The 60,948-nt window shown below is 39.2% G+C and overlaps 1 long non-coding RNA gene across 2 annotated transcripts; it reads right to left on the reverse strand.

Moving 5' to 3' along the window:
• Positions 1–26,406: 26,406 nt before the first annotated feature.
• On the reverse strand, positions 26,407–55,005 carry LOC127059456 (uncharacterized). 2 transcript variants are annotated; one of them, XR_007777328.1, is made up of 3 exons: positions 54,512–55,005; positions 34,093–34,190; positions 26,407–27,087 (listed from the first exon to the last, which is right to left on the reverse strand). It is a non-coding gene; the product is annotated as an uncharacterized LOC127059456 (long non-coding RNA). The 2 variants fall into 2 exon arrangements; XR_007777329.1 differs by lacking the exons at positions 26,407–27,087; positions 34,093–34,190 and adding exons at positions 48,814–49,697; positions 50,070–50,179.
• Between the last annotated feature and the right edge of the window lie 5,943 nt (positions 55,006–60,948).

The following is a 60,948-nucleotide window of genomic DNA, read 5'->3' on the forward strand; positions in this document are numbered from 1 at the left end:
CTACTTTCCTGCTCCCATTCCTCTCCCCAGCCTTGTAATTCTCTACAGGCTCTGAACAATGGATTAGCTGTTCCCTCCAGTAAAGTTTTCCAGAAATAGTTTTTAGAGTTTTGCCATATGTTTATCTTTCTTAATATTCTAGTGAGTAGCCCCCTCATGACTCACGGGCAAACAAAGGTCTTGAATGGTTTGTTTATTCTTCTCAGCTAGATGGCATTGCCTGGAGCTCACCATGAGGGCAGCAGAGAAATCTGAGGAGGTGCATACTGTTGCACATATTTCATTACAAGCAACTTCATATTTGCCCTGGCCCAGACTGCTATGAATCAGAACGAAGGCTGGAAAATCTAGCTGCCCTTAGGTAGTCCCACTCTGATATTGTCCCATGTGCCAGCGTGCTTCTACAGGTACACCCACTCCCATGTGGACCCTCTGGTGGGAGAAGCAGAGTGGAGAGGAAGTCACCCTAAATAACCCAGATTCTGACCTTCTCCCACTAGGCTGTCTCCCACTGCCGACACAATCACTGAATAACCCTTGCCCCGCCAGTGGTAATGTGTATTTTGGCTCACAAAGAACTAAGTCAAGAACAGTGCTGGAGCCCAAGAATTCAGTATTAGATAAATAAACAAGTTTACCACTCCTGACAAAGACAAAAACACAACAGCCAGTCACAGAGTTAAATTCCTAACAAAAACAAATGTGCCCAGAAGATCTGAGCTGTGGAGCTAAGCAATACTCTTCAGAATGCTGAATATAAGACTAGATCGCACGGCCAGAGCTGGGTGTGCAAAGCCATGCAATACATTCAGGTATAAAACCTTAAATCGCTTAAATCACTTCAGAGACTGAAGAAGAATTGATGAGGTTGAATTGATCCATCCCCTCAAGGGAAAGGATCAAGCTGAAAAAAGCTAAATGTGATCCAAGTAGGTACCTAAGCAACCAGCTTTCTTGCATTTTTAAACACCTTGTGGTCTCCAAGGGGACTGTGCTGATCTGACAGTTCTGATTAAGAACATCTGCAAACTCTTTCTTTTACAGAGAAGGTGTTGGAGGTTTGGCACTGGATGCTAATTAGAGGTCTTCTTTTAGGGCTCAGAAACTTGAGATCTGTCCATTCAGTGACTCATACAACTGGTTGGGGCACAGCATGGCATGGATTAGGGTTAAGATGGAAAAGTGACAGGCATTGTGTGATATTTTGACAATCTCCTCATGGATAGGTCTGGGAAGCTATGCTGGGTGAGATAGATGAGGCTGCTGGCATGCAGCTATTGTTTTACAGGCAAAGATGTAAAATAAAACTGTTAGAGGAAAATATCTGAAGTCTGGATCTACATAGTAGAGCTCCCAAAGTGTCTGTGGTCCTCATTTAGAGAGGGCTGAACAGTGCAACCTAGAACTAAACACAAGGGTGACCACGTGCCATGAGATCTCAGGAGCATGGTGTAGAGGTAAAATATTATCAGCTCATCAAAGGAAGAAGATTAATCAAAACTACTGTACTCTGAAAAAGAAGTCTTTGTGACTAAGAGGAACCTCAACATCTAAAATTCAGGTTGGTACCAAGGTGTCCTACCTGGTATCCACCTCTCATTTCAGAATAACATGGGCCTATTAAAAATATGATCTGTGACATATCAAGTACAACAAAGCACTTAAAATCTCACGAATTACTTGAGCAGGCACTTGAGTGGGTCCCAAACTGCCTGTCACCCATGTGGGCACTGAAAAGTCAGACTAGGTAAACAAAGATGTCTGACCTTTCTGGAATACGGTGAAATGACAAAAATTCAGTCCCTAAGGAGTGACTACATTTCTGTATCTCAGACGGTCACAAACTGTCTCCAAATGCTTAGGCACCCGGGTGGGCTACTCCTGGAAGGTCAGCAGGGGCACCCAGGAAATCAGTGAACTCTGGCAGGCTGCTGTAGTCAGCACCATTCCCTTAGAGAAAGGGATCTTCTGTTCAAAAGACTCTGATGATCACAGCTGTGCAAATAGCAGGAGAAGGGAGGATTCATGTCCTTTTCAGAAGGGAGATTTATGTTTTTCATAGGTCAAGCTTCATCTGAAATTGAGGAGAAGACCAGGACAGGTAGTGAATCATGATACACTTCAAGGTAGTATTTAGTGTACGAGATCACCTCTAAAGATTAAAAAAGGGATTGACAGTATCTTGAGTTTTCAGCATAGCTTGGAAATATTGCCAGATTTCCAAGTTTTCAACATCAACAGTAAATGAAAGGTGAACTTCTTTTCTTAAAGGGTAGAAAAGGGAGGTGAAGGAAGAAAGATATAATGTTGGCGAGTATTTTGTTGCTTTCTCTGAGCAACCCTAATCGTCAAAAGTCAAAATATTTTGCAACAGGAAGGAAAGGATAACTTGTACACTGAGGTCTTTTATAAGAAAGGAAGTTCAGTCAGAGTGTGTGTTTCCTAAGCATCAGAGAAACAAATACATTCAGCACCAAAAACTGGAAAAACAGAACAAGTTTTCCAGGCAGAGCTCACCTCTTCTCACAAGGCAGGTAGAAGTCTGACAGGAAGAGGATGAGACACAATTTCAGATGCTGGAGACCTAACACAGTATCTTGCTGTACAGAGTCCTGTTAAATTCCAATACTCTGAAACAAAGGCACAAGGACTTTCTGTTTACAAGATTTTGAGCGTGTATTTCTATCTTTTTATTTATATATGTATCCTCTGCAACATACTACCATCATGTACTGCATTATTTCATCTTATATGAATGGGCGTGGGCTGTATTATCTTGGGAGCACACTAACAGGTACACTGAAAAGGGAAGATGTCTCTGCCTATGTATTTGTAGGCTGCATTTTGCTTCTGGAGCAATGGATTTTCCAAAAAAAAGAAGCATAATTTTTTACCTGTTTTGGACATGTACAGATAAGAAATTGTTTTTGAACACACACATGTGACAAAATTTTAGGGCTACAAAATCAAGTGCTCTGTCTGAATTTTCTATAATAGGAAAAATACTAATTTAGAGACAAAGAAACTACTGCAGTGTGATTCCTCTGACCTTTTTTTCAGCAGTGCTACATAAAAGGAAGTAAAAATATTAGTTAATAAAGTATCACTTTATATCAATATCCATATCATTGCAAATCATGATGGTGATTGTATGAAGATGAATGAGATGTGTTTTGCTTCATAGATATTAGGCTATTTGTGTAGGCCATGGGAATCAGAGAGGATTCTGTTCTGTGTTTAGTAAATACATAGCAATCTGCTGTTTTGTGGAAGTATTCACCATTTCTGCTGACTTTTTGCCCAGGCCTGTTTTTTGTAAATTTCACCATTACATGTGACACTTTAAGTACACATCACAAGAGTTGATGGCTTCAGCTACATAGCTGGAAACATTGAATAATTCATGCCTACATTCATATATTTACTGGAGTTTTCGGGCAGGATGGCTCAATAGAAAAATATTGAAGTCCACACAGGTACTGTGTCACCCAAAAATGAAAACAATCATAATAATTCATCTCCTTCTTATTCTATTGCCAATGATAACCTTTACCTTGACATCATACAAGTAGAAAGAAAGGTTTTATGAAGGTAATATTGATGCCTTGAGAGGCTACCTAGAAGAGAGGCTAGACAGAGTTAAAAGAATAAAGTAGGTATTTATTAAAAGATCTTCAATGGATACACCTGGGGCAGTACAAGAGCCTGGCTGAGGCTACACCCAAGATGGACAACTGGTCACGAGTTTTCAGACTTTTAAAGTTTTGGTCCATTTGCATATTGGGGCTAATTGACCAATTACAGCTCCAGGTAATGAAGTTCCATCCTCCCAGTTTGCTCTCCTCAATTCACTGTTGTTTATACTTTCTTGGGCTTGAAGATGCGATGGTGACCTTGGTTCTCAGGCTGCAAAAGAATCATTTTGTCTAACTAGACAGTGAAGAGAACTTGCTAACACTCTGTATGAAGTTCAGAGTTATATATTAATGCAATACAGAATGAGAAAAATATGAGAGCTAAAACTTAAGGCATCAATGTGAAGATTTGTCCACACTGATTTTCTGGTCATTCCCTTACTAGCTGCCAAATTCTGACACTCCTTAACTATCTACTTCACTTTGTTTTGTTGATGCTTTAACTTCAGAAGTAAATTGCTTGCAAACTGCACAGAATTTGTTATTCTTTCAGTGCCTGGTTCTGTTTCTGTTGAAGCAGGTTTAACTCTGACCATCAGTTCCTATCAGGTCCTTTATATTTTATGTAAATCAGCTTGCTTTTTTTAATGAGACAACTGATAACCATAGGTCCAATAAATCATCAGCATAGTTCTCTGTCATGTCCATCAGAAATACTGAGAAGCATAGGATAAATGTAATTTCAGCTCTTTATACAGCCTATTCTTGTCTTTTGCTGAATGCCAGTTTTGAGTTGCCATTTTCCTCTCATTTCTGGATGAGTAGGCACCTTGGCTAGTTTGAGAGGATGAGCCTGCACAGCTGTCAATTGCTTATTACGTTTAGAAATTGCTCCTTGAATTGTATCTTACATCTCTCATGATGTTAGACCAGCATCATGATCACCTGAATTAATTTCCTAGCATCAGGTTATAAAGTGTCACACAAAGATTTTTCCATCAGAAAGACTTGCTGAGATTGTCCAAAATAGCTTTGCAAAAAATAGATCTTTCCTTACTCAGTCTGCTGTACTGCTCAGTACCAGATTATATATATCTGATGCATATCAATCCTACTGTATTCCTATTGTGCTGTACTACAACAATCTAGTCTAAAGCATTGTATTATATGCTATACATAAAGCCTTATGTATATGTTGCATATTGTTATTAATTAAAAACAACATATTAATATCCTAATACTCCTCAGTTAATGTCACTATTGTTGTATTAATTACATACATTGGTATATTATTATAGAGAATACAAATAAATTTATATATCCACACATTGTTCTGTGGATACACCTATACATATATCTACATGTGCACCTGTGTACACACACATACACACGAATACCCAGGCTGTGGAAGTATTTACAGTCTTTACAGCAGTGAATGGAATGGTGGTATAGAATAACAACCTGGACCATGTCCATATGGCTCCAGGCTCCTCCCCCTCACAGCTGCTGCCATAAAATTAACTCTGTCCTGGCTGAAAACCAGGACACAAGTGGTAGTCTTACTGCTTTGGATTATTACCAATGGCTGCAGGCCGAGGTGTGACATATTTTAGAGTCTGCCCAACCTTAAATCTCACTGTAGCAGGGAGAGGTTAACCACCAGTTAACTCCTGGTTTGCCAGGGAATGCTAAGGGCCACGAGCAGTCCCGGAGGGTGGGTGAAAGATGTGCAGTGGCGAAGCAGAAGAGGGAAGCAGGCTGGAGGGCATGCTGGCACCTTCCCTTCATGTTACAATGAAGACTGCCAGTGCCAAGGGCTCAGAGTCTATAGTCTGCCCTGGCATTTCAAGGGACAGGCTGCTCACCCAACTCAGGGCCCTGGGAGTCTGGGCATCACCTTCCCATCCCTCTGGTCTTCTCTTTTGCAGAAGCTTCCTGCAAGGCCTTGGAGCCCCCCTTCTCTGGGACTTCGCTCTCACTCATGACCCTAGGGCATCATGCAGTGTTACTTTTTTTGTACGTATTTTTTATCACCAATGGAGATGTGATGTTTTCAGTCAGCAAAAGGTTACGCCCATGTTATGAGGGCAGCAAAGGAAATTCCTTCCTGGCTTTTGGCCTGATATACCAACTAAGTAATAAGTGTCTTCCGCTTGCTGTCTTTCAAGCTGCCTCCTGAAAGCAAGGGGCTGATTAGCATCTGAGCTCAAATAATGAGTCTTTTTCCCTATCAGCAAAGGAACTGTGCCTCCTTTTCCTAGTCTTGTATCTTGTAAGGAGATAAATTTTGAATTGTTCCTTCCCTTGAATTTTCACCTGACAAGTACCAAAGAGATATTTTCCTACAGTGGAATGGAATATTTTCTAAAAGACATGCTTATTTCCTCAATCAGTGCAGATTTGTATAGTGTAGAAAACCCCATCCACTCTTACTTTCCTTACAAAAGCTTCCTCTACACAAACTATGAGGGAAAGTGATATCTAGGAAAGGGGAGGGCATTGCTCTTTCCTGAGAAAAAGGCTCTCTAAGTATTTTTCAGCATGTTTCTTAATAAGTGTATATTATGCAATGAATTAGGCCTCCAGAAACATTTTTTAAGGCAGCTGTAAGGCTTCACAGAATCATAAAAGTCTTGGACTGATTAAATGATCTAAGACAATTCACTCATTTTTCCATTCCTCTCCTGGTAAACGATTGTTCTCTGAGCGATGTTTTTCCAGTGCTCTTTCTCAGTTTTGTTTAAAGGAATTAGACAATAGAGGACTCTCATTGTTTTCTCAGTAGGTTATTTCCAGAGCCAGAAAATTCTTCATAGATATAATCAGCAAATGTTTAGTGCTATTATTGTATTTTCTTGTAGCTCATGTTGTTAATTTTCCTCATGCTCAAATCATATCTTTGTGCTGCTTACACTGTCAAAAGCCTTACAGGTAGTTTCTGTGCTGTATATATGTTCTCCCAGTTATGTGCTGGTCTTAAATGAGATTTATATCCTTTGCTTTCCTAGCATTACCTTGGATTTAATAAATTGGTTCCAAAATAGGGATTTATAAATTTAGATACCTCAAAATAAATTTTACCTTACTTTAATTTTTTTCTACTGGTCTCCTTGTAATTCTTTCCAATTTTCTGGTTTTCCCCTGCATTTTCTATAAATTGAATGTGATACTACAGGTTTAATGTATGTATATTTTTGTCTGGGAATAGATGTTAAGGTCCCAGCTCCTCCCAGTGAAGTGGATGTTTTCAGGTACTTCGAACTAACACCCAGAATGAAACTTCCTTATGTCACAGATAAGCACCATATCTTTTAAAGAGCTCCAGCACATAGTCATTCACATTTATAACTTGTACAAGTTACAGGCAAAATATAGAAAACTTGTTTATATTCATGCCAAAACTTAGACAACTTCTGCCTCTTGTCAACAGGTGTGGTGTTTAGTATGACCCACAAGCCACTAAAGCCTTGCAGATTATATGGCTTGGTTTGCAATACAAAACAAATGCCTTTCTATTTATTTAACTTGACTGTGAGAAAGCAAACCCGTGGAATACACATTCTTACAGAGGCAAAATGGGGCTATAAAAAGTATTCCTTTATTCTAAAATCTAAGTTAGTGACTCAGTAGCCTTTCATTCTTGTGCTAATGTGATGAATGTCTAAAAAAACACAAGTTAATTACTGCTAAAACTTCATTGACTCAGAATGCACTGCAGATTTTTTCAGAGCACTGTGCAGAAGTGTTGTCTGACTACAGCACTTAGAAGTGCTGGATGTTACAAGTACCTAATGAGTACGGTATGCTAAAAGTACCTCGGTTCCATTACACTTGAGATAGTACTTGAAGTAATTTCCATTTGGCTGGCTCTCAAGCATTTGCTGTTGTCCCTTTCTGAACTACAGCTAAACAAAAAAGTAAGGAAGGCTCTTTTCAACATTGCATTCCACATTTCTCAGCTCAGATTTTCCCTTTCAAGATCCATGTAATTTGTTAGACTGGATTGGTAAAATGAAAGGAAAAAAAAATTTCAAGATGATGTAGCCTGCGTTGCAGAGTAGGTCAGGGTAGTAGTCACAGCCAGAGTGGAAAGGACATCGAGTGACTCTCTTGTGCAAAGGCAGGGAGGAAGAAGCAAGGTACCTTTACAGCAATGATATCTCAGCATTGGCAATACATATGACCATCAAGTTATAAAATCACTGGTACAACATATTATCCCCTCTGCACAAGGAGAGAGAAGAGCCTATAGACAAAAAAGACATGACCAGGTGAAAGCCAGAATTGCATGATTCCAGGTTTGTTACACATAATGCCTTCTAATGCTGGTTTTGGTTGGGGTAGAGTATTTTTTTCACAGTAGTTGATATGGTGTTATATTTTGTATTTCTGCTGAAAATGGTGTTGATAGTGTAGAAATGCTTTTGTTATTGCCAAGCAGCACTTGTACAGCTTCATGGCCTTTTCTGCTTCTTATACTACCCCACCAGTGAGGAGTCTGGTGATGCACTGGAAGTTGAGAGGGGACAGAGCTGGGACAGCTGACCCAAATTCTGACACCAGAGTGATATTCCAGACCATATGGCATGATGCTCAACATATAAACTGGGGAAAGAAGAATAAAAGCACAGGACGTTGAGAGTGATGGTGTTTGTCTTTCCAAGTCACTGTTCTGTGTGATTCAGCCCTGCTCTCCTGGAGGTGGCTGAACACTTGCTTGCCCATGGGAAGTTGTGAATGAATGCCTTGTTTTGCTTTGCTTGTGTGCACAGCTTTTACTTTACTTGTTAAATTGTCTTTATCTCAAACCGTGGGTTTTCTCACTTTTACAATTTTCTTTCTCATCCCACCAGGACTGGGTTCCAAAAGGTAATTTCTATGATCCTCCCTACAGCCAGCAAGTAGGACATGACTTGACTTTTGAAATTATCAATACCCTTCTGTTTGTGTGTATGAGAAGATATTTGCAGAGTCTTTCTTCCTGCACTTGTCAGGACAGATTCTTAGATTAACAGATACCTCACAGAGAAGGGGAGCTGTGACAGAGAGTTGATAGAAGTAGGCAGTGGGCAGACAGAACACCTGTGTACTCCTGTTCCTTTTCACACTAAAGAAGTACAGCTTTAAATATAAATACATAGATATAGTTGAATTTAACTAGAGTAAGCTTATTATGCTTATATGGTTTTTTTTGCAAACCACTTAACTAAGTAATAGAACTTACTGAAATTACAGTTGCGTGAATCAGCTCTTTTAAATGTTTCTAAATGCCTGTTTAAAAGACTCTTGTGCCTTCATGGGCGAGTAAGACTGTCTTCAAAATACAATTTTGCATGACCCATTGTGCCATGCAGAAGGAGAGGAGTTTCTGATTGTTATTTTGAGGAAGAAGACACTTCTGCATGTTTGATTTGAGCTGTGTAACAGCGTGTCAGACATATTGAGAATGAAGATTATGTGAGTTTTACAAATTTATCATGATTTTTTAATCTTTCTCATTTGTCAGCCAGTTGCTAACATGCATGGGTGTAAATTTCATTTACAACTTCACAGACATAAGAAATCTCCATTTGCCAGCAGGGTTTACCATCTTATTGCTCAGGAGAAAAGCATTAATAGCACACAGAGATGAAGTGTGTATCCCATGAGGCTTCCGGGAGACTTTCCTTCATGTGAGTTCCTGGAGGAGAACAGGAAGATAAAACCGGAGGATTTGGTGCTAGACCCACCATCACAGTGCTCCCCCCACACAGGGATACAACACTAACCTGATTTGTTTGTGCTAGGTCAGACATCCCACCAGAAATTCATGATTTACAAACACTTGGATTTTTCCCCGTTAAGCCCATATATTATAATAACATTAACAGTGAAAGGAGGTATCTATCAGGTACATGGTCACAATGCCGTTTTCCACTATTAGGAATTAGCTGCTTTCTACAAAGAACTGTGAAAGAGGAATGAATTCCCCCTGAAGGCTCTAATCCAGTAAGCATTAAGTCAGTAACCATTTATGCTTAGATTAGATTCTAACATCCAAACTACAAGGCTACCAATACTCCAGGGATCTTCATATGTCAGATGAATCATGCCTCCACTTATCATTCAGGAATGGAAAGAGCAAGTAATGACTTCATTCAAGCAGTAAATCCAAAACAAGTCCTCCAAGCCTTTGAACTCTGAGCAATGCCAGTGAGGCCCAGACAGTAAATCTGGCCTTCAGAGTTTGGTAATGTGTATATGTGTCTGCAGTCATCCTCTTCTATTTCTCGTAGCAGGATTGTCTTGCATGCACATCCAGAGCCAGGTGACCCGAGGGGAACTGTAGACCAAGATATTTACACAGTACCCACATTTTGCTTGCTGAGCTGTAATGGTTTTAAAACCCTCTAGAAAGGAGTACTCTGTGTTCTCTGCTGTCTAAATGTGCTGGAAAACATACTTCATGTGTTGTCTTAGCAGGTTTTGGTGATGTGAGCCCTGTGCCGTCCTCCTGCAGGTGAATAACATGTTAAGGCTCTTTTAAAATAGTCCAGGAGTAAGGTGGTAATCTCAGACTTGAAATCCTAAGGCAGGCAGGGATGCAGGGTAGTCATTACTGGGCAGTTAAGAGGCAAATCTGATGTAGTTTCATTATCTAAACAGATACTCAAAGATTTGCTCTAGAGATCTCACCTGCTTCATTGATGTTTTACACGGTTGGTAAGGGAAATAGTCATAAATGCTGTGATATTCCATGGAAAATTTTATCAGTCCACAGAGATGTAAATTGTTCCTATCTCTAGATCTTTAAAGGATATACAAAAAGGAAAATAAGGGCAGAACCTAATTTGCTCTGGGATCCACAAAAAGGAATAGGAATTTTACTATTATCACAGTAAGGCAAAGTTGTCTTTGAACATGAAATCTTTCTTGCCACAGTGGGTTTTTCCATTTTCACCTCTCTTACCAGCTAGTAAGTCTATGATCAAAATACATTGTGTTCTGTCACTGAACTTCAGTTGCAACTAGTTATTTATTTCACTATGTTAGAGGACTGGCAAAGGCTTTTATTTTGAAGGCTTCCTCTTTCACTGAAATTGCAAATGACCTGGTTCAGCAGAGTTTACCCACATGGTTTTGAAAATGACCAAAGTCACAAATAACCATTGTGGTATATGGAACTGCAGAACAATTGTCAAGAGTGGTCCATTTTAATGCACAAACCTAGTACATAGGTACATAGTGGCCTCCAGAATTCTTTTAAAAAATTTTTGAAAGATATTGTCTATGAAAACATCCATGATCAGGAAGCAGAATGAGGTCAGAGGAAAAGCTGTGATGAAAGTAAGCTCAGTGAGTATATTATTATCCAATCCAGACAACATGCTGGTGCTACAAAACAAATACCACCTTCAGGTAAAAAATCCTTCCCAAATGTCTTTGGTCAACACCTGAGCTCAATTCAAACTTTCCTGGAGGTCCAAGAGAAACATTGCATTCTTCTTAGGTGTTTTCCTGTTTGTCTGCCTCTGTCCTCCTGAGGTGCAGCCTGGATTGAGTCACCCAGTCTTAGAATTCATAGAGGAAATTGCAGAACATCAGAATGGCATCATCACTGTTGCAGGGTGCTACCTTAATTTACAAACTTCAGAGGGTCCAAGAGCAACTTTACATAGCCTGGCCCTTTAAACAGGGTTAGTATTGATCCTAATGAATGGGTTCCCATGAAACCAAGCCAACTGGCATCAAGAGTGAAGCTAGGCAGAGATGAGAGGCTTTGAGCTGCTTCTAAGCTAAAGCAGAAGCTGCTTGCTGGCACTGAGGCTGCCTGCAGCTGAAACTGATACATGGAAGAATTTGTACCAAGGGGACAGCAGCTGAAGTTGTAGGCTGGGAAAATAACACAAGAGAGGAAACCTGTGAGCAAAGAGGAGTTCAGAGGGAAGGGTTCAAGGTGCAACCAGTTTTAGGCCAATTTCAGACTGCAAAGGCTTTAGCTTCTCCTGAGTTTCAGCCATGATTAAGGACTGAAGAGGTTGAGCACTCCTTTCATCTATAGAGGAGAGTCACAAGCAGCTCAGATCCCTGACATTTATGCTGACTGACATTTATGACTCTAAACAAATGGTGTGGAGACGGTTATTTGAGATTGTCCATCTCACCTGACTGCTCAGTGTGGCTCTCCTGTTGTGTTCCTTCTTCTGATAAGCCCTTGCCATAAAAAAATAGTCTATGGTCAGACATACACTCAGCTGGCTTTACACAGGCAGGCTCAGACCATCTCAGGTATGAAAGCTTAATTGTCCCTAAGACTTGCCCTGGCACAATCTGGAAGTGACACACAATTCCAGTACAGTCACAGGGGTCCTTTCAAAGCCTCAGAACTCATTAGGACTGTGTAATTCTTGTCCCACAGAGATTTCAGTGGTTCCTGAGTTTAGTCATCAACCCATTTGCTGTAGAAAGGCCTAAGGAAAATGGGATTCACTGGAAGTCTTCATCACTCCCCTAGACCTACTTCCATTCAAAGAAATGTCAGCAGCATTCAAGAAAAGTCCAGGGCATTTCCAAAGATCCTTCTTCAATCCCACTTTTGAGACTTTGGAATAAGGTATTTTTCTTTCTTATACTCAAACATTCCCACACTGCTTTGTCAGTGGTGAACAATATTAAGAGGGTTTCTTACCTCAAGCTTTTAGGACATTTTTAATCTAGTTACCTTAAGGAAATTAGTGATATATGGCTTCCCCTCTGAGAAAAAAATAAGACCCTAAAAATTGTACCTAATGATAACCTGAAAAAACTGCAAAGAATAAAAATCAGGTTTACAAGCAATTCTAAACAAGTGCCACTTCAATATATTTTTATTCCTTTAATGAGCTCATTTTTCAGTGACTTTTCTTATCTGATGTTCCTGAAGGGTCCTTGGCATTCCTTGCATTTTTTCTCTTTTGCTTTCAGCTGCTTCATAGTGGCCTTTCTACTTCAATCTTTCATTGAGATGCTAAGTTGAGTGACATACTTTAATTAGGTGACATTTGTTGCTAAGGAGACATGCTTATTTAGACTAAATAAGAGGAGGTTACTTTAAAATCCAAATGCACTATAAATGCTAGCTTTATGTGTGGAAGGGGACAAGAGTTTTATAGGAGAGGTCATTAGCATATTTCTCCTTTTATTTTGGAAAGAAACAAAAACATTCAGTTTTTTCCTGCTCAACATAGCTCCAGTCTTGCCAGTCTGCCATGCTAATGAAATATTTTTCATAATTAATCAGTGAAAGTTGTTAGTACCTGGCAAGTGCTTTGATTTAAATCCTCTTGGAGAAAATGTTGCATTGGTATACGAAGATGTATGCTTCTAACATCCTTATTTTGGCTTTTTGTTAGTCCTAATTCTAGTAATGATAATATCTAAAATAAGTAAATAGTACATTTTCAGAGCACCCAGTGTGATAAGGTCTTGTCTGAACTCCCTCTCTGGTAAAAGGAATAGCAGATGGAGGACATACAATATTAATTAGGGGAACATGTGTATAGGAGTTGGTAGCTGGAGTAAGATTAAATCATCAAAGTAGGTTTCACATGTCAACACTAAGTTCACTGGTCATGGGTTTCAAACTGAGCCATTAAGAGCCTCCTTGAATCAAAAAAAAAAGAAAAATTGTATAACATAGTCAAAGTAAGGGGCAAATATGCATATAACAGATATTAATACACGTATATAAAAGAATGCAATAAATCAATATTTAGCTGCCCAGGTATAGAGACCTCCTGCAGAGATTAAAATGGATTATATACCAGATTCCAGAAACTTCTGAACCATTCCATAGCTATTCTTCCTGAAGTGGAACCTTATGCATTTTAGAATAGTGCCTTTGATGAAATCTTGGTTCAATTTATGTATGTGAAAGTCCTACAAATCCTTGAAGACTTTTCCAACCACCAAGCAAAAGAAGGTTAAAAATTTGTTTTGAAGTGATTTAAAATTAAATTAAATTCTCGCTAAGATAAGAGAGAAAAATAGCTTGCTATCTCACTTAAAGAAGCATTATCAGGAGAGGAAATAAACCTCTTTTTGTTGTTGTAGTAATAGCAAAGATAATAAAGATCATTACAGTCATCTTATGCTGCAGATTTTTGTCTTTGACCTTGCCTTTTTCCTGGATAGCATGCTTTCCCCAGTCTGGACAAAATTGATTGCAATAAAACAGGAGGAAGAATGAAACTTTTCCAGTCTGAGTTACAAGTGCCTTAAGCAGCTGGTGGTGCCATTGAACTAATTCAGCCAAGTATTTGTGTTAGATGCACACTTACCATGGCAGAATCCATGCAACACATTAACAGTTGTTTCCTTGCTACCATGGTGGCTACGTTTAATTATTTGTCAATTATTCCATGCAAAATATATAAAATCTCAATTCAAAACCATCCTTGAGCATCTTGATGGCAATCAGTATATACTTAATAATAAAGATAAATTTTTAAGTGCTTTGCTGATCTAGGTAAGAATATAGTCTCACTCATGTTTTTCCACCTGACACCAGGGTGAATAAACCCAATGACAAGGATTACTTGTGAGCAGGGTTCTGAAGATCAGACATTTAACCTTTTAAATATGTTCATTTTCATGGAATCACTCCTCATAGGAAAAGGCAAGTTTAAAACAGCAATCATATTTTATAATCTTCTTAAGGCTGATATATGATATGTTGGTTCTTTTTTTAAAATGATGCACCAGTACACTTACACATTCTCCCTCACTCAGTCTGAGCCTTTAATTGTCTGCCTTGTGATCAGCCACAGACATGAACCTACATTCTGCAGCCTGTAGAAATGAGGTTGAGTACCTTATCCACTGAGATGATGCCTTCTAGCTGAAGACATTTCTTGGGGAATTTACAAAAGAAGAGATTTTCTCCTTGCAGGTGGAGGACAGCCATGGAAGTCCCAGAGGTTTTGGTCTAAGAAAGCTAAAAGCTAAGGATGACAAGCACTTTATATTATTGAATAAACATGCACTTGTAGATCTGTTTCTACCTGTCCAGCTTGCAAAGCTTCTGGATGGATGCTCAGCTTCAACAGCCTGTGAATGAGATGTGGGTAAGAGGGGCAGATGGAGCCCGGAGCTGGGACTTGGGGCAGCTCTGTCACCATTGGTGGCCATTGCTGCATTATTTCAGCAAAACAGGATATTGTCCAAGAGAAAAATGGGGTGTCCCTTTCTTTATTTAAGTTTCACAACATCTAGGACTATTAATCACAAAATCTCGGAAATGGGAGTGGAGATTTCTCCAAGAAAATGAAGGAAATTATCCTGGTTTCCCACATCCTGACAAATATCTGAGGGAACTGCTCATTCAGAAAAAGGCAGGGTAAAGAGTGCATCTACTCTTAATGGCAAGTTATATGAATCCTTTTGTAGCAAATTTGAAATGCCATTGAACTCCAGGAGAATGAGCAAAATAATTCTGTATTAATAAAGGATTAAGGCATCTGGATAAAACTGTGTCTTGCAGATTCCCCTCAGACATTTCGCAGTGCACCCTTTTGTTTCAAAAAGTTTGCAGAAATTGTTAAACTATTAACCCAAATCCCCTACAAATGAAGTCAGTTAATATTAATAAGATAATAATAGAGAACAATATTGAACAATATAGAATACAAAAAAAAAAGACATTCTGAAACTAGGTTCTTGTTGAGAAAAAAAATAACTTGTGTTTGCACAGCACCAAAGAAAATGAACTCTGATACTGGATGCTGCAAATACATCAGTAAAGGATTTATGCACACTTTAATGCTCTCCTGAATATGAGCTCTTGTCCAACAGGTCTTACTGCTGGTGCCTTTCCTACACTTTCTTAAGGTCTATTAGAGCAATGATAAGAGACAGGGAAAATGAAACTGCCACCACTCCTGTGCCTTCTCTTGCCTCTATTTCTCTTTCCCTAAAAAAGCAGACTTCAGTCTACATATCTACATATCTACCTTACTGTTTCTCTTAATATACACAATCATATCTTAAAATTTAATTTGATAGCACATTTACATGCCTGTCCATGTCTTTAGTCTAATCTAATTTAAAACTACTGTAGAAGAAGCATGAGGATAAGCAGCAACATTCCCACTGATGGCTACCAGGCTGACCCATGGCTACTCAAGAGTGCCTGACACATTTATGTTTTAGTAGAAAAACTTCCCAAACAACTGTGGGAACTTGTTATTACATTTTGCACATCACAAGTTTGTCCAAAGTCTGTAGCTTCTTCAGCTGTTATTGCATGTCACCACCTTGACAGAATGTCACCACCTTGACAGAATGTGAGAGAAAAACTGCTCTGAAGTTTCTAAAGATCAGAACTCAGTTTTGGGAACCCCTGTATCTCCAGTCTAAGAAACAACTCTGGGGAAAAGTAAACACCTATGGGATTTTTAGTATCAAAATAACAGAAACATGGTCCTGGAAATCTCATTTTAGCTATCAACAAGCCCTACCATAAACTAAATCTTATGTATACATCTTCTCATAGCATAAAAATTCCAGTTTGTCTATATTTGTTTCTTCACATGCCAGAAGTCCCTTCCAGCCTGAATTATCCTATGATTCCATGACTTTGATGCCTGGCTCACACATGGCTACAGCAAGTATCCACAAAGCAGATTGTCCCTCTCCCTGCACAATGGGAAATGCAAAAATCAAACCTAGTACAGTGCTAATTGACAGAAAAAATAGTGTAAATAAACATTTTCTTTTGAAAAGCTGCCCCAGCACACAGCAGGTCCCTTCTGCAATGACACTGGCAAAGGTACTCTCTTCATGGGAGGGTTCTTGTCCTTGTTCCTGGGTTACAGCTGCTATGCAATCCACTGGGAACCTGGATGTTTAAAAGCAAGATATTACAATATTCACTGCTGTAGTCTCCAAATAATTTTTTTTAAATTTTTTTTCTGTTTTTTTGCTTTAAATGAAGGTCGAGATCCTGAAGATGAACGTTGGCCTCTTTTATGTCTTTCCAGAAGTGGATCTCTTAGGTACAGGAAAACATTGTCCTATTGGAAGTGCAAGGGAAATTCTAAATGCCCTGTCAAAATCTGGCCATTGGATCCCTAAAGCAAAGGATAAAATAGAAGAGTGGTAGAGGTACAAATTCTGTAGTTAACTGCAGCTCTTCAAACTGTGCAACTCTGGTTTCCTTGCACTGTTCTTGAATTTTAAAGATTAATAAACATTAAAAACACCCAGTAAAATAATCAAGCCATGGGAGAGAAGCCTGATGGATAAAGGTAGCCAGATCTAGTTCCCACCCTTGTCAAAAACAATAGGAAATTTATTTCAGACATGAAAATAAACTTCTGCAGAGTAAGTCTGATTCAAGGCCAGAATGAAATATGGTCTCTTCACAAAGGTTTGTGTTTGCCAAGTACCTTTTCAAGCAAGGTCTTCTAAGCAGCTAAAAAAAGGAACTAAAAGTGCTGAAATACTGTATAATCCATCTAGAATAGGAAAATATTTTTATTCATCCTAATATCTGAAAATGGAGTAGAGTTGCATTACCTTTGCTTGTTTGATGACCACTTTCTTTTTTTTAGCCTGTATTCTTGTGCCAAACCAGAGTTCTAGTTTGACAATTTGAAAGATCTGTGACAACCCTGACCTAGGGCACTGCCTTCCACAGAGTGACAACCACGTTTCAGAGGTTTCAGTGTTTTCATAAACAAAGGAAAATGTGGGGAAAGGAGGAGCTGCTCAAACCCTAGACTTCTTTTGTACTGCTCAGCATATCCTTAAAGAGCCTCTGGCATTTCTGCAGATCCTCTGTTACACCTGTGTTTGGGCTTGCCAGGAGGCCAGAGGTAACTATTCCACGAATCCCAGGCACAAAAGGATAATTTGTCCGTTTTCAACAGTAAAATAGGGGTTGTAGTACAAAAGGCTGAGTAAAATAATCAGGATATCAAAGCTATGTTGATTGCTCAGTGAGACACTGTCTCACAATCAAATACGAAGTCACAGTCTAAACAGATATTTCTTACTTATTAGACTCATGCAGACTTCTTTGATTACCATGCTATTTACTTTACAATACTTTGATTAGTGCACTACTGTTTTGTCACACATGATTCCTGGCATTTTCTTTCATAATATTGCAATTTCTTCAATAGAGAAATGGGAAGATGTTGCCAGAGGGAAAGGGCTATTTTTTTTTAATAGTCATTTTGGAAAATTAATGTAATTTTTAACATTTACCAAAAAAAAATCTGATTATGATGTACCATGATGGAAAAGTTATGGGTTCATCAGATTGTTGAAAAAAAACACTGAAAGTCTGTCTAATTTGTTAGGCACATTTAATAACTTTTTTAAAAAATATGCCAAAAATTAAGATTTAGAGTGATTCCCCAGAGATTTAGTGCAGCCCGGAAATGCATCCAAAACACAGGGAGTGCTTTGTCCACACCCTGCAGGTTGGTACAGATAATTAATTTCTAAAATCAGATTTCACTGTGCAGTGAAAGCACAGAGTTCCTTTGGAAAGACCTTGCAAACCAAATTACATGTCACGCATGACCAATGTTAATTTTCTTACTCAGTGAAGCAAAATTGAATCTATTTTATGCCCAAAGACTATCATATTACTGGGGCACACTTATCTTGTCATCAGTTCCTATTCCATCAATACTGGCATATGTGCTGGCTTCAGTAGTCCATGAGGTAATTGACTGTAAGGTGAATTAATTATTAAAAATATCTCTACATTAGAAAGTTATAGCCCAACTAAATTTCACTAAATTACAGAAATTTAAGTACACCAGAAAATGGTGTGGAGAAAGAATACCAATTCTCTCCCACAGTGGACTTTGCCATTTCCATATCTGAGTACAGTCTCATTAGAAACTCTTGTGAAACTGAATAATCAGCAGAAGAGCCACCAAGAAGCACAAGAAGCCAAGCAGGCAGGGGAGCAGGAAAGAGGCCTGCAGGCAGCCTGGCCTTCTTGGCTTCAGTCAGAAGCATTTCCAAATGCCTGACATCTTTTCCATTCTCACTGGTCAACAGATATCAGAGGAGCTGATGTTGCAACAGAGTATTTCTCTGCCTAGCTCTAATCATGACTGAAATTAGTCTTTCTGGACTCAAAAAAATATTAATTAGTTTTAACTGCAGATACTGGTCTGAGCAGTCACTTTGGCTAGACTTTCAAAGACATTGCTTTATTCAGACCATCACTATACATATGCCTATGTCCCGTTTCCATCAACACTTAAACACACATTTTAAACTGAGTACATTCTTGACTTTTTCCTGAGTAGCAGTAAGCTGTGACAGTAATCCTCATGTTAGGTTTCCCAGACAGCTCCAACACACCTTTAGAAAACTGGTAAGGAAATATTCTGAGCAGAAACTGCCAATCCTCTGTTCTGTCAGCCGGTGGGATGGCAAAAACAAATGTTGAGAGAAGAGTATCAAGTTCCTCATTTGATCCAAGGTTAGAACTTGAGCTGGATTGATTGGAAAAATCCAATCTCTTTGGATTGTTCTGGCCCTGAAGACCTGCATTAGTAGCAATGAATGAAATGAAAAATGAAATGCTTCTTTTGTTCAATGAAAAAATAAATGTGTCTCCTACAATATTGCTGCAGCGAGTTACTACAGAACAACAGAAAAAACTGAGAGTTGCCACCAAGATTTTCTAGACTGGGAGTACCAATTACAGGAGTTGATCTCAAGTTTTCATTAGAAAAAGTAGTGCTGTTACCGAAATTAGAGGTCCTCACCTAGGCCATCAAAGGCAGCTCAGGGGAAATTTATTTGGCATGCAACTTCCCTGTACTCTACTTTCAATTTCTCCAGACATTTTTTTTTATTTTGTTTTGTTTGTTTTTGCTAAGTCTACACTGTATTTAATCTTGCACAATGTATTTCAAGTTTCTGGAGGTACGGCCGAGAGGCACAGCATTTTATTGCCCATACTAGTACAAGCAGACACAGGGTGTGTTTTAAGGATGTAATAGTTGTGAATATTTTATCTTGTGCTGGAAACAGCATTTATTTTTTCACACACACTTAGAAACTTGAATAAAACTCGACTTGAGAAGGGTCTTTCTGTAGTGGTCAGAGTAGAGTTAGACAGCAGTACTCTTACAGAAAGAATGACATTGTCCCTACCCACAAAGTCTCAGAGGTGGAGTGTCAAATGTTGCAGGCTGTCCAGTCTCACAGTTTGTAAGAAGGCTGTATTATATTATATTATATTATATTATATTATAGTATATATATTATATTATTTATATTATATTATATTATATTATATTATATTATATTATATTATATTATATTATATTATATTATATTATATTATATTATATTATTATTATATTATCTTATATTATATTATATTCTATCTTATATTATTATCTTCTATTATATTATATCTCTTCTATTATATTATATTCTCTTCTATTCTCTTCTCTTCTCTTATCTTCTCTATTCTCTTCATCTCTATTTCTCTTATTTCTTTCTTTCTCTCTTCTCTATCTATCTCTCTCTCTCTCTCTCTATCTCTCCTTTTGTTTTGTTTTGTTTTGTTTGTTTTGTTTTGTTTTGTTTAAGTGTATGCTTTCCAAACTGTGGGGACATCAGCTACCTGTTACAGTCTGGCCTGCTTCATTAATATGAGTGGGGTAAAGAAAATTCCACCCTTTTGCCAATGAATTACACAAAGAAAATGGAACTCTGTTTTAGGCCACCTCTGAGTATTTTTTTTAAATCCCACCCATGGAGTGATTGTATGAGCTGGTGGCAGTCAATACCTGCAGAGTAAAGACCATCCTTAAGCTATGTTCAAAATATTTAAATTAATGGATTCAGCATGGGGAAAGGAAAATCCAGAGTCTGGGGCGACTGTGAGGTTTGTGTCTTGAATATTTTTATTCTGGACAATTTGTTTGCAACTGCAGCATCTCAAGGCCAAGTTATCTGGTTTGCCTCATTCGTCTTGCATTATACAAAATGAGTGTACCCCAGGCAGAGGGATTCACTGCTGTGGAACAAGCCTGGGCAATCTCTGGCCACTTCAGGAGCTGTGGGAAGAGTTCTGCCATCTGTCCCTCACGCCTGTGTCACCTCTTGCTTTCCTGGACTTCCTTACCCTGCAGTAAAGGAAAACAGAGCACAGATTAATATTTCCTCTGTGTTTCCTATTTAAGCAAATGAAGCAGAAGAAGAGGGTAATTTTATTGGGAGTAAGTAGGAACTTTGGCTTCTCACAGCCAAAGAAACACCCATTCTGCAAGTCACAGTTGTGTGGAACACTTGTTCGGCGAGACAGTTCCTCAGCCTATCTCACTTCTGTGGGAAAAGGATGTAAAGAGCTGCTCTTCCATGAGATGAATGTGCTGCCCAGCCATGCCACCTTGCCATCTGTTTCTTTTGGTATTTTCCTCTGCTTTTATTCATACAGGGTTACCCTTCTCCTAGCCATCCAGAAAGTTAGTACAATAATAATTTTCCTAATCCATCTCTTAGACTACTGTCACTTCTTTCTTGGAATAAAGCTACTTTTCTTCACTCTTTCACATCAGAAGAAAACTTCAGGCTCCTCACTATTTAGTTCCTATATCTTTTCCTATTTCCCCAATACTGATAGTTGACTTCCATCTTTCACAGTCACTTAACTGCCCATATTTCAGATTTCAGATACGGTCTCTAAAAAAAAGTGATTTTACTGGTTGTCTTGGAATCCCTGCTGAAATCTCTCTTTTGATATGATGCCTGAGAAAAACTTGACAAAATTTAGGCTACTGTAGGGTTGACACAGCCAAAACAGTTGAACATACCTGTAACCAGTCTTATCCAGGTCTGTCATCTTCTCTTAGAAACCATAAATTTCTGGAATAGTCACCCCCTTTTGACCTTGCCTGACAATGTTATCCACATTATGTTGATAGTCTAGGACTGTGGCTCCTAAGCACAATGCAGGCATCACTTCAAAAGGTTATTTTTAGTAAAAGTACTAGGCAGGGGGTTTATAGCTCACTTTTCCATTACAGTTGGCCCAGGCATTCAGGAAGTTCCTTTTGTCCATCACATGCTGAAATTTCCAGAGCAGTATTGCTCATGATTCAGGATGATAATAATAAACAAATGTAATAAATTAATTAATATATTAAACAAATGGGACTGTAGTTTCCTCAAATTTTTCTAGCTCAAATATTTACAGGTGCAAGTAGAGACTGTCTTTCCCTAATCAAAGCTCATAACAAAAACTTCTTACAGTAAAGAGTAAAATTTGACTAAATAAGTGGTGAATTAGAAGATCATCCTACCAAAGTCTTTAAAAAGGGCGTCAGCCACTGATGTAGTCAATACATTTTGAAGTGATTCCAGTAGAACTCTGATATCTTGAGAAAATGATTGGTTTTATTCAAATCATACTTTACAAATCTTTTTTATAACAGATATTAGCACACCAGACACAGCAGAAAATGACATCCAAGAAGACAGCCTGTGTGGGTGAAGTGGTGCCTTGCTTTTTCTTCTGCTGATTGAAACAATATGGATATAGACCTCACAGAAAGAAAAATGTCATGTTCATTGAAAATTTGCTAAAGCTCTGCTGTCTGTTCCTAACATTCCTTTCCTAATACTGAGCTTTTCCCACCTCTTAGAAAAAGAATAAAACAACTAATCCATTCCCTGCCAGAATAGAAAACAAGCACCCCGGACTGCCAGCCTGGCAAAAAGGAGATTCCTTGTCAATTCTCCCACAATCCCATATGAACAGGGTGTTTAAAAGAAAGCTGTTCTGTGTGGAGGCTACCTCTGAGCTGATGACAATTCATTTCTGATGTCATACATATTCAATGTGGGAGATTTAAACTGAAAGTAAAAGAGTAGAGTCACAAAATCAACAAGGCTGGAAAATTGCCATCTTCATACCACTGTGGTGAAGACATCTGTAGAAAACAGAACCAAGATCCCTCTTTTTCTCACCCAGCTGAAGGCAACGAACAAGGAGTAGTAAGCAAAGACCAGAGTTACTGACTTATGTCAAACTCTTGCCTCTGGAATTTTGTTTTACCTTCTACCTATTTCTTAACTGTTTGGAGGGAGAAGATGAAAAGGAAATGATACTTCAATATGCAAGGGATTGAACTATGACATAATTTTTGGACAGTTGCATCATATCCATTTCCTGTCCTATCTTTTGTTGTCAGGGTCTCTTGGATCACCGACTTTTCAGGGCAGAGCCTGTCTCTCACCATGTATTTGCACACAGCCTGGCAATGCAGGCTTCACTTTGGATCAGGGCCTTTAGGTACTGCCATCATATAAATAGCCATTTTCAGAGAAACAAAAATGAAACACAAAACTGTGAGGAGATGAAAGAACACATGGTTTCCTGGTGACTCATTTTGCACAGCCCTGAACATGTAGTTTTATTTTGCTCTCAAAGGCCAAGTCACACATGGTGCCCTCCACATACCAACAAGGATGCCAAGACGGAGGGATAACCTACAATAGAACTCAGGGCAAACGTTTAGGACTGGGCTGCTTTTTCTCTCTTTTTCCCTCACCAAGTACTACATCATTAAACAAGCATTTCTGCCTGCAAGTTATAAATAGGCACTAGTGCCTTATCATCTTGCTCACTGGGAAAGAATGTGGACCAGCTAAAGAATGAGACACCCAGGAAAGCTGCTGAAGAGCAACAACAATTTTTTATTTAAAAACACTCTCTCCCAGAGCCAGAGGCATACATTCTTTGGGAATGAGTTTCTTGACCTGGGAAATGACATGATGCTTTATATACAAAAATATTAAGAGAGGATTATGTCACTGGTAAAAATGTGCTGAAATGAGGCCTTTCCCTTTTGCAAGCCTTTAAAGGAGCTTTCCAAGCTTACCAAAACTGTGCAGTCATGCTGCTGACAGGCAGCCAAGTTCACATAAGAACCATTACAAGGGCACCTTCAAAGCCAGCACACTGATGGACCTCTCATATAAACTGCAAGGTGCGTCAGACTTCACGTTACCAACATGGAATCTCAAAGCCCAGAAAGAATTTTCATCCTTCATTCTTGCATTGCAAGGTGAATCTTGAAATAGCTGTAAACCAGGACTCCAGGAAACATGGAGATGATTAGAGAAAGAGAAGCCATCAAGAAAAGGCACTGGACGAGGATCAACAAGATATAGGCCAAGATTCACGTTGGTATTTATGTTCCTATCATTCATCTGTTTCCCAGTGAGCATTGGTGCCTGAAAAAGAGTTGCAGTCTTAAATTCTTTTGTAGATTTTTGCCCCCTGTTTTATTCCCAGGCTTATTCAGCTGACAAAACAATTCACCTCTCAGTGGAGAGTTCATATTTCCTAACTTGCAAAACGTGTGCATAGCACATGTGTATCAAAAGTGCATTTTCACAGACTCAGTGTCATGATGAGAAGGATGACAGAATATCCCCAGGCAAAAAAACATTTTGGTCCAACAATTGAGCACTTGTTTTGCTCATGCTGCAGGAAGTATTAATGTTTCATCAGCTTCTTCCAATGAGGCAAGGTACCAGATTTTTCAGTTCAACTGCAGCTGTAAGTGATAGATGAGACAGGGAACTTTACTTAAGAGGAGGATAAATTTATTTGAATATTATCTCTTTGAAGACACATCCATCCATACAGTAAGCACCTAAATCAAATTGATTCTGCTTTATTCAGGTAGAATCTTTATCATCCAAGATCTTAGGACCACAAAAAAAAAAAACCCAAAACAGCAACAGTGACCAAAAAAAAAAAAAAGCCAAACCAAAAAAAAACCCAAAAAACCCAAACAACTCAACCAGACAAACAAAAACCACAAACAAAAAAACTACCCAAACCATTGTATATTAAAAAATGCGGCCAGGATTTGACCCTAAAAGGAGTAAAGAATGACAAATAAAATATGAAAAAAATTATAATCCTCTTCAGCTTTGCAGTTTGTTTCTGCAGAGTAATTTATTAATTAAGTTTTAGGAATGTCTTACCTAAAGCATGCTCAGAGCCAAAAGACAGTGGTATTTTTAGAATGTTTCTCAGCTTGTTTTGGCAGGGTAAAACCAATGTATCTAAAAGACATGCATCCTCCGAGATTATAAACTTTGAGAACACACAGGTCAGATCCTGCTTTCAGGCAAGTTTGGCAGACATCTACTTACAAGACAAAGCTTTCCAGAAGAAAACTTACTACAGTAACATATTTGCTATGAATGGAGTAAGTATCCAGGACACAGTGATACTCACCATCGCTCAGGGTTCTGTAAAACAGGCCATTAGTTCAGTATTTTTAGATTACTGCATCCTTTTCAGTGCTTCCTGAGTCAGTTGGTAGAGCGACCCATCCCCTTAGACATTAAAACAAATAATGTTGGAGATATATTTTCTTCCACTAGTACCACAGAATTCTTTCTAGATCTCACCAGGAACTGTAAAAACCACTCTGGTTTCAAGTTCAGTGCAATTGCAGAGGAAGTGAAAGATTATTAAATGAAAAAGAACCTCTCAGTCATAGATAAGTGTCCCACATGCAAACAAGATAGATGGCAACAAGAATGTTCTTCACCATATATGCTGAAACTGCACCCAGCACATCTTCTCCTGCTTCTAGCAGGAGCCATGGGATTGTGCAGCAGCCTCAGCATGAAGATTAGAAGCACTCATTGGGACATAATTCCCACCTTCATTTGTAATCAGAAATCACCTAGTCACTCTAGAAATGACCCAGCCTTCTACAGGACCTTTGCTTTCACACACTGCTTTGCGGTCGTAGGCAAATCTGAGTCCACTTAAGAGTTCAGAGAGTAACAAGGGGTGAAGTGGCTTAGTCAGTGTGGCAGCTAGCAGACCTTGGTTTTTAAGAAGCAGAATTCTAATCCTGATTTTACTGTGAACTGTGCAAGAACAACAAAACTTTTGTTTTGATTTTTTTTTTTTTTAATACTATAAGAGACATTTTCTAAAATAAACATAGCTGCAGACAGGAATCTGGACAAGGTATGGTAGAATTACACAAGCAGGCTGACTTACATCAAACTTTGGGAGAACTGCTCCCAAAATGTGTACACACCCATTATGCTTGAAAGTGGTGGTCATTGATCTCCATTTCAATTTAAACCACAGCCAGGGTCTAATTTCCCTTTCTTCACATTTTACATTTTCAAAACCAACTCAGCAAGTTCTCATCCACCCTTGCACCTGGGGAGAAAAAAGCCAAAAAGGCAAGAGAACAAGCCAAAGGGAAACAGGAGTATTCCTGAGCCACTAAATGACCTTGCTCCAATAAAAAGGTTGACCTACCCCTAGAGGTGTTGCCACTCCCCTTAGTTTCATATGTTTAGGATGCTAAGCTGAGAATTAGTACCCCCTGACAGTACAACATGCTGACATGGACATGCTATCTAGTCCTTTGTTAGTGAGGATCTAACAGAATACTCTTTTTAATATATTGGGATGTCTTCACATGCAACTCTTCTTGGCCACATAGTAGAGGGTCCTCTGACCAACTGTGCCCTTTTCGAGTTCTTAGGATTGTTATGAATCTCATAAAATAAGTTTTTGAAACATTATTAGAAGAAAGACTCACACTGTTTATTTTCTCTTGTTGTTGTTTATTCAATTTCAGAATTTGCATTTTTTAACATACAAAGAAGTAGGAAATAGCTAGAGATGGGTGCAGCCCTTTGTGTGTCTGTTCCATGACTCCAAAAGAGATATAAACCAGATGTAGTCTGGAAAGCAATTACAGAAGTACAGGAGTAAATTGAAACCAGTATATTAGCTTGTTACATTAATTATCTTTAGGTCAACCTAATATTAATGTAATCAAAGCTTCCTTTAGTTTTTTTATATGTTCCCCTCTTCAGAGTACTCAGACAGGATAAAGACTCTTAATCTGCGTTTACCTGTCGTTTCCAAAGATTTTAGTGTATCGCCATTTTATCAAAGCAGAATATGCTAAAGGGTGTCCATGAAATGAAGGTTTGGCTATTGCACTTGCCAGCTTCAAAAGCAAAAAGTGGGCAACTTTTACTTAATTGAATTATCAATTAAAAGAAATTTTCAATCACTGATCCAGTTATTAGAAAAAAAAAGGATAAACAATTAAGGATAAACATAAACAATTAAACACTCAAGTAAACATCTTTTCCTCTCCTTCCTCAGGCTCACCTTAAGTCAAAGACCTATTGTCCTTAATTCTTAGTCTCAATTTCCCTTATTCTTGCTGCAGGATATACTCAGTCCACCCCAATTCCTGCAGTGAAGCAATGGGTGGTCCTGGAAGTTGGATAGTGCTCATAACAGCTGCTGCCTGTTGCTCTGTGCTCATTGGCTTCTTTCTTCTCCATGGTGCTTCTCACTGGTTTTCTTCAACTGTGCTGATGCTTCTTACTGGTTTCCCAGGATCACCTCCTCCAATATCAAGAACCGCCCATTCTGAAATGAAAGAAATCATAAAAGGTGACAGGAGGCCTGGATGGATGAACAAGAATATCCTGATCAGCCTCAAATAAAAGAAGAGAGCATAAAAGAGGTCAGGGCAGGGAGAGGTGACACAGAGAGAACATAGAGACATTGCTGCATTGTTCAGGGATGGGATTTGTAAAGCCAAAGCCCACCTGGAGTTGATTCTGGTGAGAGGCATAAAGATGACAAAAAAACACTACGGAAAATGTCGATCTGCTGCTGAATAGAAAAGTTGCCCTTTGCTGAAAGAGACAGAAAAGTGTCTTGACAAATGGTGTTCAGGTTTTCTTCACTTTGGTCTTTACTGGTAAAAGCAGCCTTCAGGAATCCCAGACTCCTGAGATTAGTGGGAAAATCTACTGCAAGGAAGACTTACCCTTGGAAAATGAGGTTCAAATCAGGGAACTTCTAAACAAACTGGACAAGTGTAACTCCATGGCACCTAATGGGATACACCCATGAATGCTGAGGGAGCTATGCAGCGTCAATGCAGGGGTACTTGCCCTTTACAGATCTTGGTGATTAGGGAAGATTTCTCATGATTAGAACAAAGGACACTTCAATTTTGTCATCTCTCTATGTGACATATTCCTCCAGGGGAGTCTTCTTTGGCATGGTTCTGGAAGAGCTTCCTTTATTGATTTTATTTATTTAAAAAAGGAAAACACACACACACACACATATATATATGTGTGTGTGTGTCTGTGTGTGTATATGCATATATGTATATATATATATATATATAAAGAAGAAGCTGATGGGCTGGAGTCCCAGTGATCAGACTCTAATCAGGACCTGAGCTTCAATGCAGTTGTGGATTGTTGCAAAACTAAGAGTGTTGCCTGCTCTCTGTTGCATAACTGAACTGTGTGAACATCAGGCTTGCACTCTCTACAAAGAATTAGAATATGAATTGTCTTTTCTTTCTCCAGAATAAATCTGGTTTGAAAAGTCAATAAATTGCACTAGGAAGGTGGCAGCATCTGTCACTCTTTAATGCCTTTTGTAATCCTTATGAAGTTTTCACCTGAATCACAGATGGAGGAAAAGGAATAAGCATTTACATGGAAATTTGTGTAAACTTTTCAGTAAAAACATTTCAATGGATCATGAAAAGAATATATGGAATTAAAATAGTTAAGAACTGAGGAAAATCACATTTGTTTCACATAAAATGAAATTAGCAAATGGGGTAGGAAGACATTTCTTAACACTATAAGAATGCTATTATGACTGACTGCCCACTTTTAGAAGTGGTAAACACCGTAGAGTGAGAAGAATTGCATATAACTGCAAGCAATGTTATGACATTGAGCAATGCACAATGTTGGCTACATATCTGGAAAACAACCCTCTTCATCAGAAAATCTGCTGGAGAGCAGCAGACCTAACTCCACCTTAGTTTTCTGTACATGTTCCAGTGTCAGGCTAAGGAGATTTTTGGGGGATGCGCCATATCCAGGGTACAATACTGGCAGAAGGATAGTCTTGTTCCTGAGGACTAGCAATGTCACCTGTTCAATGTCTGTATAATTGGTCCCTGTCTCCTGATACTGCATACATCTAACCATACAATTCCATTCAGCAAGATGTGTCTTAAAACCGGTTTGGTTCCTTGCTCCAGACTCATCATAGTCTGCTAAAACTTTGCAGTACTGCCAGTTCTTTCAGTTTCTAACTCAGAGTGATTCATAGCCACATTAAAAAAAATTTAAAAATCAGTGCAACATGGTCTTTAAGCTCAGAGTGTTCCTTCTCCTGCTTTCCTTTACTCACCAATATACTCTGGGAGTGCAACCCATGCTTTCTTTCGCTGTCCTTCTCAGTCTCTACCTTGCAAGACAGAACTCTCATCCACTGGCCATTTCAATCATCCTCTCTGCATGTTTTGTTTAAATTCACTTTGCTGAACAAAATACATAAGAAAAGTTATTTAACCAGTGGTTATATTCCCAGTGGTGCTTTGGATTCATCTCCATACTATACTGAAAATATCATATCTGATAAATCTTAGGATGATGTCTTGTTCAGGACTGGTCCTGTCTGTGTTTCACAGTCATCCTCTGACAGGCTAATACCTTAATCTGCTGTAGCATACACTCTGTCTTGATTTCCAACAAATGAACCCCCAGTTTCCAATGGAAAATTTTACTATCTACTTCTAGGTGTGTAACTCCTGCACTTTGATGATTTAAATTCAGGACAGAGATCTAAATCACTTAACAGAAGCAGAACACTTCTGCTGTTATATTTCTGTCCTCCTTGAGAATGTGTAGTTCTTTCCTTTTTATGGAGAAAAAGTATGACCTAAACAGAAATACAAAGCATTGCATGTGTGCATGACCTCATCCTAGTCTTGTCTCTTTGGAAAGTACCCTACACTTGACATGCATTCCAAGTATACACTGCTTTGCAAATGTTTTTTTATTCCCTCTTCCCAGAACTTATTTTAAGCCACTAGTTCATAAACAAAGGTCACAACCTTACTTTTATGCACAAGCTTGCCAGTATAATTTAAAGTGGGGTCATGACCCCAGAAGTGGGTCTTGACAGACAGATGTTCTGAGATTCAAAACCCCTTCTGACCTCTTTTAAGACCATTAAAGTCTCTAGTAGTGTGAAGCACATCATGAATGCAGTGGGAGAAGATGAACCTCCACTTGAGCAGTTCTGATGAACTCTGAAGCTCCCAGCCTGGGCAGTTTTCACATTGCTGGGCTCAAGACATAGCTCCTAAGTGCTTGCCCAATATGCAATTAAAAATAAAATCTTCTCTTTTTTTCATACTGGGTGTTTTTAAGCAAGTGCAATGAAAATAATATAGGAAAGCTCTTAGTAATACACATGCACCTCATAAGTCTATTCTAGGCCTGTCTACTTAAGCTATGAAATTATTCTGACATGCTGATGAAGTCTTTCCAGGCTTCCATTGGGATCATATACATCATTCCTCTCAGATAAATTTCACTCAGTTATTCCTGTGAGCTAAAATAGTTAGGTATAATTACAGAACTGTTCATGCTCAGATTATGCTCTGGAAGGAATTCAGGAGCTAACATAGCCATTTTCCATAGAAAAGGGGCAGAAGAAAAATAGATGCAGACAGAGACCTGCTGCCACAAACATTAAGTAGGTCTAGGACTGGCACAAAATTAAGAAATGCCTTATAAGAGTGACTGTGACCAATGATGAAATGTGTGCCAGAGCACTCTGGTCCCAAAGTTGTCTGGACAGTCAGTCTCCCTTCTCACTTGTGTACTCAAGTCTCCTTCCCAAGAGCATGAAATTCGCTTTCTCTCACTTCAGAACATGGTTGGGAGGCAAGGGAAGATGAATCCAGATCCTGGAACTGAGAAGCTCCCTGGAGTAAACAACTTTAGACAGTGAGGCTATGTCTGTGTTAGCAAATTACACAGTGCCCAGAAGAGTCCTATGCACTGGAATGCAATTGTCTCTACAGTTCCTGTTAGAGGCCTCCCAGGTATGCTTTAGGTCTCTGCCAGCCAGCACTCCCAAATAATTCCTAGATACAATCTGTGGTCTCAACATTCCCAGGATCATTCCCAGTGGGGACTTTGCATGTAAATCCTCTATTTTGCCATTGAAAGTGCTTATTGGAGCATGAATGGAGATAGGCTATTCAATCCAGCAAACTGGTTTAAATGATAAATGTAGAGTATGAAATATTCCATTAGCTTCAGTAAAGTTATTCATGATCTGTTATTGTGGTTAAGTTCTTGGGGTCCTTACTGCAGGAAGACAGTGAAGAGGCTTTCTGAAATCCTCTGAGCAAGAAACAAGACCGTGAACCACTTTCAGAGGACCTTCTGAAGGAGGCAGAAGTATTCACTTTGTCCTTTTTCTTGTTGTGTATATGTGCTCATCATCAATCCTGTCTGCTCCAGAGCACAGAGACAGAGGCAGCAGTCTTGGGGAAGGATATGCCAGCCAAAAGCACAAACTCTTGCTGGTGGTGAATCCTCTGTGACACATGGCACCCTCAGTACAGCTTAGCCCTTTCTCTGTTCTGGCTGGCAAAGGCAGTAACCATCATGTCCACTGGTCTCGGCCAGAAGTTCAGCAGACTAATGCTTCAACGATCTATACCCTAATAAGAAAGTTTCCACCACTGTGACTAAAGTCTCCACTTTAAGTGTCAATGCTTCCTTTCATTCTATCATTTATTTTATTTCTTTCCTGCAGAATAGCTTATGCCCAATAGATACTTTCTTCTGCCATAATGATATAATGATAATGATACCTGGTTTTCCTTTTTCTGCTTATGAACCACTGACAGCCTTTCTTTCTTTTGATGCTGTATTCTTCTCTTTTAGTCTAGGCCTATGTTTTATCTCCGTGGTCCTTCTGAATTTCAAGTAGTCTTGCCACAGCTCCTAATTATTGTCCCAAATTTGCCAAAAGGAAACCAATGTGCCTCCAGAGGATAATACTAACATCTTTGTTTACATCTTTTGATACTTAACATCTTTAAATAATTGTACAAATGTCTACGTTCAGGACTTCAGAAAAATAAATCATCCTCTACTCTGATACTGATATTTTGAGGTCCGTGGCTCTGGGCCCAGGTATTTTGTTGTATCCAAACCCCAGAAGACAGCAGGCAGGACTGTGCATCAGCAACCAGACTGCTGCCATTGCTGTATTTAAACTTCTCTAGACACTGGGCACTTTTGCTAGTATTTTTTCCACTGTGCTTCAGCACATATGTTCAGCTATAGAACAGCTCTTGAACAATGGGAGTCTTCTGTATTTGTTAAAATCTAGATAACAGTGCATAGTGTGTGCTGCCCCAGGTTTTTCAGTCTAAATGACTGAAAAAACACCTTCTCAGATGACACAAGTTTTCACTACAGCTTTTATCCCCTTAAAATTAAAAAAAAAATAGAAAAGCTGATTATGAATATTCATGATCACTTGAGTATACAGGTCTGGTGGCTATAGGTACCCTTGTAATCCTATGGAGAGAGCTCAAACAGTGGGTCACAAAGACAGCACACATCCCTGAGAAGGCCTGAATGACTATGCAGTGGAATATAGAGACTGGGTCATTTGAGAACTAGAACTCCACAATCCTTCCCAGTGCATTTTACAAGACAGACCAGACATCTTAGGGAAATCTGCCACCTCTGCATGCCTCCCCAGCCTGCTCCCAGCTTCTGGTCACACCTGCCTCCCAGAGGCAGCGTGGAACCCCAGCTCTGCTGTGGCTTTGCATGCACACCCACTCCCTAGCCCAGATATTCAGGATCCAAAGCTTTGTACAAAGGTCCCAAATACTGGAGTCGCTGTGATGGCAACGGTCCAAAATGTCTGCTTTTTAAGAAGTGAAAAGTTTAGCAAAGTTCTTTTCCCTAGCCAGCCTGGAGACCCCATGAACTCTCCCCAATGCCCACAGAGCTGCCTGCACCACTAGCAAGGAGCAGCCAACCCAATTAGTCCCTTCTCTTTCAAAAAGGACACAGACCCTTGAGCCATGCCAGACGTGAGACACTGGGCCCTGTAAGAGCTGGAGCACAGACAGGTCCAAGATGGCTTGCTTCCTTTTAATTACTTACAGTTGTAAATCTGAGAGTATAAACTCTGCAAGGCTAAACAATATCTTCTCCCATGACTTATTAAAGTTGAATGGCATGCAGCCTTGTTCTTTTGCCATGCTGTTTCACAGAGCTCCATCTCAGACCGGTTGGCAAAAACTCACTTTAAGATGAAAAGCTTTTGGAAAGAGAACAGCACACTCTGGGCACATAACAAGAACTCTGAAGCAAGAAAGGTTTCTCTTATTTTAGAAGATAAGCTCATTAGGGATTGGGCTTGTGTTTTGTAAGTGATGTTGCAATGGCAACAAACTGGCTCCTTAAACATCCTAGGTGAAACAGATTCACTTTCTCACATCTCCTGCATGCTTCTCTCCCTGCCCAGACACTCTGCTCCTCTTACCTTCCAACCCACTGAAAAAGCTTCAGGTTGTGCATTCTCCCTTACTCTGCCTAGGAGAGTTGTGTTTGATTGCTTGGCTGATGATTGTGGGCCACTTTTAGTCTCTCTCACTGAATGTAATGTAGTCTTCTGCTGAAGCAAAGAAGCAAATAAAACATGTTCTAGAAGCTGTTTGCATCTGTATCCTATATATCTGCAGTTGTGTTTCTCATAGTCTCTACTTCCATTGCTTTCTAGTACAGAAACATTCTGGTTTACAAAAAGCAAAACCATTAAGAAAAATTCTGACCATATTCTGTTATCTGTCTACTGGATTCTGTCCACTGGATTTCCTTCTTTTCCTGCAGCAAGATAACAGTTCTTGTCCTTTTCTCCTAGGCCGACCCTCCTGTATCACAATTCACAGCTTTAGTATTTGCCCAATTCAGTTTAATTGCTCTCCCTTTCCCAAACCACTTCCTAAAATCCGCAGTTCTCAACATCATCAGACTTCTCAAGTCTGCCATTTGTACAAAACCCTAGCAAAGAACAAGGAGGCCATGACAACTTCACAAGGGTGCATAAAGCCGTAGGAAATCATCTTGGGACCCCTTTAGACAAATAGGTACAAGTGACCATTATGTGACACGTGTTGTCACTCCTTGTTTTCCTGCTTTGCTTCCAAGGTGCACAGTTTTGAGAGGGTGTCTCCTCCAGCATTTCTAGCTAGATCCCAAGATGAACACTGCAGGCTTTTCTCCAGCAGTAGTATTTTCTCTGAATTGTTTCACCCTGTTTCCATGCAGAGTGACAACTATAACACTGTTACAGTCTGCATTACATTTGTACCTATTTAATTGCAACTTCTATATTTTCCAGTGGAGGGGAGGTGTCTCCCCCCTTATTAACTAGTAAATAAAAAAGAAGTGACAGAGTAATTTGAAGAAGAAAAAGTAAACTACTTTTTCTTCTTTCTCTCAGACAGAGGGCTAGCTTTCATTTTACACAAACTCAAGTTGTTTTGGTCATTAAACTCACAAAGCATATGAGGAGCCAATTGCTTTTCTTGATGTTGGTGTCTGAGATGTAGCTTTTCAAAACTCTTCTTTGGCTGCGTCATCTCAACTTTTACAAGGCTGTGAAAAATAATGACAAAAAATACAGAGTATTATTAAGGGAAAATACTGACTGAGGTGTCAAAAGGGATATTAACTTTGGACCCGAGAGGGACATTGACTGTGACATCATAAGAAAAACATTCTTAAACATTGTGTTCCAAGCAGGAAAAATTAAGAAGTCTTGGCTTGAACTGATGGTAAATGCTGTCTTGCTGAAGCAATTTGTTTTTGTCCATGCTACTGTTAATTATATGTATATATACATGCCTATATAAATGTTCCCATGAGAATTTTTTTTTTCTCTAATGACCAAGTGGTAGCATCATATTTCATTCCAGATTAAAATATTTTACATTATCCAGATCAAAGTAAAAATTTCAATAACATCTGACAAATTATTTCCTTCAGTTGGGCAGAAGAGAATGAGAAGAAAAACAAAAAAAGGAAGAAGAAAGCCACAGAGACAATTAAAAGTAGGAGAGGAGCAGGAGGCAGCCAAAAGGGAGCACAGATTTTATCAGATGGGCATACAGAGAAGCTGGCTGGCATGACAGTGCTTTAGGGGCTGGAGAACAAAAACGATGCTGTGAACACTCTGCTTTGCTTTGATGCAGTGACTAGCCTCATACCTAAGATGAGAAAAGACACTGTGTACAAGTGCCACACCATTTTATGAGCGTTTGACATATGACATTAATCATTTTTCCTCACCAGAAGCAGCTTGCCAAGTATTGTTCTCTGTTCTGGGAGTGCATTCAATGAGCACTGCACCTACCTAATAGAGACTGAAAGCTGGCCTAGAGCTTCACTTTGAAGGTATTTTACAGGAGCTTTCCTGTCATAATGCATTCATTTCTATAGGATTCAAAATCTTTAGCTCTTTAAGAGCTACATGGGGACACAGGTATGTGGGGGTCACTTCATGCAGTTCAAGTGTCCTGCTTCCAGCAGGCTCCATTTACCATCAATCTGGGAAAGATGGAAACCACCCAGACAACTGCATAAAGCTCTCGTGGTGGGAAATGCCTTCCTGGTTCCTGTGGAGATCAGCATGTGCCCTGAAGCATGAGATTTGATTACCTTACTCCAGATCATAAAACTTTTAATGCTATTAGAAAGCTTTTAGGCTCTTGGGCATTTTTTTGAAATGCAGCTACCACGTCTGGCTTGATGACCCCCTACAGAACAGGCCATGTGCCTGGTATTTCCTTCTACTAATCATCAATCATTAATATCATCACATGAACTCTGTACATAGCCTTGCTTTTCAAGAAGCAAAAGTCCACCTGGTCTTAGATTCCACCAGAAAAGAAAAGGTCAGTCTCAAATTCACGGTTAATAGGACAACTTGCTTACGTGAAAGATCCATTCCTGTACTTCCCATGAGCAGCTGTTCACACACACCATTTGGAGAGCCCAGACTTTCCCTGTAGCAGGAACAGCCTCAGAGGAAGCAGGCATCTGTCAGCTGTGCAAAGCAGGTCCACCTTGACCATTAGCATTTTGCCCAGAGGCTTACTCTCAGCCTTGTGCTACACCTGCTGTTTGGCCCAGAGGCTTGGATAAAAAAACACCCTGTGAAGTAACCATGGTTTGGAGAACCTCAGGTTTGGGCTATTCAGGGAGGAAAGGAAAAAGAAAGAAAGGCAAAGTGAGGTAGATGACTGTAGCTAAACCTGTGATTCTCTGTAGTAAAACTAACGGGCAAAAAATGTTATCTGCCACATAAATGTTGATCTGCAACATAAGTTCAGATGACTACAAATAGTCCAGGGGAAATTTTGGATTGTTATTTTTTTTGTCTCTAGCCCCTCATCCTCCATATCATTCAGCTGTGAAGGGCTCTTATGTTCCCCTAGATGAGATAATAAGCTCTTCTTTAGACCTGTTGATACCCGAAAGTTTTGTGGAAGGAAGAGCCCTGCATCTCACCTGAACAGGTATACCTGGTAGGATCACTAGCAAAATCCTTGCTGCCTCAAAAGAAACCAGGAATTCATTCCCCAGCTTTACAAAAGCTTCGGGTTCTGCAATTTCTTTACAATAATACCAGTGATTCTCCGAAAGCTGAGCTCTAGAGTTACCCTAGAGGCACTCTTCTACCAGTGCCTTAATAGGTTTTACAGGCAGTACAGTCAGATGGATTATGACTGTAAAAACCTGTTAAGGCAAACATGTTGCCCCTGCTGGGACAATACACACAGTGGCCCTGCAAGCAGACTCCTTTCTACCTTCATGCAGCTCTTTAACTGTACAGTGGTGTGCAGAATGCTGTGGTCCTCCCCTCCCACAGGGATCAGGGGACATACATGCAAAGATATTTGCATGTCTAAAGTAATCGAAAGACATGAAAATGAACATAAAAAGAATTACTTCCATATTGAATACCTGTGTAGATGGTACAGAAGAGATGACAGAAGACAATATAGCAATAATTACCTTCCAATATATAACATATAGCAATAATTAACTTATTACAATATAGTAATAATTACCTTCCTCTTTATTTAGACATACAGCTGACAGGGGATTGAAAACCTTCCAATTGCCAGGAAGAATATGCCATATCTATAAAATTATACTAGAAGGTGTCAATATATAAATATATTTGAAATAATAGAAGTATAGCTGAATATATATTACTCTACATAAATATCTCACATTTTCAGTAAAAGCATAAATATTTGAGATTAAAATGACCAGCATTGCGTGGGTAATACACTGGTATGAGAGTGAGAGAGGGAAAACTCCATCTCACAAAATGACTGGTATTAGAATGAGGGATGATAGCTGTTCTTATAAGGGTTTTGTTGACTAAATTTTTTATGTTATCAAATCGTAATTTGATTTGAATTTTGTGTTAACATAAAGGCAAGAACTCAAAATTAAATTAAGCTAGAATGGCAGGTTTTTATTTTAAGATGACTTCACCTGTTTTTACAGGGTTTCTACCTGAAAGCACTTTTCACCCATGACTTAGAAAATGGAGAAGGTTGACTGGGCTACAAAATTGAGATCTGGAGTTTTTAATCTCCTTTTGTCTTCAAATTTCAAGAAAATTTGTAGCAAGACTTGTTTTGACACAACCAATTTAAATAGCTGCAGTTGTTTGTGAGTCCTTGAATGAATCTGCACTAGGACTTTTTCCCTGACATGACACTAGACAAATTTTAATCTTCCTCCAGTCTTTGGAAAGGCCACTCTGTACCTTTTAGGCCTCAATCAGTTGTCACTAGTTTAAGGGCAGAATTATGCTCTGCATCTGTTCAGATGCAGTTGTTCTTTGTAAGAACCAAAGAGGTGCACCTTCTCTTTCTGACTTTTTTTTTCCCTGACACGTTATTTATGCAGTTTCTATATTAAACTGGGGCAGTGTGTGAGAAAGTAATATCTGCTAAGAGGAAATCTGGAAAAAGCCAAATTAGAAACATTTCTTATGCCTATGCAATAATCGGTTTTTCATTGAATTAGAGAAGAAAGTACAGGATAAGCAGGGAAATTATAGTACTTTAAAATAAGCATCTTATGAGGATTCTGTGACTTCAATTCCTGGCTATACATATAGAGTGAATTGACTGACTGTTGAAGGCATGTTTGTTTGAGGATTAGCCTTCATGTAAAGGATGCATGCTTCCTAAGCCTCAGAAAATCTGTTTTTAATGTTTAACTGGCATAAAACAAGCCAAGAATAATGAACCCTTAAAATCTATATTGAAAGTGTATTGGAGACTTTTGTTTCAAACTGTCACTAAAGTATTTCTTAGCTAATGGCATCAACATTTTATTTCAGAAATACAGAAATAATCACAGGCTCTCATTTTTACTGCTTTTCACTGAAGAAGGCATGATTTGGGTAATTATGTATATCATTTTAGATTAATCCCTTCTGTTTCTTAAAAGATGATAAAGGGTTCCTCCCCACATTTGCATACATTAAAACCTGTAACTATTGTCTACTGTTCATGCCAGCATTCTAAGGACTTCTAAAAGTTAACAACATTAAGGCTTGGGAAGAAAATAATTTAATAAAACAACTCTCTAATTTTTCTTACTGCAGTAGCTCAGTAAAAACTTTGCAGGTGGCATTGGTGAGTGGGAAATGGGCATCACTATGAAGCTGTCACCCCTGCAAAAGGGTTCATTGCTGCACTGTGCTAGCAAAAGTGAGAATTACTTTTTTAAGGCAAGCAACTGAAGATTAACTTGTCCTCTTGAAATGTTATTTCTCTTTCTGGAGGATGTTGCAGAGCCTGGGTCAATCTATGGGAAGTTTTGAGTGGGTTCTGTTATGCTGCTCACACTCTGTTGGTGCTGGCCTCTGCAGCCCTTACCTTCAGCCCTAGATCACAGACAACAGGTCCCACAACAGCAATGCACTTATATTTCATAACTGCCAGCTGATCCTCGTGCTGCTTCACTCAAAAAGATCCCTGAACTCAGTGCTTGGGTATGTTTGGTTATTTGTAAAAACTCACTGTCTTAACTCTGACTACAGGCAATTTTCTTTCCTGCCCCAGTGGGCCCAGAATTGAGACTTTTATTTATCAGTTTCTTGATAGATTTGGATAGGCACTTGTAAAGAAGAAAGGAAAATAATTATTTAAATAAAATAAACGGTTTATAATTCTCATTATCGTGTATTTTAAATTTTATTTCATATTAATAGACTCTAAAATCACACAAAACAAACAAAACTAGCCAGAAAATTATCATTGGTGAATTCTTGGGGCAATAAACATACTTCCAGAGGCATGTTACATAATGTTAAGTTTCTTCATTAGTCTGTGCTAACTAGTGTGTTGATTTTTTTTTTTATTTATGATTCTGCAGCTCTTTGTTTCCTGAGAAACAATAAAGCCTTGGATGACTCAACAGGAAACCATATTTTTTCCAGAAGAATTTATTATTTCAGCCATTCTTTTACACTTATTCTTCTGGAAAATTCAGCAGAGGAGCAGTTTCTCCCAAAAAGGTTGCAAGGGTTTGTTCATCTGTTCCTGATGAAGAAATCCTCTTCTGCAGTTCCACAGCATTTATTTTTGAGCTTCCTCATGATGAGAATAAACAAATAGGCAAAAGAAAGTCTTCTTGTTCTATATCTTAATTATCCCTTTCAAAAGCCTTCGTTTAAAAAGCAATGTGGCACCATGCCAGCAAATATTCAGAAACTCCACAATCAGAATTTAAATAAGCTCATGCTACAGAAATCCTATGCTTCATGTTTGACAGATGTGAAATTGAAGCACAGAGTTAGAGGAAAACTAAGTCTGTTGTGGCTCAGTGATTTGTCAAAGATAACACAAGAAGTATGTGACAGAGATTTTAATTGAGGTTTCCTAAATTTGTGGCTATCATCCTGACCATCATCCCACCTTTTTCCTCTCCTCAGTATTATCACCACTGTGATCTTTACCAAGCATCAAACACATATTTTGAGAGGAAGTGGGAGGTAGCTGCTAAGTCTAAAAAGAAAGTCTATGTTTTAGAAAGAAAACAAGCCCTGTGCTTGCCAGGTGGCATCCACAGTTAGAAAATGAGCTTTGCTTTCTGTTCTGGGTGCAATTATAAATGCTCTTCCTTGTGGACCTGTGCAAAATATGCATAGAGGAGAACTGCCACAAGTTGGGCAATAATGTAACCAAGCAGCCAACCCCATTGACACTTAAATACCCTGAGAACTGCTTTCTCTGGGAAAATGTCTGAGGAAATTTGAGAACGTTTCCACTGCTGTCAATTCTCTGCTTTTTTCTCTGTGCAAAAAGGAGGTTTACCCTTGCTCTGCTCCTGGTCTTGAGACTTAACTGAGAGAGAAACCATCCATGATGCAATCTTTGCCTCATGGCTGGTCTTCAGAACACAAAGCTCTCTGCATAAAACATCCATATTAACTTTATACCAGAGAATTGCTGTGGAGAAACATCCTGAGATTGAAAGTTGTGCTCATGAAGTAGCCTCACATTCCTGTGGATCTCTGGCGTGCCATACCCCTACGAAGTCTGCTGCCTCCAGCAAAACAAGGCTTTTTTTATAAAAAAAGGTTTTAGCCATGACTGCAATTGAGGGTCTCATTTGGAGTGACCTTAAGCATGGACCTCATCCATCCACAGGACACAGGAGAGTATGTCCTCTTTATTATCTCCTCCAGAGAGAAGCAAAGCATGTGAGAAGGTAAAACTGTACAGTCACCACTGACAAATATACAGTAAAGGGAAAAGTCTGTTGTAAAACTGCATTTCTTCTCAGCAGTGGAATTAAACAGTGAGATAAGTCTGAGAAAAGTAATTCTCTGAAACTTTTTAGGAAGTGATTGTTGGGGTTTTTTTGTTGTCACACAGAGATGACTTTGCCAGAAATGTGAGAATTTAAGTGAACTCGGTGTCCCCATTTGGGCTGAACATGGCCATAACAAACAACTGGAGGGTGCTGATAGCATATTATCCTGCATTAATTCTCCACAATATCCTTGCACTGTTCATTTTAAAAGAAGAAAAACATTTCCTGCCTGGATACATTACAGCAGAGGGCAAATGTTCTGGAATGACCCGAGACAAAGGCAGGGTTTTTGTTTTGTTTTCTCTTGTTTTAATGAGACTCAGAGAATAATAATTGTTCAGGATACCAACAAATAGCCCAATTGGGCTTTTGCTCTAGTTCTCAGAAGGAAGAAAAACAACCTCCCTGAACTGCAGACATTTTTTTCTTATATTTATCTTACATCTCATCTAAAAATGTGTGCTAATGGGAGGCTGGTATTGCTTGTGTTAGACTATCTATTAGCATGCTTTCAAGTATTCAGATTTCTTCCTTATATTAAGGGTGATACAGCCACTTTTTCTCAAGATGTTTCTCTCCCATAGCTGTAGTTGTAGCAGCAATGATAATGACTATTAGTAGCCAGGCATAGAACTGACTAATTCATCAGCACTGAAACAAACACAGAAATGGAAAAATACTCCTTATACTCATATTACTTTTTAGTAATTTCACAGAAGAAGCTAACCAGCATTTAAAGATGCACTATTTTATTCAACTAAAGTATTTTAAAATATCTTAAATAGCATATAAAGTCCCTAAAGTCAGGATCAGAGAAAGACAAGACTTGGAGAATCTGATTCATTTTCCCATCAGAAGCAAGACATATGGCTTTGAACTTTGACTAGTGTTTTTATTACTTTTGCTCATCTGGCTTGCAGAGAACCCTTAACACCACTGTTTAGTGCAATAGGATCCAGAGCCAATGTTTTGATTGCATTCAAAAATAATTTCTTATGTAAGAGAAGATTATATACAAAGATATTCAACTCCTGCTTCTCAGCCCAACATTCTGTAAGGTATCATATCAACACTCCCAAGAAGTTTCCACTTTTCTCAGCTCTTAGTTCAAAGGAGAAGTAAAAGAGGCACATGTGGATGATTCTGCTTTCACATCACTGAGAATCAGGACTAGATCCAGAAAGACCAAGTGAGCTGTGCTAGCACAACGTTGCCATAAGCAGGAACACAAGTGATATGTAATACTGCTGTAACTGCTGGCAGACAAGAGTTCTGCTCTCTTGTGTATTGGTTCTTGTCATTTTGACTCTCTGCCTAGAACCTTTTCACATGCTGAATTTTGTAGTTATGCTAGCCCCTGTTTATTTCTTTTTCCCTGGTGACACCCACTCTCAGACATTTTCTTTGAAGTTCTCCTGATAAGGTTAGGAAATCTTTGTAGATCATGAACTTAGAATACGCTTTTAGTGCTGAAAGAAGACTAACATTAGCTCCTTTTTTTAGGCCAAAATTACAATCTTTGTCATAAATCACTGAATTATTTCACTTTAAAAGTCTTGATTAACCAATTTGAACTCTAAGAGTAGTTTTTATTTCTCTTTTCAACTCTCAAATTGTGAGGATTCTCTTTGCCCCTCACCTTCTTATAGCACAGAGAGCACTTAGCAAAGTGTTCATTATTAGCAACAACTAATATATTGTAACAGCTGGCAACTTTAGGTATGGCCCCTCTTTCTTATAAATGGAATTGGTAACATGCAGCATTATCTCTTCTCTGAAGCCTTTTTTGTTACATTGCATCTCTAATATATTTGGCTATGAATATACTTGAATATGTGTGCTTGTTAATATACATGCTAATAATGGAGCAGGACTCAAATCACATAACCATCACAAAGTTATGCTGTGTGGTCAAGTCATCTCCTCTGCATCCTTCTGCAGTTAAAGGAGAGATACCATTACTTCTAGACACCAGTCTTTCCACCTTCAGAGCAGCGAACTGAATTGCCTCGCTTCAGTGAGAGCCCTACCCGAGAGAGATAGCAGGGACTAGATGTCAGCTTTTGAGTGGCAGTGTTTAAGTGAGGTGAATATAAATTCTGGTCACAGGAGATGACATCCCTAAGCACACAGTGCATGGAAAAGGATAAGACAAGAAATAGTGTTTTCAAGTTGAGAGATGATAAATTTCATTCCAGATTCTTATCATACTGTTTGAAAATGTTAGCGTGATAAGATTAAGGGCAGCAGAAGTTTTATTAAGACATCTTTTCCCAATGTGGACAGGCAAGATTCTGAATTTATTGTGAACAGGTCAAGTCACTCATATACATATAATGACCAATAATCAAGTGAAGGTGAAGCACAAGAAAACTTCTCAAAAGATCAGGAGTGCTAAAAAATTTATACAGAATGTAAGTTCAGCTGGTATAATTGGTTTGGCAAGGCAATGAAGAGGGGTATTTTTCCATTTTTACAGATGGAATGCAGAAAAAAAACAAACAGAAGGAAGGTTTAAATGAAAGCAGAGCTCTGACAGAAGACTAGGTGGGAACACAGGGACCACAGACATGAGGTGGTTGTCAGAATGGAGCAGTGCAGCAGCATGTCATTCTGGATGTGTGATTAATTTTTGGCTTTATGTGTGACCCCAGGAGAGAGGCTGAGAGCCCTCCATTCAACAGAAATGGAGAGTGCTATGTCTTTTGAAAGAGGTATAGCAGATGCCTCCATTTACACAGGACTCAAGCCCTTCTGTGGTGCTGACACAACACTTATCACTGCTAAAAACAGATTTCTTACAATAGTTAAAGGGGTGGAAAAAATACTGTTTGTCCTTCTGTACTCTATGGTTCCTGCATTTTAAAGTGAACATTTTGCTAGCTGCTTCCACGTGTCATTTTAATACATGAACAAATGTCTCAGAAAAGTACCTAAAAAATATTAACACTTATTTTAGTTTTCAATTTAAATCCAATATCACTCTTCCAGGATAGGAAAAGACACTTTCACAACAACCTTCTGCTCAAACTACTGTTAGGAAGGTTATAACCCCTTGAAAAAGATGTGTGAAACTGAAAATACTGGCAACCAGTTCAGCAGAAGATCCCCATTCTACACTGCTATAAGAAAGATTTGGAAAGAATGATACTTATGACATCAGCTATCACTTTCTTCAAGAGCTTAAGTTTTTTTTCTATAAAGTTTTTTTGTCATCTTACCAACGCTGTAAAAATGTTGTTGCATCCCTAAATGTGGCCCAGATTAGGCAGTCAGAAAGGAATTAAATTACCATTACTTCAAACAGAACTTGCTGGTGCAAGTAAGGACTTTTTTTGATGTAGCCAGTGCTGTAGACTCTAACCCAGTATTAATAGACACTAGTGAAATGATCTCCAGTTAAAAACTTATGCTCAATTTAGAATAAACTGTATTAATGAGGAATGGTTTGAAGTACACAAATGCTGTAGAGAAGTGTTTATTCTGCACCGGTACCCCAGTACCAAAACTGCATTTGGTACTAGCAGATATTTTACCCTTCAAGTGACCACTGAAGGGAAGAGACCTTAGAGAGAATTGCAAATTCTGTACAAAAAGGAAAAGACATTTTGATACAGAACTCAGTCCAGCCAAAATATTGGCATGCTAAATGCTATAGGTCTAAATAAAAATAATCCTGTAAGGGAGCAAGAGTTGAAAGGTTGGAGATAAATACACACAGGTGAATACTAAGACACAGGACACATGCAGTGTGCATGGATCAGAGTGAACATTAGGTACAAAAGCAAAACGAAGGTTTTTAAATGCAGGTATTGTTGCAACACTAGATTTTTCTGGCTGTGCTCAAAAGCTTAGATCTCCAGTTTCCTATTACTAGGCCTCAGTAGAGCCAGGCACCTAAGAACTGAGCACCAAACCATGTGTACTCCATCACTCACAGCTGCCTAGAGCAAGTCAGATGGCACAGGCTGAGCTTTGGTACCTGCTTTCCCCAAGATTTTGCTTGATGCCTAAAGAAGAGTGAGTCACTTTTTGCAAACATTGGGTAAAATATAGAAGCTGCATCCTGCTAACCCTTAAGTGTCCTGCTCCCTCTCTTTCTGGCCCAGTGAGTGCTGGATTCCTCATTGCATAAGGTTTCCCCTTTAACAGAAGCTGTGGAAAACAAGTTTTCCAAAAGCCAGATGATTAAGAAATTCTTCAAGGACATCTGAAAGCAGACTTCCCACGAACTCGGCAATTCTCTTAGGATGAAGTAACTTGTTGAGAACTAGGGCAGGAGAAATCTTACCCTAAATGTCCATGAAAGTGTAAGCTATGACTTAAAATCAGAACTGGATATCACACTCCTAATACAGAACTAGTTGGCAATCTTCTGAAGCTCAGAAATAACTAGATTTGAAATGCTTTAAATTAGCTTCTTGTTTGTTTGTTTGTTTTTATGAACAGCGGTCTCTACTCAGGGATCAGGAAAAGTAACAGCACAGCACTTGGAGCCTGCTCCCACCCATTCACCCCAGAAACAGGTCAATATTTTGTTCTTTTTATAACACACTTTTTATATTATGTCTTTTTGTATCTGGAGCCCAGAAACAGAGATACTGCTTCAGGACATGAGCTGTGTATTCCTGTTGAAGAGCTTGCATCCACAGAAAGGCCAAAAGCAAACAAGCAACAGACCCTCCCTGCCAAGTTGGCCTCAGTGCTGGGGGCCAACCTGCTGGAAAGCAGCAGTGAAGGGTTGTCCATGAGCCAGCAGTGTGCCCTCGTGACTAAGAATGCCAACAGAACCTTGGGGTGCGTTAGGAAAACCACTGCCAGCAGGACAAGGAAGGGGATCCTGCCCCTACACTCAGCCCTGTTGAGGCCACATCTGGAGTTCCAGGCTTCCCAGTACAAAAGAGACATGGAGCCCCTGGAACTGGTCCAGCAGAGGGTAACAAGGATAGTTAAGGGTCTGGAACATCTCTCTTGTGAATGGAGTCTATCCCACTGGAGATATTCAAGAACTTCCCAGACACAATCCTGTGTCATGTGCTGCAGCATGACCCTGACTGAGCAGGGAAGCTGGACAAGATGGCCCACTTCCACCTGAACCTGTGGTTCTGGAATCTTTCTACAGGCTACCAGTGAACCCTGGGTGTATTTTCCCTGGGCAGGATGAACTCACCACCTCAGGAAGCTGTTCTCACAGCCACATGAGGGGCCTTGAGAACCAGATGTAGAAGGGCTGCCCCTTTTTCCTTGGGTATGTCCAAGCTGCAGCCCAAATTTGTTTCTTATGATATCTGTCATGCACATAAGGACTACAAAGATACGTGTATGCTTGAGAATTTCCACATCTCATGCGCCTCAGGAAGTTAAGTTCCTTAGAATTCAACCCAGCTGTATTTTGGACAACCAGAAGTTTCTCATTGGCCCCAGTCAGGACTGAATGGACAGTGATGTTTTCTGCCAAGACAAGCCCTTCCTTTAACAGTGGATGGGTAACCCAGAAGCTTTCAATCATGGGAAACAACTGGAAGTTGTAATGCTGTAAGTATCCTCAGAAATTCGCTTAGAAAAAGGAAGCTGAGTATACAAAAAAATTCTTTGTTGAATTCTTCAAATACCATAACACATGGCTTGCAATTTTTAATCTCCCTTTTCCCAGCAGAGTACTTTTATAAGTCTTTTTTTAATATATACAATCTGTCTGCTAGTTTCTGCACTTTCTGTCTCACTAAATCCCCTTTCCTCTTATTAAAATGCATAAAAAATATATCCTCTTCTGAGCTCTTGACCCATCTCATGGCAGGGCACTTCTGTGAAAGAAAGAAAGCAAGCATTACACCCCACTGCTTTTGTGGTGATATCTGGCTCTCATGGAGATGTGGTTTCTATCCACTCATCTTTCTTTGAACTGATGTATGCATGTTAAAGGACAATATTACAGAAAAATATTATAACATCCTGGACAAACTGCAGCTAGAAGCTTAAAAAATCATGTGAAGGATGTGTGGCCTAACATTGTTCCCATGGCACACAACTTCTCAGATGCAGCTTCCGAGAAAATCCAACACTATATTGATCGCACTTTTCCATGGCCTACCCCCTATCCTGCATTAAGCAAACAAACAGAGAAAGCACCTAGAGCTGCCTTGAGAACTGGGGTTGAAGAAGAAAGCAAATTTTTTGGACAGAAAATTTGGTGACAAATTAACAAAAAATATTAAATATTAAAATATTCCACAGCTCACTGAAAACATGGCAACATAATGCCAGCATACTGGTGGGCTTTATGCTCTTATTCCCCACTTTAGGCACAGTTCTCTGGTTAAACACATTCTCCAGAACGCAACACAGCCTCCCTACCTGGAGAGGAGATCTCTTTCCTTACAACAGCCAGAGTGTGACATTTCATCAGGAAATTTGAACACAAACTTCCAAGTATACTTCTGCCACAAAACTAATTTATTCTGACTACTGGCATTCTACTTTTCCATAGCTAGCAATATGTAGAATAGTAGATAAACAGACAGGCATGTAGACTGGCAGCCAGACAGACAGATTTTCTACCAAAGACAAGCATCTTCTCATTAACTGCTTTTGAAAAGACGGTTTTCAAAGACCTATTAAAAAAACTGATTCTGACAGAATAACCAAACATTGAAATTGGTAACAATTAAAAGTCAAATTGCAATGTACAGAATCATAACTCTATGGCCACATCTGTCTTTCTTGGATGAAATTAGGAAATGCACTGTAAGCCCAAATCACAGTCCCGCAAGGCTAAGAAGAATCTGGATGTTGTTTTCCACAGAAAAGTGGCAGACACACCTGAATTCATAATCCACAATTTGATATGAAAAGTCTTGCTATGGAAAAGTTTTTCTGATTCCCAGTAACAATAAAACAAATTGTATGCCACATACCATTCTCCTTGGCTAACTGCACTGATAGATGGGTGCTATTGTGACATTTTCAAAGGACATGTTTGAACATTATATTATATTGTTATCATGTCTTTGCAGTTTTTAGATCAGAAATGTCTGGGCAGCTCAGAGGAACGAAACAAGTAGTCATGTAACCTGTACCCATTTAGAAAGTAAAGTCCTTGAAAGATTCAGCTTATCATTCCTGAATGTTTTATGCAGGCAACCTCTGAAGTGATGCAGAATAAATTATGTGGAAAGAAAGGATAATTTCACTTCAGGGCTCACACACTCAGCTAATGGGAATAAGCCCTTTTTTTCTTGTCTCTTTAATTTGTATTTTGAAAATGTAATTATTGTCTGGGAAATCTGACTCCCGTTAGCCACCTGCCAAGTACTGACTCATATCTGTGTACAAGATGTTCCCAGCTCTTGTGCATGTATTTTTAACTATTTGCAAAATGCATCCCATTGGCCACTTTGTAAAGGCACAGAAAGAGAAGGAAAAGGACCCCCAGCATAACCAAAGGGTCAGCTCCTGGGGGTTCTTTCCCTCTTACTTGCTCCAGTTTGCATCTTTCCACTTTTGATGTCTCTTGACAGAACTGCTCTATATGGTTCAGAAGCAATCATGGACTCTCAGGCACCACTAGGAAAGGGCAAATATCCAGTCCCTGTTTTTTGATAAGATGCTGATGAGCTAGTCTACAGTGAATATATGGTGTCCTGATAACAAGCTGGCTAAAATGGTTTAGTTCCCATTCCTGAATTACCAGGTTAGAGCATTTCTCGACTGATGGCAACATTCAAATGTAGTAACAGTCATGGTATCAGCCTTGCCTTGATGCCACTTTCCAGCACACTCAGTGACATTTGGGCACTCCTGAAATTAATTTGGGCTCTTTCACATATATGTCTGTGTGTGTGTGTGTGTGTGTGTGTGTGTGTGTGTGTACATACGGACTGAGAACCAGGAAGCAAGAGACTTGCCAGTTTATAATGTGTATGGTTCCTGAAAAGGCTTTACTGCTAATAAACACTAAGTATCACTTATAATCAATCACCTAGATTGCTATTGCACTGAAATTTGGTTCAATCTCCCATCAAGACACTTAATGTTGGAGGGATAACCTAAGGGGAAGAGGAACACTGCAGGTGGAAGAGCACCGTCGGGTGCAGATGGAGCAGGTCAGTCATTGCAACCAGAACCTTGACATCTACCAATGGATACCAGTCAAGCAACTGCTCACTAGTTAATGCTACAGTACTGCATCAGTAATTTATGCAGACCAGGAAAGAAATTCCTGTAGGAGTTGCAATTCATTTCCTGTTAGTCTGTTGATGACTTCCTGCTGGCTGTTCTTGCAGTATAGCACTCAAGGAAACCTGAAGTCGCACTGTCAAGACTTGCAGCCTTTAATCTGGTGAGCTGCAAAAGACCCTGGAATTTTTGTAAACTGAAAATAGCTGGAAACTTGTATTAAGACAGTCTGGGACAGCACCCCTGATCTCCCTGAAGTGAATTGGTACCCATCTGGTTGTTCATCAGAAATATGATGGGACAACATGCTTGTGAATCTGTTGAAAAAGCAATTGCTTTGTAAGTAAGACTGTCCAAATCACTTAATGAATACAGCCCTTGGTCCTCAATATCCCTCTTCAAAATGGTACAAACCAACAGGATGAACCCAAGCGCTGTTGAAAAAAAGACTAAAGTCCCTTCTGCTAAGTTCTAATAAGTCCTGTAGGTTCGATGTTTTGGGGTGACTCAAAGGAGATTTCTTCAGAGTAATGCAGTATGGAAGCAAAGATGGGGTGAACTCGGGTAGGTAGGTTTGCTCACAAGGAGAAGTAGATGCACCCATCTCCCTGTCATTCTTCCTTTCCTGTGGCCAACTGTGCCAGAGGCAAAGTACAAGGACAAGATATGCACAGAGTGATGCATTCATCTGGAAGAAATGGCTGCTGTTTCCTAGCTATAGGTCAGCATTGCCTAACTTTCTCAGTGAGTATTTGGTTTCGAAATTCAGACTTCTTAAATGATTCAAAGGATGGAATGCTGAAAGCAGAAAAGAATGGAAAAATCAGAGAAAAAAAAAAATCTGCTGTCTCCTGAAGAGCAACTTGAGACTTTGGCTGTTACTTCATCCACTGAATCCATTTGGCAGAAGTCAACCACATGATATCTCCACAGCACCTGCAACAGCTTCAAAGAACCTTCCAGCTCTCATGCTGTTTCTACAGAGTGCAGAGTGTATTCTTTACTGTCTTCTATCCTGACCACCTTCAACCATAGCTATTTCTTTAGGAGAAGTACAGAAAACAGTCAAAAGCCTTCCTGCCAACAAAAAAAAATAATAAATTCCCATTAAGTTAAGAGTAATGATAGACTTTGCTTCCACAAAACAAAACAACTTTGTTTAGGCATCTGTATCTGAAACGGGTGTATGCTAGGACTGGGCAAGAAAAAAGTTAAATGCGAATTTTTCCACAGTAAATAATGTCACAGGCCCAAAGCTCCAGTGAGGGAGCTTTGTGAGACTGACAAACATTATCAACCAAGATAATGATGCCTGAAACTTTGTATTATTATAATGACAGCAATAGCATTATTTGTTGGGGTTTTCCTAGATTCCTGAGTATGACTGACATGAGCTACTCCAGGATGTCAGTAATAGTCTCATTGCCTTCTGGAACAGCTTGAACTTACCACACAAGTCTTGCAGTACCAATCATCAGCAGTTCCAGCCTTATCACACTGGCCAGCCAGCTTTCGGCAGCAGCTGCAGGGGCAACATGGCTGGAGCTGCTCCTGTGTGCCTTGAAGATAAAAAAAGAACACCCTATCTGACTCACTGAGTTAATACCTATCAGCTCTGCCAACACTGTGTTCAGTGTCTGGGAAGCTGATATAGTAAATTTCTGCCCATATTGGTAATGGCAGTGATTCACTGAAGCACTTGGAAAGATGCTTAAGATCATGTAACAGGCTAATGATTTCTCTACCTGGCAAAAGAAATAAGGATTTAAACTACCATAAATTCTCCCTGAAATATTTTGGGTGCAGGCATGGCTTTCCAATTGCAGCAGGCCGTCGGGCGCAAACAACAGCGGGGGAGGGAGGGAGGAGGGGGGGGGGAGGGAGGGCGGGAGGGGAGGGAGGGAGGGAGGGAGGGAGGGAGGGAGGGAGGGAGGGGAGGGAGGGAGGGAGGAGGGAGGGAGGAGGAGGGAGGGAGGAGGGATGGAGGGAGGGAGGGAGGGAGGAGGGAGGGAGGGAGGCAGGGAAGTGAAGGAAGGAAGGAAGGAGGCAGGAAGGACGGAAGGCAGGAAGGACAGGAGGAAGGAAAGGCTGACGAGGAATGAGGAAGGACGGCGAAGTGTACGGACGGACGTAAGGTCAACGGCAGGAATTCCGGAATTCCTGCCTTCGCTGCCGTCGTTACTTCCTTTTCTCTCTTCCTCTCTCTCTCTTCTGCTCATATTCTTTTTTTTTTTTTCTTTTTTTAGGCTCTATTTTTGTCTCCCTCAAAAGTGTGTATGTGGGCAGCCCAGGAGTAACTGCTACAGCTCAGACATAAAATTCATGTGCTTCTTCATAATATTTCTCAGATCTTTCTTTTCTCTTGTTGCAAATGAAAGGTTTGTGTTTCAGTTTTTGAAGAACAGGCTGAGTTACAAGAAACATACTGATTATACCAAAGTGTATGATCTTGGATTATAATCTGTTAATACTGATTATTGCTGTGATGCTGAAGTTTGGCCAACAAGACTCTACAGAAAGTTTGGACTCTGAAGTTTCCATAGGACACACCTAAACCCATTCCCCTTCCTATGAATTCATATTAGTTTGCCAATGACTAATTTAACACACCAGAAAAATTACTGGTATATGGAAATATGATATTAGATGACAAGAAACAAGAAGAGAAACTCTAAAGTGTTAATGGTGAAGGCAGGAAAGGAAGTTGCAAGGTTCAGAATAACACACAAACACAGTGGTTTTATTTTGGGAATATGGGAAAACGGGCCTGTGGGAAGGAAGGAGTCTGAAGAGTAGAAGACAATGGAGTTGAACTGAAATTGAATTTAAGTGTTCCAGGGAGGTAGCAGAAGAGCCTCACTGAGCAGCTGCTACAGAATCAGTAGAAACTGAATTCCTGCAACTCTTCTTGGGAAAGCTGGACATTCAAGGAGGGGGACTTATCCTTTACCAGTCATTTCTTCTGGTGTCCTCCCCACTCCCAGGAATAGCTCTGGATGTTAAGTATGGTGTGATATTGAAGTGCACAGAGGTCCAGGGATGAGTTGTCCATGAATTCATTCTAGCATTCATTAACTTTCACTAACTTTGTTAGTTCTGTCTTCAGCAGAATCTCTGAACAGAGTACAATATTTGGCAGGGCCTGAACAAAACCCTGGCTTATTCTAGTGCAAATTAGGGCAACTCAAATTTTACTGATTTAGGTGAGACTTGAGACTCTGCCTAGGACTCATTTTCCTCAAGTGAAAACCCAAACCTAAATGTTCATAAGGACCTAGCAGTGGGGGAAGGAAATGGGGGTTGGTTGGGTTTTTGTAAAAATCAGGCAGAAAGAACCAAAACAAAATATGCAGCTCAGTTCATTCGAGGTGGGATGAGAGCAACAGACAAGACTGATGCCTCACAACAACATACCAGCTTGGAGAGTACTCAGTACATAGCATTCTCCAAATATTGAAACAGAACAGTGTTTAGAACCTGAGTTTGCTCAAAAACACTGGAATGAGAAAAATACTAAAAGAAAATAGCTGGCTACCACTTACATGGCTTCTGTTTCCTCGGAGTTGGCAGAAAATATGTTGCTAGAAGCAGTAATTAGTGAAATTATAAAAAGGGACAAACTGAGGTCTAGGTTAGTTAGACATACGTATTGCCTGCCAGCTGTAAGGAAAGAAAAAAGGTGTACTTTTCTGGTTTGTTGGTATTTTGTGTTGGGTTTTTTTTTTTTTTTTGCAAAAAGTACCCTGTGGCTTCACTGAGGAACTAGAAAACCCCCTCACATTGGCACATCCATGACATATGGTGCTCCATGTTTTTTTCCCATGTGTCTTACTTTGACTTTTGGCCATGTAATCAAATCTTGTAAATTAAAAAAAAAAAAAAAGATACCAAGCAAAAACCTAAAGATTTATGGGTAAACAAAATGTAGTACCAAATAATATTTGAGGCTGATGTGGTAGAAGGAGAAAATGGATCAACAATTTGTGAATTATAGCTTTGACACTAATGGGGGAAAATGCTGTAACACACTTCACACCCTAAAATATTTGCTGTTTTCCTGTCTTTGCATGGGGCCAAGTTCTTCAGCTCCTGTATGCACCTACTCATTATAGTTCAACAACATCAAATTCCAGTGTAGAATGACATTGACCAGTTCCCTTTTAAGTATCTTTACATGGAAGTGAGAATATTTGCACATTAACTGAAGGCTAATCATTGAACTTCCTCAGTGAAAGAGAAAATTTTGGTCACATTTTCCTTTTTTGACTTTTTTCTTTTTCTTTTTTTGGGCAGGAGGGGGATGGGAGGGAAATTAAAAACATTTGATTTGGCCTGAAGTAAAAGTGCATACTTCACACATATTTCTAACCAACCCCCAAAAACAGTCTCTGGCTTTGAACGTGTTGAACAGGAAGCCATTTAGTGTTGGAATGCTTGCTTTGCTGTTCCAAGAAACACACGTACTTATTACTCCTAGGCTATCTAAAAAGTTTGAGGGTGAAAAAGTTTAATTTATATGTAGAAACTTGTTTCCTGTTTTGTTTTTTCCCCTTGTGTGCCAAGTCTGTTTTTTAAACTCTGTGATAGGAAACACACTTCCCTTTTTCTCCCTTTCGTCCCACTTTATTTACCCAGCTGTATAATTCACTTCAATTTATAGCTCATACTCTTACCTGGCTTGAAGTCCAAAGACACAGTCAGAGAGAGGAAAAGATGGATGTTGTGTTTTCATGGTTACTGAGGAAAGGGAAGAATCTGGGTGGATGTGAAGCTGCCTTTATATCAATATCAAGGGAGTGGTAGTGGGAGACTTCTCTTTCAGGATGTGCCACAGTATAAGCTGAAGAAAGGTGAGGAAGAGGGCACAAGGAAAGCTGTGCCAGTGTAGAGTGTCCCACGATTATTGAATCAAGTTATGCATGTTTTAAGTCTACTTACTTTCTCTGAATGAGATACCCATCTCAGCAACTTTACTCACTTTGGAAGTACTTACACGTAGAAGCATGAGCAGCTAACAAGAAAATTAAATAAAATAATATAACAAAAATAATAATATTAGTAGTAGTAGTAGTGGTGGTAGAAGTGAAAAAACCAAACGACCCATTCGCAGATCTTGAAATACACAGAAGTGTTAATGCATGAACTCTGCAAGGGAATTAGTTGCTCAAAAAGAAAGAAAAGCCTTCCTGATCAAGAGCCGTGAGACCTTATAATAAAATTTTGCATATTAAACTAGGATTTCTACGATTAAAACAAAACTGGGGAGTGGCTGTAGAAATGTTTTTTATTATCATTAATTTGGGGTCATTATTCCATCCAGACTTTTAGTAAATAAAGGGGTTTTGTGGAGGTAAAGTGATGGCTAACAATATCCATTGTACTTGTAACTATAAATGTCTATCACAGCTAAAGAGAACTGCCAGACACAATACTTTATTTACTTTACTATTTAAATTTATAAGACTATAACAGCCTATGGAACAGTTTCAGGCTTTTTTTTTGCCTCAGCATTTCAATAATATTCAGTAAAACAAACAAAAACCCCCAACTTTCCAAGCTAGCAAGCAGAGCAAATGCACCAAGAAGAAATCTGACATGATTCCCCTTGTGTACCCTCCTGGGAATGAAGGGATGTAAAAATAGTATTCTTCCCTTTTGCACTGCTCTTTCTATGAGGATCAAATCCTGTATGTTAATAGCCTCCAATTAAAGTTTAGTGTAAATGCACATGATTTCTTCTGTATCTGCAAAAGATCCTTCAGCTCCTTATACCTCTATTGCTAAGAAAGAAGTCAATAAAATAGTGAGTGCACCCACCAAACCTGCCCAAACCAATCCCCTTTCCTTCCAGGCTATGTGGCTGGGGCAGACAGGTTGCCAAGCACCGTTACCTGCAAACACCACATCGCCTCCACACAGGCTGCTAGAAGACCACCCATGGGACTGAAGAGATTTCACATTTCAGCCAGTATTCCTGGCCAGACTGCCGGCCATAACTCAGCTGGTGCTGAAGCAGGATTGTCAAATCTCTCTGGGAAGCAGAAATTCTTGAAAAAGACCATCACATTTGTAGCACATTCTTCATTTTTACATAGGTTGCTTCCCATAGTTGGTGGCATATCCCAGATGGTGGCAGATATCCCATATCCCATGGGATATCCCAGATATTCCATATCCCATCTGGTCCCAGATGCTGGACACACATAAAGAACAAGATCTTTCATCTCCCTGGTCCATGTCTTTTCCTGAAGAGAAGGTTGAACAGCAGGCAGAACAATTGTTCCTTATTTCTGCCAGAATGGCACAGTCCTTCCTACAGTGTCCCGTAAGCAAAGCCTCATGCTGACTTGAGGAACTGTTCTGCCTCTTCTCTCTCCAAGGATCTGGGATATGGGAAGGAAGGAGGGCTGAGCCTTCAGTGCACATCACCCTGCTCAAGGAGAAAAGATGATGCATTTAACGCTCAAGAGTTTGGATGCCAAACGTTCTGCAAGGGACTCGCCCAACCGCTGGACAGTAAAATAAAGAAAGCCTTCCTTGGTCTGTCAGAATACTTGCAAAACAAAGTTAAATTATGACTTTTTCTGACTAAATAATATAAAAATGAGGCACTTAGTGCACCATTTCAAAGGCTAGCCGCTAACCACCAGCAATAAATATATTTCAATGGTAACTGAATGCAGGAATTTTGGTAGAACAAATCTCTATTTGGGGCCTGGTTGAGGCATATTACAATGAAGAACTGGCAGAAGTAGAATGAGCTTCTTTTATCCAACTGGTGTGCTTTTTGTCCATCATCCCCTTTATTGTCTGAATAAATTGTAAATATGTTTTATCTTAAGATCTTACTAATTCTTCTGAGGATCCTTTAAAATTCCTCTGTTTCTTCCCTGGTTTAGGAACTCCTAACTTTACCTCTGCAGCAATAGCTACAGCCACATTACGACAGACTTCCCCTCAGGGAGCAATCCTACACCAGGTGGCACAGGGTGAGACACATCCAGACTGCTCAGGGCTATGCTCACCTACTGTCTCCTCTGGAGTCCACAGGAAGCCCCCATGGCCTAAGACATAATTATTTTGTGTTGTGACCTTTCAGAGCATTTCAGCCTGCTGCAGTGGTGTCTTTATAGCATGGTGTATAAGTAATACACACCATGGAGCATGTTATGAATTAGTGAGAGGGTAGTCAAGAGAATGAACTTGCTAGAATTACAAAGAAAAACTGCATCGAGCTGAACAAGCTGAATGAGTGTTTTCTGAAAATGAATTATCCCCAAATAATTAGTGGATTTCATCTTAGGGAGAACTTGATTTCTTCCAAAGGGCAGCTCAAACCTCTGGTTTCCATGGGAGAAAATTAATAGAGGCCAGAGTATGAAAACAGGCTTAGTACCTGAATTAGAGTGTAGCCTCCATAGCCTCTGGCATTTCTAACTAACAGCTAGCTTCTCAATTCCTCTTTCTAATTAGCTATAGGTGGTTCTGCAAATGACAACTGAGCACATCCCTGTCTGCTGAAGGGCTTTGCTTGATTTCTGAAAGTTTCCAAAAGGCTAACTAGTTCAGAGTGTTCTCCTTATCAACACAAAAATGCAAACTTTTTCATTTTTTAATAATTTTTCCCATAGCCTTAAAAAAGAGCTGATCAGAATTTGGTGTGACAATGACCTCATGCCATTAGTTTTTGTTTGATCCCAGTAGGTCATTCCAGTCTTGGTCATTACTGTGAAAACAAGTCTAGGTACCTGTTCTGGTGAGAGGGAGCTGAAAGTCCAGGAGCAATGTTCTGACAGGCCTTCCGCTGCCTCTGCCACTCTTGGCCTGATTCTTTCAAAACTCCAAGTGCCTGACTCTATTCTCAGCAAAGTTGGTTCTAACTGTCCCATTGATTTCCACATTTTCTTGAGCTGTGTCAAAGCACACACTTCATCAGGAAGTTACTGGTGGGCTGTGAAAAAAAATATTTAGAGAAACAGTGCCCAAAACCAGGTTTCTGGAGATTCCTTAAATCAGCCTTGTGACGGACGCATTAAAACTTGAAGATAAGTTTTCCCTGACTGCACTGAAAGTGAGAAAAGGCAGTCAGACAGGGCTTTTGGAAATCACTCATCAGCAGTTCAGGTGTCAAGCCTAAACACATACTCAGGAGTAGGCATTTGCTGATAAAGCCTAGAGAACCAAAATTTTTAGTTAATGGTCATTCCTTATTGACATTAGAAAACTCATTGATAAAGGATGAAAAAACCTGGAAAATACTCTGCAGTCTTCCTAGGCCAAATACTTCAAGCTAAGTCTCACCATCTTCTCTATTCTGTTGGTACTAGCCTTAGAAATGGTGCCTTTATACCCATTTTTATGAAAGTCTGCAAATGTAGTGATGCATAAACACATCCTGTCTAATCCATGAATCCTGGCACATAGCCTGCCACTTCAAGAATCTCCATCTCTTATCTAACCCCCTGAGCAGTAGTGGTCCACTAAAAAACAAAATACACCTTTCCAAAGCCTTTCCAGTAGGCCTTCCTTCAAGCAGAATAAATAATACCAGCAGAAAACAAGAATGTTCTTATTCTGCATAGCTCTCAGTGACTGGAAGTCTTCTTTAGCCTTATATATACTGTATAAAGAAAGACACAGTTTATAGTTCCTTTTTTGAGTTAGGCAGAAATGGAATGCCTGAGTTCTACTGGTATTTAATGAAAATCATGTGGAATTTTTTAATGTGTTTTATTATTTCCTGCCAGCATTGTGGGAAGTGTAAGCAATTTAGGCATTCCAGGTCATTCACTTCAGCCTTCTCAAGTCCCAGAGCAAACCCTATTGATTCTACTAAAATTATCTTCACTTTTCAAATCTTACTTTATCTGTATGTTTGGTGACTCCCTCACCAGTGTATTAAAAAAAATATATATATACTATTACCATAAATACATTAGGATGTCTACAGGGAAAATGAACTTTTTTTAATCCTGTGTCTATGGAGATGAGCCTAATGAAACTTTCTGCATTACCCCTTCATCGGTTGTAATTTACTTTGAAGATTAGAAATGGAAACATTTACCTTCTAGAGGAAGTACATTATAGGGAAAAGAAAGTGTCTTTTGCTTTGAATCCAAAGAACATAGAGGCATCTCCATTAGTGTTGAGTGAACTGTCAAAAAATAATCTTGAGGAAAGTTAAGAATCAAAATATGTAATTCCCTCTGCATCCTCAAACACTTGAGGTTGATATTTTTCAACTTCAATTTATCAAAAGTCACCTTTCTACTATATATGATGATGAGGTCACAGTTTTTAGTGAAGATTTAATGTTTTGGGTGAGTGAGCAAAAATACCTAGATATTCATGCAGACAATTTCTTACATGTAGTGTTACACTGTGTTTCTGTCTGAAAGGCTGTATTTCATGAATAATTTTATCTCTAGAAAATGTTATCTGACTGGTTTTGTGCCTTTCTAGGATGTAACCCACTCTTAAGAAATTCTAGTTGTGAACCCAAGAAACCAATTCCTTTCTGTGAAATCTTTGACTGCTTCCTGTTCGTAGTATTTTGGGAAATGGAACTTGATAAACATTTTCATTTTCGCTGTGTTTTGCATGTTTATACATATCTGCAAATATGAGTATATCAAGGAGTTCATTGTTTATTAAGGGAAAAAAAATCAACCAATCCATGTAATTAATTATCTTGTTTGTTCCTACTCCTTTTTGACTTGCGATCCTGGTGGGACTTGGGTTTCTTTACTGTTTTATTTATAGATTATGTAAACATTACAATTTTCATTGTATTTGCACCAACTCTGCAGAAGTCCTGTAAGTCCCAAAATAAATAGTTTTCTGTGTGCTGTCAAAGCACCATTTAAAGCTAGGATGGAATTTAAAAGTACCTCACATTTACTGTCTCTCAGTGACTTCCCATCACTTTTCCTCAGTTTAAAAGCAAAAGGTGGTTTTAGCTGTCAGGTCATTGAGTTGTTTCTTGGTTTGAAAATAAGGTGGAGTCCTTCCTGGCCTATGTATCATCACCTCTAAACCAGTCCTAGTTGCAGTAAGACATTAATGTAGAGAAGTGGGGAGATCTTTATAAGCCCAAATAGCAGGAAAGCACCACAAGGTGACAATCATTTATAACAATGAGGTGAGTTAGTTGGGGTTGGGTAAGCAGTAGTGCACAGGAATAACACACTAGCTTCTGCTTGCCAACCATACTCATAGCCAATGGCATTGAAAGAAAAACAATATTTAATGATATTTTTATCTGTAAATACATTAAACATTTTTAAGACAGAAGGAAAAAAAAAGCATGGCCTATATGAGCATTTTCAGAGAAACACGTCAGTAGAGAGAACTCAGTCTATCCATAAATACATTAGTCTGAGAGAAGGGCTCCTCTCATTCCCCATGAGTATCTACTACTATACAATTAGTTATCCTTGATAACACAATAGACCATTATTTTCCATTCACATTAGGCATCATTATATTTGTCTTTGTTCATCTAAGAGTCTGCCTTTCAATACCTTGAGATTTCCTGACCAATGCTGAGGTGAAGAAGGGAAAAGTAGTTGAAGCGAAATTAAAGGTCTTTGTTTATTCTTAGAGTCAGTACTGCCTAAAGATTGCCTCAGTTCCTAAAATGTTAGGCTGGTCTTTTTTTATAAATGTTTTGGACTTCCTTTCTTCCAGATCTGGGTTAGACAGGGAAATAAATGCCAATATTACAAAATAAAAGCTAAAGCTGTGGTAGTGGCAACTGGGACCAGAAACACTGGAAACCTGTCCTAGAATTCTTATATTCAAATCGCTTCCTCTCCAATTTTGAAGTATCAAGATATTTGACTTATTTAGATAAGCTCTGAATAAGAGGCTAGGCTCTTCTACATGTGTCTGAAATGAATCTGAAGTTCCCACCTTATTATTTGAAATCCCATCATCGGTCAACTTTGTGTTAAATGGTGGAATAAAACCTGAATGTGAAAGAAGAATCTCATTAAAAAGGTCCCTGTACCTACTCTGGGAGCAGCTACTGAAATCTACAGCGTACATTATGGGGAAAATATCTGCTAAGAGCATAAGGGGGATAGAATGATGAGTCTAAGAGTCTTCCTCATGAACTTGCTGGATTTTGGATCAGCCTCTAAGATATCAGGTCATGTTAGGTTATTTCTTTGGAAAAGGAATTCTATATAAATGCATGTGTACACTGTGCCTTATGATCTGCAAAAGTACAGATCAAAAATATGAGACAAATGTGACGATAATTAAGTGATATGAAACAAATATATTTTCCAGCAACAGTTAAGAATTGTTAAGCAAATGGTGGTTATATATTTTCATCTTTCTCACAGGGAAATGCAAGTATTTTATAGCTGTTGGAAAACAATCTTTATAAACCACATTGCCAAAGTGGGAGCAATCAATTTTTACTTTAATTTTCCCAAGATTCGGTCTTTTCACAGTAGCATTATAATGGTTCTTTGGGTGTGGGGGGGGAGGAAAAGGGGTTAGACTGTTCAGCTAATAATGATAGCTTAGATATAAAATCATACTTTATAATTACAGACACAGAATGAAGTTCCTATGTTAACTTACTTTGTGAAGTCAACAAAAATATCAACACTAAGTTCAAGGAAATAAACTGAAGCCAGAACTTTGAAAAACTGGTTTTTTTTGTAAATTAATCTCTCTTATTATTTGCTAGTTCATGATAAGTCTAATACAGGTCCCTATTACTACTGTTGCCAACATATTTTATGAAAAATCCTTTACTTGGGATTTTTCCTTTCCTGGGAGCTGAGAAGCCTCAGAACAAACTAAACAATTCTTATCTGCTGCTGTGGAATGCCACGGGAAAATCTGTGATTGGCCCCGTCAGACTGTTTCCAATTAAGAGCCTATCACAATTCACCTGTTCGGCCCGTCTCGGGCTGAGAAGACTTCAGTTTACACATTCTTTTCTATTCTTAGCTTAGCCTTGTAGTGAAACCTTTCTCTTTACTCTTTTAGTATAGTTTCTATATCTTATATATCATATCATAATAAATCAAAGCCTTCTGATACATGGAGTCAACGTTGTCGACTCTTCCCTCATCATGGGACCTCAGAAAACCCCTGTAATACTGTTGTTTCAAACATCAGCTTTCAACATCAGCTTATATTCTGTTAGTTAAAATTGTGTCAAATTGAAGTTTTGCATATGGCATATCTTCCTCAAAATGAATGTTTCTGAAATGTTTCAGGCAAATCTATAGGGATATTCCTGAGAATGTGTAAGAAAATAGAGATTCAGTTCTTTGTTTTCCTGACCAGACTCATTTCACAACTT

Source organism: Serinus canaria, chromosome 3 (assembly GCF_022539315.1).
Source record: "Serinus canaria isolate serCan28SL12 chromosome 3, serCan2020, whole genome shotgun sequence".
Lineage (NCBI taxonomy): Eukaryota > Metazoa > Chordata > Aves > Passeriformes > Fringillidae > Serinus > Serinus canaria.